This window comes from Leptinotarsa decemlineata, unplaced genomic scaffold (assembly GCF_025532065.1).
Source record: "Leptinotarsa decemlineata unplaced genomic scaffold, Ldec_3_MD MMD2_tig00001719_RagTag_RagTag, whole genome shotgun sequence".
NCBI classification, from domain to species: Eukaryota; Metazoa; Arthropoda; class Insecta; order Coleoptera; family Chrysomelidae; genus Leptinotarsa; species Leptinotarsa decemlineata.
In genome coordinates, this window is record NW_027412569.1 from 8201365 (window position 1) to 8265675 (window position 64311).

Sequence of the window (64311 nt, forward strand, 5' to 3'; positions counted from 1 at the left end):
GACCCGTCGAAAACGACCTTTGTCGACTTCATCGAATCCCGAATGCTGACGGATTTATTGATTACAATGACACCTATTTTGATTGAACTGAATACGTATTCAACGAGATATTATAGTTCAAAGTAGGCTCAAAGCTACTGAAACAACCTGATACATATTTCGAATTTCCTCAGGAACTAATGGTAAATAACACATCCAATAAATCAACTATAATTTAAACTCTGGGGTATCGCAAGGATCATTTTTGATCCTCATACTGTTCACCCTACATTTTCCCAATCTCCATAGGAGTCTTCATCAATATGGAACTCATATATACAATGTAGATGCTACTCAGTCTATTTCTTTTTGTCTGCACACTAGAGCATACTAGATAGAGAAGATGACAACATTTGCTAGACACAAGTGATAGAAATCACTGATAGATTTTGAATCATACAAAATCATTGTTGATGAATATGATGGAGAAAACCGTAAACCATAATGTCCTTGAATATTTGAAAGGCTTCAACATCTTGAGCGAGCATGAATATGGCTTTCGGACACAAAGATCAACAGGCGACCTTCTATCGTATAATAATAATAATAATGCCTTGATAGGATACGAATGCTAGTGGCTGCTAAGAAATCACTAGTGAGGCGTGCGACAAGTATCGCGAAAAATCTTAGGTTCCGCGAGAAACCTTCTCGCTTATTCCAAGAGCCTCCACGTGTTGTGGATAATCCGCCGACTGCTGATCAGGTGGAATCCTTCTGGAAGGATATCTATGAACACCCGCAGCCACTCAACTTAGACACTCCAGCCCTAGCGCAGTTCGAAGCTTTCAACAGAGAGCTTCGACAGCCTGAACTCAATGAACTGCGCAACCTGATAACCCCGGATGATGTTCGAAGAGCCCTCGTGGGTTCCAAGAACTTTACTGCTCCAGGCCCAGATGGGCTGAACACTTATTGGTGGAAAAAACTACCAAGCACCCACCGCCATCTGGCCAGAGTCTTCAACTCATGGCTGGATGGAGAGCAGCCGATTCCGGATTGGTTTGTCGAGGGGCGGACCGTTCTTATCCTTGAGGGTGGTGGAAGAGTATACGCATGCTATTGGTATGAAATTCGGGATAGACAAATGTGCAATGGTTCATCTCGAAAGAAGACGATGCGGGGACTACGGAGAGGATGTGCAGCTCGTAGATAGAAGCATCCTACATCATCTGGATGCCGGAGAGACGTATACTTACCTCGGGGTGGAACAACGCCACTAACAAGAGGTAACTGCAGTGAAAAACTCTCTCCGCGGCAAGTGTCAGTACAAACTTCGACAGATCTGGTCATCGGAACTGTCGAGGAAGAACAAAGTAGCTGCAACAAATATGCTTGCCGTTCCAATCTTACTTTTTGAGTTTGGAGTGTCTACATGACAGAATGGTACTGGATACAGCCTGTAAAGTCGTAAGGAGTTCGGATCCCCTTCTCTGCATGGTCCGTGACCATGAGAGAGCAGGAATTGGAGCATTTCTTCTTAGGGCAGCTGCTCGAGCAGCTGATGAACTCGGTATAGTATTCGACTCTGAACGAGGTGACTACAACTCTGTCACTGAGTTGGAACCCGTTCAGCAAAAAGCTCAGATAAAAGCCGCAGAGATCACCTTACTTCTGCGGAGACACAGGGATAAGCCGATGCATGGGGTCTTCTTCAATAACATTGAAGACCTTGGCTTATCAAAGCGCCTGACGTTGGCTTTTCTCAGGTCGAGTGGGCTGAAGTCGGAAACTGAGGGGTTCATCATGGCTTGCCAGGATGGTGTCTTCAACACTTAGTCTACCGCAGTCGCGTGATGGGTATAGAGATTCCTGACACAAGGTGTAGGGCCTCCCGCGAGGCGCCCGAGACCCTAATGCACTTGTTATCAGCATGTCCAGCATATGCGGTCTCGGCCTATATACATCGACATAACGCGGCCCTAAGAGTGCTATATTACCATCTACGGCACTCTTACGGTATTGACGTGACACCAGTGTTGCCCTACGCTCCGGGGGATATTGAATCCGTTGTAGGGAACGAGAAGTGCCGAATTTATAGGAACTATTCGTTCCTTACCCTCAGGCTCATACAAGCTAATAACCTGATGTAGTCCTTCTCGACCACCAGACCAAAACGATATTTGTCGTGGAGTTTTCAGCTCCTGGCGAGACGAATATCGTCAAAAAAGAGGAGGAAAAACGGATAAAATATCGAGATTTTCTCTTCGAACTCCGCAGACTCTATCCAGATCACTCTGTCAAGATGGTTGTTCTGATTATTGGAGTCCTTGGTGGAATGATGTCTTCTCTACTCTCGAATCTCAAAATTATGCCGGCTTGCAGCACTAAGGCAGAAATCTTTGCCGCACAGATGCAGAAGGCTGTCATTCTTGGCTCACTGCGTTTGCTCAGGGCACATGATTCTCGGACCCAATGATCACTTACCCCACGGTGTGGGGAATGGTCATTGGTTGATTATGCTGGCGCGCCCTCCCGAATGTATCGGGCTTCGGGGGATAGGGCCTGACCAGCGCACACTACGGTGAAAAAAAAAAGAAAATAATAATAATAATAATGTTTTATTAATTTCAAATGATCATTTAACAATGATATATCAAAAGTCAAGTAACAAAAAACATGTAGATGTGTAACATAGAGATTTCAGTACATTGATTACAATTATTTGAGAGTATACTGAAAATACTCATTTATAGAATAAAAACACCCCTTTAAAAGGTATTCTTCAACTTTGCGTTTGAAAGTAGACATTAATGGGATACTCTTTATATTTGAAAGTAGACAATTGAATAGCTTGGAGCCTGCTAGAGAGGGTGATTTTTGAAACAATCTAGTACAATGTTGCTGCGGTTTAATTAGATTTCCATTTCTTGTTGGGTAACTGTGACACTTTGAATCATTTTCAAACTCAGACTCCTTTTTTACAAAAAGTAGACAATTATAAATGTATATAGATGGTAGCGTTACATTTTTTTTCCATAAAAATGGGTCTACAGGAATCTGTGTGTCGAAGACCATACAACATACGTATTATCCTTTTTTGAGAGATGAATGCTCGACTAATGGTAATTTCTTCTCCCTACGAAAGCACATTGTAAGATAGTGAATGTTCAAGAAAATGTTCAACAAAATATCTTCATTCATAATCTTTTTAAGTTGTACCAATGCGTAAAAACTGATGTTGATTCTCTTGCAAACATAATTTATGTGAATTTCCCAACTCAACCCAGAATCTATATGAAGTCCTAAAAATTTTGTGGTTTCCTACGGATAGATAGTGACATTATTTATATCAACCTGTGTCTTCGGTTGAAAAATTGAACTAACACCGTTTTGTCGGCATTGACTATAAGTTCATTTGTGTGAAACCATTTCGTAAATTCAAGACTTATTGTGTTCAGTTTCGACTGTGGTTCCGCAGGACTATCAGCTCCTTCTGAGACTGCAGTATTATCGGCCAAAAGTGATACTGATTTTGTACCTAAATGTTGGGGTAAATCATTGATATGAATCAGAAAAATTAGTGGTCCCAAAACTGAGCCCTGTGGATCTCCAATGTCTACGTTGAATGTAACAGAGTTCGTATCGTCCCATGTCACATATAATTTCCTGAACTTCATATATGATATTACCCATGCAAGAAATGTCCCTCTAATACCTGTTGCATATAATTTGTTTGTAAGAATATCAAAATCTATGTAGTCGAAGGCCTTGGATAAGTCAAAGAAAAGCACAGCTTCAAATTTACCTTTGTCAATACCGTTGTAAACCTCCTTTTAGTTTACTGTTTGTGAACTAAAAGGAGATACTGGCTCCAAGGAATTGACAAAGACTTCAATTTCAAAGCGACGTTGCTAGAGTCTAGGGATATACTTGAACTTCCACCCCACCCATATTGTAAATCATCATTTGAGTGATGAATTAAAGACAAAACCGCCCTGTTGTTTATGTGTTTTCGAATCGAATGAATAGATTGGTGGAGAGATATTTACTAACGATGTGAAGAGAGATTTGATGTTGATGTGCTCGGTGGTTTTTTTACGAAAAAAAAAATACATCCCTTAAAGCTAGTGAATATGGCAGGAGAATGGTTTCTTCGTATGAGAAGAATCCCTTGAACCGAAAAAAACTTATATTTCTTCTTTTTTTTAACTAAATGATTGATATCATGCATCAAATGCATTTAATGAACATTAGAACGAAGTAGGTTACAAATGCGGAAGATGTTTTAAACATTATAAATACTTTAAAAACAAATAAAAGTCCAGGGAATGATGGCATAAATACATAATTGTTGAAAAATACTTCAGAGCTAATTGAAGACCCTCTCACTCACAATTTTTCCTGATATTTTAAAAATTGGTGTCGTCAAACCACTATACAAAAGTGGAGATAGACTCGAAATTGCTAATTACAGACCAATATCATTAATTTCTAATATAGCGAAAACTTTAGAAGAAATTATTAAAATAAGATTAACTGGATTCCTTGAAACATTCAAGCTGCTGTCATAACAGCAGTACGGATTCAAGAAGGGGAGGTGCTCGCAAAGGACTACATCAGGCTTTTTAGCTTGTATGAGCCTGAGGGTGGGAAACGAATAATTCCAGTAAATTCGGCACTTCTCGTTATTATTATTATCATTATCAATATTCTTATACACTCCTGGAATATTTCGTTTTTCTTGAAAGACACAAAACTCCAAAATAACAAACCGCCTCACGAAAAATGTTTGTATTTGGATAACCGAGCAGCAAAAGTGCTTTTCCAAATCCAACGATACCTCGTAAAGTTGGAGAATCAACCTGCGTTTAACTGCACCACTAAAAACGAATGCTGGAAAGCAGATGTTCCGCTGCATTTTGCATTTTACAAGGTCACTCTGCCAGATTTAGAAATGACTTGAATTTTTTTGGCAGCGGTTCCAAGGATTTGTGTGAACACCCAAGAACGGATTTAGATGAACTCGATAGAAATATTTCTATAAAATTGAGCGGTTCCATTCATGTGATGTATACGGTGTTTGCCGGAAATTTGGCAAGTCCCAGGCAAAACAAGTTTTTTTTTGGTATTGTGATTCGTTTCTGGCTGGTCTCTCTGTCAGTGTACATATTGAAGAAATTCATAATAAACAACAAACCGTATGTTTCTACTCAGCTTGTATCGTCTCTGCTTCTCTAATTCTTTCATTTACTAATGTTGATGGAGACATACAGTGTGTCTCACTTGGGAAACACCCCCGTATCTTCCGTAATATTCGAGGTAAAACGATGAAACTCCCAGGACTGATGGAAATGCTCAAAATGCACCTACCACCTGAATATGGTTGGCCAAAGTTATATACACTGTCCGCCACTCGCGATGGAACACGCCATTTTTACGGCGCTAAGAGTGCTTTATTACCATCTACGGCACTCTTACGGAATTGACGAGACCCGTTGTTGCCCTACACTCCGAGGGATATTGAATCCGTTGTGGGGACCGAGAAGTGCCGAATTTATTGGAACTATTTGTTCCCCACCCTCAGGCTCATACAAGCTGATAAGCCTGATATAGTCCTTCTCGACCACCAGAGCAAAACGATATTTGTCGTGGAGTTTTCAGCTCCTGGCGATACAAATATCGTCAAAGAAGAGGAGGAAAAACGAATAAAATATCGAGATTTTTCTCTTCGAACTCTGCAGACCCTATCCAGATCACTTTGTCAAGATGGTTGTTCTGATTATTGGAGTCCTTGGTGGAATGATGTCCTCTCTAATCTTGAACCTCGAAATCATACCGGCTTGCCGCACTAAGGCAGAAATCTTAGCCGAGACGAATGTACCAACATAAAAAAATCTTTAATCAAATGTAAGTAGCCCATGGAATTTAAATATTCTCCTTACTTTGCGAACATACCCCGTACAGTCTACTTTCAAAACCTCTCCAAGATTATCAGAATCGGAAGCATAAACTTTCGATTTTATGTATCCTTACAAAAATAAATCCAATGGTGTGAGATCAGGTGATCTAGCTGGCCTCTTCAATAGATCCTTTCTGCCAATTCAACATACTGGAGAACGGTCGCCCAACTATTGTTTCACGTGAACATCTGAAAGGCGGGCTACAACAGCTCATTCGCTTTCATTCTAGCCCAACTGAATCACTATTCTTTTTCACGACGTTTCGAGTAATTTTTCATCTTTTCCAGCCCTGTAGATCAAGTATTATATTGTTGTTCCATATCGACAATTATAGTCATTATAACTTTCAGTAAATTGAGTTCACCTATTTCCAATACAGTTTTCCATATTTTCCAGTGTTGAGTTAGTGCTGTTCCTTGTTTGACATTACGTATACATGGCGAGTGTTTGCTTATACACGCATACGTTACTCACGCAGTGTGCCACAGTCTAATTATCTTAAAATAATACAAATAATCAGGGAAAATGGTCAAAGAATGGGTAATTTTCCCTATGAAATTTTTCATATATGAATGATTCATTTATTATTTCAGATAATATGAGGTAATATGAGTACGCGGAATGGGTACATTCATTTAGCGAATTTTCAGTTTTTCAATGTCTGTTAACAGTTTCAGCTCTTTAGCATGTGTAGTTCGTTGGAGTGTTTTACGTGTTTGGCAATTTTTGCTATCGATAAAAAAGGATGAAAGAAGTTGCATCAAATTTTGTGTGAAAAATAGAATCAAGTACACAAAAATACTTGAAATTTTGACAGTGGCATATGGTGATTGTACTCTGATTCAACAAAATGTTTACAAGTGGTACCAGCTAGTCACAGAAGGCCAAGAAAATATGAATGACGACGCTTACCTCTGGACCCTTTAACAACCAGAGAACCAACGGAAAAGTGAAGCTCGTTACAACATAGCTTAATTTCAACCAATGATTGGTGAATGACGTCAACAGCGATACAGATTTGCTTGAAAGGGTCATAACTGGTGAAGAATCAAGAGTATATGATTATGACGTCGAAATCAAAGTCCAACCATCCCAGGAGCGCCAAGACCAAAAAAAGCACGACAAGTTCATTAAATGTCAAGGATTTGTTCACTGATTTCTTTGATTACCGAGGCGTAATGCATCAGGAATTCTTGTCACATTATCTTCTTCAGGCGTGCCTTTACTAACTATATTCTACATATTCAATGCTTTTTATATCTAATTCCACGATTTGAAGTATCTACATTTCAAGTACCTGGGTTTTAGTTGGTCATTTAGTGTTTCATGTGTACCTGTGTTTGTAATGAATTATATAACAGGGGCTTATATACCAGTTCACACATTTGAAAACATATTTAGTAACGGGAAGTCATTCAATTCTAATTGATCATTCAAAAAATCATCCAAATTCTTGAATCTATTGATTTTTAAACATTTTAGAAGATTGAGTTTCTAATTTTCCTCTTCTAAATGTAACACGTCCTATCCATGATTGAACTTCTGTCTTTCTGCTGAAAGGTGGTTTGCAAATGTGGATTTGGTCTTCCTATTCATGTAATTACTTCTATCCTCCCTAATTCTTTGGGAAAATATTCTTCCTGTTTGGCCAATATATAGTTCTGTGCTAGTCAGGGTAGGGATACGTAACATATGGAAACCTCTAATCAAATGAAAAACGACCAACTCCCGCCAAACGGTAATTTCCCGGGATTGGTGAAAGCACTCGAATGGTCTATAAATAGATAGATCTCGAAGGAATGAGTCAAGTTATCACCCGAAGACGATTGTGGATACTAACAATCGAAACGTCGTGACATAACTTGGTTTGAAATCTTTTAATTTTATTTTTATTTTTTATTATTTCAGTTTTTTTTTCAAATAAAATTGTTATTTTCGGTTAATCTTTTTAATATATTTTTTGAATATTTCCTCAGGAATTTCAAATCAATTTATATTATGTTAGACAATGGAAGTCTGAACTGATTGAATGTGAGCCCATCTCCATTGCTGACCAGTAGACTGTTTCGAACTGATAGTTCAGATATTGAGGATGAGCTATTGTTTTGATGAGTGGCGATGAGCGCAATTAATTTTACTACACCAAAAGACTTGACAGTAACAACCGGTCTTGTGCTGAGCTTGACACTGACCTGTTATATAGAGTTAGAGTTAGAGTGGGATAGAGTTATTTTCTTGCCTGTTGTCTTCAGCGTGCTGAGCTGACGTGCTGTTTTCTCATCAAATGATATATGTCTTGAGCTTGTCGCTCACTTGTTCGGCACAGTACAGCACGGCCCGTCCCATCAAAATACGGAAAGGATTGAAACCGTGCCGCCCACTAGCCCGGCACGGCTCGGCCAAGAGCGTCCGTCGCCGAAAAAGATTCCAGCTCTCCGATCCTGTCCGGCAAATAATGGTACGTGTTGTGACGGACTGGCCAAGTGAGCGCTTCGCCGGTCAGCGTTTGCCAGCATCTACGTATCCAAACGTGACTGGCAAGTTTCTGTCTCTCTGTTTTGCTATTTCATCAGTTGACAGCACAGTGACATACGGTACCTATGAGAATGGACGGGAAAAAATTCAGTTGTTTGTTAAGTCAGGCTCTAAAATATCCAGAAGTTCTGAAAATTCGACTGGAGTCAATTGGAAATAATGGAAAAATTTCTCCTCGTCTTCTTTCAGGTCATTGAAATAATGATGAAGCTCTCCCAGATTCACCCTCTTTTAATTAATGGGATGGACCACTATAATGACGACTTCTTCGTCAGAAGCTTCCCTTCAAATCAAACAAATAGCACCTTCAGTAAATATGGTTGTAGCTGGACAAGTGGGCGATGCTACTGCCCGTTGCTATCAGGCGACGGACAGCCCCGTGCTGTGCTGTGCCGGACAAGTGGGCGACAAACTTTAGCCAGCGCCCCTCTAGGTTGGCGGTAGCTGTCATTTGCAAGCACCTTTGAAGCATGGTGAGCTCAAGACCACGTGAAGGAGAAACAAAACCTTTCGTTTGTTGTTGGTGCGACCGTTCCGGTTCGTTACTCGGTCTAAGTTCTCCAAACTCACGTCAAGTCAACTCAAAGAGAAACCACAAAATTATTCCTAGAATATACGAGAGTCAAAGCTGCAATAGATTACGAAAGATCTGGTTAAATATCCTGTTTATATAAATTTCGAATAAGCCCAAGATAAAACTTTGCAACACACGAAATAAGCCCAGAAGCACTTCACCCCGAGTGACAAGCCAGGTGACACAAATACAAACCGCCCACCTCAGGGGGGGGGAGCTCCGACCCCAACTCCGGAGTTCAATTAATGGGAGGCCTACACGGGAGTTCGTTGCTTCATTAAAACAGAAGTTGGAATTGCATTATAGAGAGCAACCCAGACATAAACAACTTATATCTCTCTGCGTTGTATTTGCGGTCGCGATACACACAGATACAGCCGGATAAGCAAACTTTCCTACGATTATGAACAATTCTGACAATTCCGCCATTTCTGTGTCAAATTTAATTTCCTCTGGCGGCGCTCCGGCCCAAATTAAAATCGGTCCCTCGAAACGCAGAAATAATAACCCTGCTCCACGTACATTATAAAGTGTAATCTTAATGGGACCTTATATCTTAGTGCTACTTGTTTTAAGGCCAATAAAACGAAACCCGGAGGCAGTGCCGTGCATCAGGATGAATGGCCTGTCAGTTGATGAAGGGATTCAGAAAAGAAATTCAGTCCATTAACTTCATGGCCCTGTACCAGGCAGTACATATTCGATTTATCAAATAATATCATATCGGCTGGTACAGTTTAAAATCTCCTTTCCTTCCATCTAACCACCTAATGTGGTCTATTTCTTCCAAGTCTTCAGGAGACTCAGCACCTCATAGGCTTATTGCGTTGTTCTAAAATATTTTCATTACATGTATTCCGACAATCGTGTTTTCTTCACTAGTTTGTGGAAGCCAACAAAATGTGGATTATCTATAAATTGCCTCAAATTCGAATTACTACATCACTTACATCTTGGATATCCATTAAAACGGTCAATTTGAGTAGCCCTGTAATTTCTCCGAGCTGATTTATGCTTTGTTCTTCAGATTTCTTAATGGAGTCTTTTCCGTGTGTATGTCATTTTCTGATCCAGGCACCAAATATGTTGGTGCCTAGAGTCTAATTCTCAGTCCATATATAGAGTTATAGATTCACATCTTGCACATGGATCAGCTTTTTCGTTTCCTGTGGCTCCTGAGTTTCTTCGCGAACAGTTTTTACTGTTCTTCATGACAAATCCCAGACCAGTCTCGATGTACCTTCTGGACAATGCGGTCTGGCTGTTTGTAAAATTATTGATCTGCTCATTTTGCAGAGACCTACATTAATATTCAGCGCATTACAAGAGAACACTGCCACCTGGAAGATTGCTGGTATTGACGAAGCAGCTGTCCACACAGTATGTGATGGTATACATCCCATGATTTATGCTAAGGAAACGGTACTTAACAGAAACAATCACTAATGAAAGGTGATAATGAACACTTCTCCCATTGAAAGTCATTTATATGATCGACAAAGAAGTTTAATCGCTTATATATAAAAGATAACAGTAACCTTGTTCAATACCAACCGAAAAATAGGGAAATTGCTCTCTTTCCAGTTTTAGCTGAAAAACTAATGGGGCTGATTTTACCAAAACCAAGAGATTCATATTCTAGCGCTGTTTCGATCCAGTAAAGATCTCTTAGATGCAACGTTTGAACTCTTCAATAAGAATTATCCTGCATTAGGGGAAATAAACAGGGAGTAGGTCACAAATGAAACCATTGCCATTTTCTTCGACAACCAGGCGCCAATTAAGGCGCTCAGCTCATCTCAAGTTTCTCAGGACTGGTGGGAAGCTGTCAGAGCGCACTTAAGAAGCTGAGTACCCAAAATAGGGTCACTCTAGCGTGGGTACCCCGACATGAGGTTTACAAGGGTAATGAGGAGGCCAATGTTCTAGCCCGTGAACTTGCATCCAAAGCTATGATCGGCCCAGAACCCGTCTGCGGAGTAGCGAAAGCATGTATCCATGTATCCAAGCATGTATCCATTGTATCCATAAACTCATGGATGCAAGTCGAATCGATAGATTGGTGGAATAAGCTCCCAGGAATGAGGCAGGCGAAAGAGTTCATAAAGAAACCGTCTCCTAGATTCACGGAAGACCTGCTAAACCACAACCGTAAGGTTGTTAGGGTAGTGGTGGGTCTGCTAACGGGGCATAGCCGACTCAGAAAACATATGAGCAACATGGGTCTGACAGAAGAAACCGCACTGCATGTGCCCTGTGAATGCAAAGCGATAGCAAGGCTGAGACAAGCAAGATGCTGGGAAGGGAAACCATAGGCTGCTAGCTATATGAAGGGGTCGGTGTCAAGGCTATGGAGTCTCATCAAAGAGATCAAGCTAGACAGTGAGCTCTAACAACCAAGGAGCATCACAAAAGATCTGAGAAGGTCACAGAGAATCAGGCTCCCCGATAATCTAATCTAATTAGGTGAGACACAAAACTCGTCTACCTGGCAAACAAGGTACAGTTCCAATAATGGTTTAAAATTTTGAAATATTTTTCACCAGCAGAAAAATTCCCGACATGTTATATATGCTGGTACGCGTAAAAAAATCTGCTATATAAATCGAACGTTATAAACTTTCATTTGAAGAATTTATTTTCATAGACAATTGTTTTACAGAAATGCTTGGGTCAATTTACTGAAGATTGTCTTCATTTGGAAAAAACCTTCTCAAGAAGTCGTTTTCTAGGTGCAAAAGTTTTTAAAACAAATAGTTCGTGTATTAAGTTGAACCAAGAAAAGATGGGGCAGTATTTTGCCACGAAGTTGTAACATATATACATCTGAGTGGAAATAGTTGGACTAAGTGTTATGTGAGAGTATAGTTGAAAAATAATTTACCTTCTTTCTTCCTTCGATGTTCCAGGTTATGAAGGTTGCTAGTGATGTTTGGATTTTCATTCTGCTGTACAGAATCTAGCAGATCATTAGCAGAGCAATATTCCAGGGGAGGTATGATATTTATGTAAGCTTTATGAACCATCAAGCCTGCTATCTTGAAACGGATATAGACCAAACAACAAGCAGTGCGCCCAATTCTGCGCATGTGAGCTCTGATTTGCTGTTTCCAGTGTATTTATTTGTGATGCGCGAAGCGGCTATAATGTATACTTTCATTGTATGAAATGTCAGTGATATTTTGTCGTCAGTATGAACATTCCTCTCCTAATTTCTATTCTTTGTTAGTGCTTATAGCAGAGTTAATCGGAATCTCCAAATCAACCAGCAAACTATTCGGCAAAAAATTGTAGTACATGTTTTATCTATAGGTGAGTGATTCAGTAACCTGGAGGGACTATAGCAAGAGCTACTTTTATGGTCATGACACTTTTTTTACATTGTTTTAATGTATGTATGTAGAAAACTAGCGTGCCTAGGAAAACATCGATGAAAACAGATTGACAAATAATGTTGCAGCCCTGTTACGTTATTGGAACTGAGAAGATTGCTTGGTTGAAAACGCGACTGTTTTTATGTTTGACTGGTAGGAAACTATATGTATCTTCAAATAGCGGCAAATCGGAAACACGTGAAATTTCATATGATGTCCCACAGGGGTCTGTCTTGGGACCACTACAATTTATCATATATATTTATGACCTGCGGATGATGCTACCTATTTCTCATCACAAATCACTATCACACCAAAATCAACCAAATTGAAGAATTGAAGCTGAAGTACTGTAAAATAAAAATAATTTTCTCTATTCAAACCAGAGTTTTGGAAGGTTATTCCTACTTCTAAACTTCAATCACGCTGTTTTCTACTCAGATGAGAATTTTTTTGCAAAAATGTTGCTTCGTAACTAATTACTAGCTACGAAAGAGGCTCATCATTTACAGAGTGTTTTCTTGTTACCCTCCTCGAAACCGTTCCCCAAGATAACCCTTCAACCACACCGCTGTCTCGAGGCAAGCAAAGCCAGGCCAACTTTGACGACAACTTCACCTCACAGGCGGTTTCCCTACTTTATGAGCCGTCCTTTACGACTTTCTGTGAAAATTGAAATATTTAATGAGATCTCCTCATGTAGGATGGGTACTTAATAAATAAATACCTGCTATAGATGGAATATCGTAGTACGGCTCTTTAGGAGTAATTACCAGAAAGCAAATATGAGGCCGGTTTATGCCGCGTATCGGAGTTGCCAGCCGCTGACTCCAGAGGGTTATGGGGTTGTAATGTGGAAGTGTTCAAATATCTTCGTGGATATAAGGAAGGAGTAATGTGAGATATGAAACTTCGCGGGACGATTAATTCAGTATGCCTACAGAGTGTCCCTCTTTTCATGTGTATACAGTAGTTATTCGAGAGACAGGTTGAACAATAAAAAACTTTAGCTATAACTTTACCAAATGGCGCAGTTAAAGACGAGACGACATGAATGAATTCAAAGAACTTTAGTCAAACATACGAGGCCTTCTGAAAATATAAGATAAATGTTCAAATTTGCATCAACTTTCGTGTGAGAATGAAATTGAGTGCTCAGAAAATGTTTGAAATATTGACAGTAGCATACGATGATTGTATTCTGACTAACTCTGAGTAAGAAAAGTGGGTAAATTTTTGTTTTGACGGCACCCGGCGATTTTGAAAAAAAATTTGAGTGTACTTACGTATTTTGATACGTAGATTACGAATTCGAAAGAAAAAAGCGGTGCTCTCCTTTATTCACAAAGTTACGGCCCTTCAAAGTTCAGAAAAAGGTAACTTTTCAGCCTTCTTTTTCACAGAATAAACTATTAAAAACACAAGCATTTATTCACACCTTATTCCTCCTCCTTTGACACTTTTCACTTCAATAATCAACATTTTTTCCAATGAAGATGTTAAAAAATGTACGGAGCTACTTTTTGGTTACATATCTTTGTATTTTATGTTTTTAAGGTGGTTTTTGGTGGTGTTTTACGAATTTGAAATAGTAGGCGGCGGCAAATACCAACCGCTTTTTTCTAAAATGTCACTAGTAACTAACCTAAAAATAGAAGAATGTCAGCAAGAGAAGCATTCGTTTTTAAATTAAGTTTTTTGAAGGAAAAATGTTCATTTTCGAAGTGAAAACTTTTCTGAACTTTGAAGGGCCGTAAATTTGTAAATGAGGGAGAGCGCTGCTTTTTTCTTTCGGATTCGTAATCTACGCATCAAAATACGTAAGAACACTCAAACATTTTTTCAAAATCGCCGGATGCCCTCTAAACGAAAATTTACCGAAAACTGTTTACAAGTGAATGACGACGCTCGCCTTGTACCAACTAGCACGTCAATAACCGATGAAAATGTGGACGAATGAAAAAAATTGTTATGGAAGATTGTCACTATTAGAGAAGTAACTGAGGATTTTGGCATATAGGTTCGTTCGAAAACTGTTGAATTTTCACCAGAAAATCCGTTGCATGTGCATTACTCAGGAATTTGGGAACATTAAAGGTCTTTACACCATGGGACACTTCATGACACCAAATGAAAATACTATCAGTGATCTCACATTATGAAAAAACCATATGATATTCACATACCATATAACTTATTTCAATCACTTTTGTTTTCAAAGTTCAAGACTCATTTATTAATTTTCAACAAGGATTCTTTGAAGAGCAACCTTAATATTTGATGTCATAGATCTCTGTATCTGTAGGGCGGGTGACTATAGGCCCACAGCACGTAGGCCACATGTGACCTATTGTACATCCTCCCGAGGAGTTGTCCTCCTAGGTCATCGTCCATCCTGTCCTTTCCAGGAAGATGGACACTTCACTGGGATACATATTCTATAAATCGGCAGGGCTAGACCAAGACTCGCCGAACACACACTCTCTTATTGACGATAACACCGGACACTCGCATAGGACATGCCTGACAGTTTCATCTTCCTGTTCACACATCCCGCATAGAGGTGTGTCCACTAGTCCCATATTATGGAGGTGTTTCCTTGGTTGACAGTGGCCACTCAAAGATCCTACTGTTCAGCTTAGGTTTTTCCTGGTCATCGCCAGATATTTCTTCGACGCCAGCTTCCCATGGTCGCCCAGGGTGAGTCTGGCAAGAATGCATCCTTTGATTCAATCCTATCTCTTTAGGGATTGAGCATGGGTCTGAAGTTTGGCTAGTTCCGCAATTGCCGTAGTCATCAGGACGTAGGTGTCACTGGGTCCTAAAATTCTTAGTCCAGCCGCTTCCTTGGCTAAAGAGTCGGCAATGCCGTGCCCTTCAATCCATCTCAGGATAATGGTATTATCTATCCAGGCTTTGGCTAAATCTGTTCAAGGCTAATAGGGCTTGTCTACTATCAGTGCAGATTGATTTATGTTTTTGCCAGAAATTCCCTTCTTGGATATTTCTTTTGTGGCGATTGAGATACCAGCCAGTTCTGTTTGAACCACGCTATTATTTTTTCCCATTCCACACTCAATCCTTAGGCTTAGTGATCTAGAGTGAACGTCACATCCTGACCCTTCACCATGTAGATCTATAGGAATAAGGTATTTTTGGGATCCCCTCTGTAGCATAATAATATCACACTTACAATTAAAACGTCATCATAAAATCTAAATGCTTGTGAAACAATACAATATTGTGAATTTTTTTAATAACGTCTACATAGAAATGGAATTAAATCATCGACTAACTAACATTTTCACCATATAATTTGACCTTGTGGCAAACCAGAGAGGACTTTAAAACTCCTCTGTATAGTTCAATGAGTGGGCCAATATCCACAATCATATAATCTCGAAATACTTAATTTTTTCCCCGATTTCCAACTATTGAAACGTGTGAAGTACAGAATAAGATAAAAAATTTCGTTTCTCTTTCAGATTAGATTGAAAACAATTCTATCGATTCACTCGATGAACTTTTGCTATGAAATATTACTGATCTATCACGTTTCTTAAAAAATTTCAACTTTGAGCTGCTCACTCTATTGATCAAGTGTTGATCAACCTTGACATTTCAAGAATTGATGCAATAATCATTATTAAGTTTTAATTATATTCGGAATGAGTTACACTCGTTCCAATGTAAATCATATTTCATAATTTCCACTCCGTCAAGAAAAAAAAAACAAATGATAGCTTTATCTATTCCTATTGAAGTGACATTTGCATGTCGAGAATCAGTCCCGCTAAAGTGTGAAGGGATAAAACAGTTGACTGGATTTTTCAATACCTCATGAGTTAAAAATAATCATACATTCTCCACCGGGGAATTCACTGGATTTTTTTTCTCGGAACAGCCAGGTGTAGTGATTGGATTTATGGTTAACCAATACAAGTTAATACGTTTCTTGCAAATTTCTTATTTTCTTCATATAAACTGATGCAAATAATTAATTAAATAGGTAAACTGTTTATTTATTTCAAATGCAACTTTAATTTTGTGCCAGTTTTACAAGACTTGTTGAATGACAATAGACTCTCTTCGGTACTTCATATAATAATAATAATAATGATAATAATAATAATAATACTGCTGGCGCGCCCTCCCGAATGTATCGGGGCTTCGAGGAATAGGGCCTGACCAGCGCACACAACGGTGAAAAAAAATTATAATAATAATAAGGCGTGCTGCTGACCACCAAACAGCACTGCCTTCTCGCTTATTCCAAGAGCCTCCACGTGTTGTGGATAATCCGCCGACCGCTGATCAGGTGGAATCCTTCTGAAAGGATATCTATGAACACCCGCAGCCACTTAACTTAGACACTCCAGCTCTAGCTCAGTTCGAAGCTTTCAACAGAGAGCTTCGACAGCCTGAGCTCAATGAACTGCGCAACCCGATTACCCCGGATGATGTTCGAAGAGCCCTCGTGGGTTCCAAGAACTTTGCTGCTCCAGGCCCAGATGGACTGAACACTTATTGGTGGAAAAAACTACCAAGCACCCACCGCCATCTGGCCAGAGTTTTCAACTCATTATATTGTTGTTTACAAGCATCTTATACACACGAATACTCACCGCAGTTGACCGAGTGTTCGAACGGATATATGGGCAGAGAGGGTCGAAGAGAGGAGTCGCTGGATGTAAAGAGAACCTGCTCATCGATAGATGTGTAACGCAGGACTAGAAACAATATAAGCGTAACCTCTCTATGGCCTGGATCAATTACCGTAAGGCATTTGATACAATTTCGCATGAGCTCATCTGGCATTTGCTCAGATGCCTTGTGGTACCCGACAACATAGTGAGATGCATTGAACAACTGATACCACTATAGCGAACTCGCTTCACCATAACATCTAGTCAAGCAAGAGTCCAAACAGGGTGGGTCACTTTCAGAAAAGGTGTATTTCGGGGTGATTCCCTCAGTCCCCTTTTATTCTGCATCCCACTATTGCCATTATCCGTTGTGCTCAGAAATACTCGAGGGTATAACTGTGGCATCCCCGGAAACCGGAGGCACAAGGTCACCCATCTGTTTTATATGGATGATCTTAAACTTTATGCCTCTGGAGATAGGGATCTCCATCAGTCCTTGAGGGTGGTGGAAGAATACACGCATGCTATCGGTATGAAATTCGGGATAGACAAATGTGCATCGGTTCATCTCAAAAGAGGACGATGCGGGGACTACGGAGAGGATGTGCAGCTCGTAGATGGAAGCATCCTACACCATTTTGATGACGGAGAGACGTATACTTTCATCGAGGTGGAACAACGCCACTCACAAGAGGTAACAGCAGTGAAAAACTCTCGACAGATCTGATCATCGGAACTGTTGCTGCAACAAATATGCTTGCCGTTCCAATCTTTCTCTACTCGTTTGGAGTAGTGAAGTGGACTCGGGAGGAGCTGTATCAACTCGACGTAAAGACCCGAAAAATGATGCATCTCTGTAAGAGTTTGCATCCCAAATGGTCCGTTCCACGGTTGTACTTCTCTCGATAACAGGGAGGCCGTGGACTTTTGAGTTTGGAGTGTCTACATGACAGAATGGTACTGGATACAGCCTGTGAAGTCGTCAGGAGATTGGATCCCCTTCTATGCATGGTCCGTGACCATGAGAGAGCAGGAATTGGAGTATTTCTCCTTAGGGCAGCTGCCCGAGCAGCTGATGAACTCGGTATAGTTTTCAACTCTGAACGAGGTGACTACAATTCTGTCACCGAGTTGGAACCCGTTCAGCAAAAAGCTAAGATTAAAGCCGCAGAGAGACACAAGGATAAGCCAATGCATGGGGTCTTCTTCAATAAAATTAGAGACCTTGGCTTATCCAAGCGCCTGACGTTCGCTTTTCTCAGGTCGAGAGGGCTGAAGTCGGAAACTGAGGGGTTCATCATGACTTGCCAGGATGGTGTCTTCAACACATTAGTCTACCGCAGTCACGTGATGGGTGTAGAGGTTCCTGACACAAGGTGCAGGGCCTGCAGAGAGGCGCCCTAGACCCTAATGCACTTGCTATCAGCATGTCCAGCATATGCGGTCTCGACCTGTATCCACCGACATAACGCGGCCCTAAGAGTGCTATATTACCATCTACGGTACTTTTACGGTATTGACAAGACACCGGTGTTGCCCTACGCTCCGGGGGATATTGAATCCATTGTGGGGAACGAGAAGTGCCAAATTCATTGGAACTATTCGTTCCCCACCCTCAGGCTCATACAAGCTAATAAGCCTGATGTAGTCCTTCTCGAGCACCAGACCAAAACGATATTTGTCGTGGAGTTTTCAGCTCCTGGCGAGACGAATATCGTCAGAAAAGAGGAGGAGAAACGAATAAAATATCGAGATTTTCTCTTTGAACTCCTCTGCCAATCCTCTTCCTCTTCTGCCATTCCAGCGACCAGGAAAATGAACATCCAAAAATTGTCGCACTGGAGTTGCGTAATGAGGAGGTGCACCATGCTGCTGAAAAACTATTTCGTTTAAGAATAAATTCATATCCACCTCAATTGCCCTATTAATGCACGGTATTATTCGATTCTCCAACATATCCAAATATTTATCACTAGTCAAATTATCATCGATAAAAGAAGGTCCTATAATGTAGTCACCTAAAATTCTTGCTTGAAAATTTATTTTTTGAGGTCGTTGGGTATGAACTTGACGGTATAAATGAGGATTCGTATCACCCCAATATCGACAATTTTGCCGATTCACGTCTCCATTCAAAATGAACGTACATTCATCCGAAAAACAAATTTCATTCAGAAAATTCTGATGCAAGTTGATCAGTTCAATGAGACTGTCACAAAACTCGATATGTCTATCGAAATCATCTTAGTTCAATTCATGAACTAGTCTAATCTTATATGGAGGAAATTTGTACTTATGAAGGATCGTGAAAACATTTTTAAGACTGATTCCTGATTCACAAGATAACTTAGTAAGATATTGCGAATTTTCCATTAGTCTAACGTGTACTAACACTGCAGTACAAATAGCTTCATCTTCGACAACTCCTGAACGGTTATGCTTTTCATTGTTAACAGATCCAGTTTCCATAAATTTATTTAATAATTCTGAAACGTATGTGTGTCGAACATTTCTTCCTGGATGATTATCACTAAACATACAGGCGGCAGCTCTAGCACTATTTCCATTCTGGTAGTACAAACGCACTATTTCAATCCGTTCGCGAAGCATATAAACCATTGCTTCTCAAGAATTCACAAAAACATGAAACATCAATTGTAATTTCACCTGGTAGGCAATCGTTATTGTAGAACGAGACAAATACAAAATAAAGAAAATGTCGAATTCAAACTTAACTAGGCAAAATGAGACTTTTTTGAAGTATACTTCACAAAAACACCTATGAAACCAAGGTAACAGATTGTACAGAAGTTCATTCAGGGTGGCTCATTTTCAACTCAAATAATTTTTATCTTCCAAACTATGAGCTTCAGACCACAATGTATCCTACTTTGTTGAGATCTGTTCATCATGGAACATCTGATAATGCAAACAATTGATCCATATCGGACCTGAGACCAATCAGCATTTTACCCGTTGTCTCAAAATTATTAGAAAGAAGTATAAAAGATCAACTTGTGAAATTCTTGAAAACATATAATATTTTGCCGGATACTCAATCTGGATTCAGAAAAGGAAATAGATGCGCGACAGCCCTTCTGAATGTGACAGATCGTATCTTCCAGGCAACTGACTCGGGAATGATTACTGTTCTAGTTCTCTTAGACTATTCGAAAGCTTTCGATACCCTAAATCATTCTGCGCTGAAACATATTCTAAGATATATTAGAGTATCAGAAAAATCTGTTTTGTTTTTTGATAGCTATCTAAGTGGTCGAAAGCAACGAGTTGTACTCAATACTAGGGTTTCTCAAACAAGAGAACTGACATGTGGGGTTCCACAGAGATCCATTTTGGGACCAATTCTCTATGTAATTTTCACAGCATTTTTCAAAAATGTTGTCTCGCATTGTTATCTACAAATGTATGCGGATGATACTCAGGTGATGTATTCCTTCCACCCATCAGACATAATGAATGGTTGTCAGAAAATCAACGAAGACCTTGATAGAATTTTCAAAATATCCAAAGATCATTCTCTCTCATTGAATCCAAACAAATCTAAGGCAACGCTGCTCGGGAGGCGAAATGACAGACTTCTTCACCAAAAAAATGTGTGTGTTACTATCAATAACATTCCTGTACAGTTTTGTGATGTGGTGAAGAATCTTGGGCTCTGGATAGATTACTCTTTACGATTCGAAAAGCATATATCGGAATGCGTTCGTAAAAGTATCTGGAAACTGAAAATTTTGTTTGGATCTCGAGCCACTTTGTATTTGAAAATCCAAAACTATTGTCTCCGTTTCATCTACGGTATCCGTAGGCGTCAACCCTTCAGTCATAAGCTACGAGAAGCCGGGTGGCTAAATATGAAATCTCGCCGAAAACTTCACTGCTCCACCCTATATCACAAAATAATCATTACCCAAACTCCCTCCTACCTTTATAGAAAAATTGTGTTCCGCACTGACGTTCACAATCTTAATATAAGATCGAAAGGTACTATCACACCACCAATCCATAAATCATCATTGTTTGAGAGAAGTTTTTCCTATAATGTATCGACCACTTACAACTCTATTCCAAATGATTTTAAGAATATGAAACTCTCCTCCTTTCGAAAAAATTTGAAATCCTCTAATATCTAGAAAGCGGTTATTTGAATCAGCACATATATCTATAGTTTCACTCAATTTTCATTAGTTATCTACGATCTTTTGTTCTTTTCTTCTGTTTGTCCATAGGTTGAGTGGAAGACCATCTTTGTGCACTCCAGGTGCTCAAGATGAACTCCGCCTTTTCAGTTTGCATAGGAAATGTAGCGTATTTGATAGTTTTCATTTTATTTTGTAATGCTGTGTTCTACTGAATAAAGAATATTATTATAATTATTATTATTATTATATAAAAAATGGTGACATGCTCTAGGTGTGCGATAAGTAAAGTTAGATCAAATGTGAATATGTCAAAATATTTCGCCCTCTATACTATTGTTGAAATGGGTTTTTTTTATCTTTTCTGAAAATCGTTGTTACAAAAGTGGCTAGTTTTCAACTCAAATAAATTGTAGCTCCCGAACCATAAGCTTCAGACCATATTTTTATACTTTGTTGAAATCTGCTCATCATGGAGCATCTGATAATGCTACAAAATATAGGGTGATCCAAGTTAATGGCTATTTTAAGGAGCAAGACATTTCTTATTACAAAAACGGTATCGAACTCATTGAACGTAGTTGGGAAGAATGTATAGAGCTGCAAGGAGATTATGTTGAAAAATTAATACTTTTTACCAAAAAAATTGTGTTTTCTTTCTTGTGCCGTGTACTTCTGGTATCACCACGTACAAAAAAATCTGCTCTATTAAGTCGTACAGCCACTCTGCAATATTCGAAATATCATTTCAATCATAGTTTGTGGTCACTCTTGGCCACCTTCCAACTGTTCAACTTCAAATATAGTCCTGTTGATTTTTGTCACGTTTCTTCAAGCTTCAAGGATAATTAAAATTCAAATCAATTTGATTTATATTCATACTCAACAGATATAACAACATCATGAAGTGTATGATAAATGTTGGTGAAACATTATCCATTTCATTCCAGTAATAAAATATCTTTATTTAATATTCATCTATATTTTGTTTGATCGTTCTTGGGGTTGATGACGTGAGCAGGATAGAGAAATATATATTTACAACTACTTTTGAGGGCTATAAAACAAAACGCAAATAATCCAATCCTCAATTACATTACAAAAGCCCTGCCGTTCTGTCCCTAAGTTATCATAAATAGGTATATATTGTGTTCCGAAGCAGCCCTATAATAATATTTAAAGTGCGTGAATAGGTAGAAAGTTGGGATTTTGTTTTATGATCCTTTTGATTTCAAGCGGTACGTTTATGAAATGAAAATTTCCCTTTACAGATGCTCACGCAGGTGTTATATGAATAGTTTTGAATTTTAAAAAAATGTTCTCCTGACATTTACGAGGGTGCTCTGAAAAGTTTCCGAACTCAACGTGAGTGTTGGTATGAAAATGGACACAATCGAGTATCGAGCTGTCATTAAACATTTCTTTTTGAAAGGCAATACTTCTTCCCTAATCAAAGATGAGATGGATTCTGTATATGGGGACTCTGCACCATCATATACCACAGTGAAATTTTGGGTAGATGAATTTTGACGTGGCAGTAAGAGCTTAGGAGACTATGAACTTTCGGGACGTCCAATAAATGCAAACTACCGACGAAAACATCGCCAAAGTTCACCAAATGGTACTGGACGACCGCCGAATTGAAGTGATAGAGATAGCAGAGGTTTTGAACATGTCCAAAGAACGTGTTTTTCACAAAGTAAATTAACATTTAGACATGAGAAAGCTGTCCACGAGTTGGGTGCCGCGTTTGCTCACGTTAGACAAAAAATGAACATCTAAATGAGAATAACTAGTTAAGTAATCCAATAATTTTTCTGAAAAAAGGTTGGATGGGTAACAGGCTCCATTTTCTCTTAAAAAAAACAATTGTTTTTTTTCCGACGATTCGAATTCAATCAAATCTTCTTCAGGGCTTTCTAACAATTAATTTTCATACATACCTTCTACAAAACGTATACATTATTATCGTTTCAATTTCACAAGAAATAATGGGTTCTTAATTACATTACTTACCGAAAAGTAGTTTTTTCGTGTTGATGAAATTACTATTCTAAAAACCATCACACATATTAGATACATATTAAAAAAAAAATAAAAGACATTGAAAACAACTAAAATTTCCGAGACAATACCAACATAAAATGACATGAAACAAACGAATGACTTTATCCCCAATTCTGATAAGCTGGTGTCTGTTTTTTAATCAATGGCAGAGAGAAAAAGAATTGAAAAAGGGTAAATTATTCCGGTATTTTACTTATCAAATTGAAATATGCAGTACTAAGGCCATCGACATCTCTTCTAGTGTTTACACTATCGCATTTGAGGATGTGTATCATTTCGCTCAAAAGTCTTTTCGATAAACGTGGTTGAACATCTGGAATAGTTGGTTGATCAAAATAAAAAATGTGTTCATATTATTTTGCATGTTCAATGAAAGCTGTGGTGTTTTTTCTATTCAGTTTCTTAGAGTCTCTCATGTGTTCTGAAACTCGTGTTTTAAGAAACCGTCCGGTTTGACCAACATATCATTTGTGACAGCTTCCACAGTTCAATTTGTACACTATATTGGATTGTATTTCTTGTGGTGTTTTTGTTTTTTATTTCGAGAATAAATGCTTTCCAACTGTATTTTCATTTGAAAAGGCCACTTTAATTTGTTCGGTACTGAGTAGATTTTCAAATTTATCAGATATATTTTCTACAAATGGAATTCTGTGATATTTGGGTTTCACCCCTGTATTTTGGGAGGAGAAATTTATTTCTTCAATTATTTTTCTAATAAGGTCTGTAGGAAAATTATTTGTTACTAAGTAATTCTCAATTGATTGGAGATTTTTGTTATGGAATTCAGAATTGGATATCGCAATTGCTCTTGACTTCAAATTCCTTATAATGTTGATTTTACTCTGAAAATTTTGTTTCGAAAAATAATTTAAGTTTACCTTTAAAATTCGGTTTACATCTTTGATTAGTTTGGAATCTAAAAATGCTACCAAATTGTGTTCTTCCATTTCTAGATTGAATTTTAATTTTGGATGAAAACTGTGGAAAGTGTCCAATATTTCAGTTAGTTTTTTTTTGGAATGGAAGTAACAATATCTTTTGAAAAAAGGCAATGAAAATGACAACTTTTTTATGCATATGTTTTGTAGTTCTGCCATGACCAAGTCTGTACAAATGGGTATCATACAATTACCCATTCCCAACCCAAAAATGTGTTCGTAAAAAGATCCATTGTAACAAAAATATTTGGAATCTATACAGAATTCGAAAACTTCCATGAAAAGATATAGCAGGGGAGCCCACGATGCAAAATGCGGATTTACTCGAGCGTCATTGGGACATATTAGGTTGCAAAGCTTAGATGATAACAAGAAAAAAATGTTATATAATATATACCTTTTCATCGGTGGGGGAAGCGGCTATAGATTTTTATATATGTAAAAAAATACTGTTGCATGGACATACTCGAGCGCGTCAGATATTGATAGCATCAATGTCCTACGTATTTTTAATAATGTTGGTATGTTATTCTGATCGTTTGCATGATGTGGGTGGTTGTACGTAAGGGTTAGAAGTGAAAAGAAAAAAATTAATCGAGCGCGTCAGATTTTTCAAGGGGGTTTTGAGTGCGACAAAAAAAAGCTCTCATTCAATAATCTGACGATTTCGATCTGACGCAAACTCGCGGCCATTATTATAATGTGCAAAAAAACTCGCCATTTTGAAATACTCTGGCGCGTCAGATTAAGATATATATGGTTCATCTTTCTGTTTTAGACGTGCTGTCTCATAATCTGACGATTATCTAGAGGGATTCGCTTAATCTGACAATTTTATTTTTTCAATTCATTGAACTCAATTAATTGAAAAGCTCAGGAAATAGAATGCAAATAAATAAGTGTAAGTTTTTTAAGAAGAATAATCGTATTTATAAAAAAATAATTTTTAAAAAATGCTTAAAAAATTATAATCAATTGATGAAGAAAAGAGAAATGAAACTTTCTATGTTTTATACCACTTTTATTTGCAACTAATGTTACTGCAGTTTCGTCCTATAAGGAAATTTTCAAACTTATACAATATATAAGGACATTTTCAAACTTATACAATATATAAGTTTGAAAATGTCCTTAAAGGACGAAACTGCAGTAAGTTTAGTTACAAATAAAAGTGGTGAAAAAAAGAAAGTTTAATTTCTCTTTTCTTCATTATGATTTCCTACCACGTAGTAACGGCTACATCCATCAATTAATTGATCACGAACGAGTTTCTGTGATCAGCTGTGATGGCGGCATGGCAACAGAAATCTGAGTGGGGACGTAATGAGAGAGTAATAGATAGAGAAAAAGTGAATGGAGAATAGAGGAATAGAAACTCGGGAAATATAGGTATCACACACCTGCACGCATTAAACTTTATCGACGAAATTTGTTATTTCGGCTTGCGGAAATCGTTAGATTTCGAGCTACGCTCGAGAATGTCGGAATGACGTTATTTTTTACAACTTTGCTGCCCTCCCCTATCGTTACGTTACTCTCAAATTGTCAGATTACTGGAATATACCCTTTTTAGCAGGTAATTAACTCACCCTACCTTAATCTGACGCACTCGAGAATTTCTGATGATCTATATTTTTTTACTAATCTGATCCTTTATCCCTCACAGGCGGCATTATATATGGGGCTCATATTTGGTGGAGGTACTTAATCCCGAAATCTCCGCTTGGGCTCCCCTATTAATATATGGGTAAAGTGGTGAAGTTTGAAATGACTTCCCATTTTATTCTAATTATACTGATCAATAGGTCTACAGGAATGTAATTAAAAAGAGATACCACGTCAAGAGAAATTAAAATATAATTCTCAGGTATAATTTTATTTCTGATATTTCTTTTCAAATTTTCAAAAGATCATGTACACAGTTTATGGTTGTTTCAATAGGTACGATAAAGTTATAATTTTATTACAAAGTCATTTTATTGATTCATAATGTATAATAAATAGATTCACTTACCTTCAGTATCTTTTACTCTGAATGGGTGGGTATTTATGGAGTAGCATGGTTCGTGTTTCATTGTAAATCAACTTTAGAGATGATTTTAGATTCCCAATATGAACTATTTTGCAAGGTTTTCTCAACTGAGAGAATTTAACTGACATCTGCCTGAATCTGAAGATTGGATTGAATCGAAAATGAATCACTCCAAAATAAATTTCAGCATTTTGCGAAACATTTTTCATTGATCATTTAACTCTTATATCATTTTCAAATACGATATTAGAGCGAAGGAAGCTAGTTAATTAAGGAAACACTGTCATATGCCATATAATAATATATTCAACAGCAAGTACAATACAAAATTTACACACTATATAATAACTTCAATATAGTAATATGAATATAATACATGAGGGATTCAAAAATGCGGGGAAATATGATACACCAAGGTAGTAAATATGCAAAAATATTGCTAACTTTAATCTCTTAATTCGTCCGCCAGAATAAAAAAGACAACAATGCGACAAATCAACATTTTTTTTACAATCGTCAGCTTGACTATCACCAGAGGCGTAATCCTCGAGAAAAATTCTTGGGTACGCCAATGGCCGTGAATCACTTGGTCTTGAATCGAAGCATTCCACGAAAATGTCCAGTCGAATTCAAGAACCAAAAATCTTTCAGAGATCTAAACATATTTATTGCAAATGATTGCATAATATGCGAGAGCGGTGAAAAATCTCCAGAAAATGACTAGATCGAGGGCAAGAAAAAAGTCAACTGGTCTGAGGATCAGTTGACAGTAAATTCGACAAGGTTGGACTCCGCCGAAAAGTCATTTTCTGCGACTTTCCAAAGCCATCGCGATAAACAGTACTTTCAATAAAAACAATTTTTACATGAGCAATTTTTACAGATTATGTACAGATGCGAGATCAGTTGAAAGGTCCTAGTTTTCAAAACGACGTCAAAACCAAAGATCGATCGCGAAAAAAAGAGACAGTAAGCACAGTACTCTAGAAAAACCTACATCTAAATCAGTCAACAGTACGTCTTGAAAGAGACTACAACCGTCCCGCATATAAACAATCATTGGGTACAAAAATACACCGAAATAAGCTGATCAGCACCAGAAATGTGCCGGTTCATATGGGGGCATTTGTCATTCTGACCAGCTTACTAACTCTACTTTTATTCATACTTTACAGGCAGGCCTCTTAAAATTTCAAAATTTCAAAACTCTTATATATAATATACGGACAGTCCCATCTAATAGTAATAGTTATTCTAGTACACTGAAAGCACGAGAAGGACCACTGTATCGCCCTCCAATATCATAATTTTCATTACAAGAATATCGATGTTGCTCGCTACTCTAGAATATTGAACTTTTTTAGAACTGTTTACACTATTGTTTGTGCGTTGACTCGACAACAAAGGAGCTGAACCGAAGAATGAGAAGCGTTCTGAAAACTATGAAAAACCCTCGGCATGAAGCCCAAATATTTACCAAAATTTCAGATCAACTGGTACAAATAATTGGAAAATATTTGGAATTCACGTTGCGTAGGACTGTACAGTTTTAGGTCAGGACATGAGTTTGGGAGTGGTGAAGACTGTAGCTACACAAAGCTACAGAAAGTCTAGTCCATATCGTTTACAGTTTGCCTGTGAAAAGTCGTCGTTCTGCAAAAAGCGCGTGTATGAACCCAGATGACAGCTGCACAAACAATCCTAGCCTACTACTTATCAAACCGACTTGTATCGACTCTAAATCGATTCGCGTCGATTTATATCTACTACCACCCACAGTGCTTTGACTTTCGAATTTAAGTACAATTCTGGACAGACAAATATATGATTGAAATACGGAGGAGCTAATGTGTTGAAACTGTAAAGTTGGTTAATTCTGATTGGCTCAGGCTGTAGGAAACTGCGTGAACTTCTCCTCCTAGTTCCAGGTGAAACAATTTTCCAAAATTTACACAGGCGAATAATAATAATCAGTTGAATGCACCAACACATCACATACAGCGTACAGTAATCGCCAAGATGAAGAGGTCCAGTTACTGGCCCCCTTTATTTTGACGGAATAGAACGATAACACTGATAATGAAAAAGCAGCGGCAGAACCATAAAAGACTACACGGACTTTTGACAACTAAAATATTGGTCATCAAACAGATGAATCACAGCCTGTTTTTGTGTTCTGTTGCCATGTTATGAGGTCAACAGTATTCAAAATGTAGAAAACTAATCCCGGCATGCCGGTGACAAAAGTACTGAGCTAGGCACTATTAAAGTCCAATCAATTCGGAACACGCCAAAAAGTGGCTAAACAGAGCACCTACTTGCAGATCTTGGTTGGTTATTGGACCCATTAGTGTCAGCAAAGTTCAAACAATATTTCTTACTCGTATATGAATATATGGGTATTTTAGGTATACTTTGTACATAGCGCTTATTGCTGTTGTGGTTACAATAACTACGTGGGTATGGGAACGCACTACTGCCTTTCGGCTTGGCAAACGAGCCTTCGTCCTTCTTTATCATTACGGCCCAACTGGATCAGCGAGTAGGCACCCTACTTAGACCTATTCCAAAAGATTATCCGCTGCCTAACACCTAATCTAAAATGACTGCTCGTTTAAAAACTGGTAGATTCCGGTAATACGTCGTACAACGATAAATACGAAATAATAAACGCAAAATGAGATCATAATCGGGGTTAAGAATATTTATAACAATATAAAAACTGTCGATGTAGCCATCATCATAAACTGAGGCTGTAACGTACCCCAAGATTCAACAATGATTGTGCCTCCATTCAGAGAAATCTCAAAGAACAGTCTTAGCGTCTCTTTCAAGGTATCATAAAGTCACCGTTTTGCATGTCGTCCCAGGGACTGTCTATATTTGAGAACATAGGGATGTCACGAGGACAGGCAAAGTCCAGATGCGAGCCGGAACTGTTGGAGGCGGTTTCGAAGCTGAAGTCATCCAGATCGATGCCGTCCAAGTGCAGCAGGTCGTCGATCCTGTCCAGGTCCTCGATGGTGGTAGGGAGTTGCGTATGCGAGAGCCTGTCCTCTGGCTCGTCCTTCACTATAGACCCGCTGAAGTTGTTAACCCAGTCATCGTAGATGGTCGCGCTTTCTGGTGAGTCTGGAGTCTCGCAGGACGGGCTCGATGGGACTTTGGCGAAAAAGCTCACCTGGGGCAGTTGCGTGGGCATACTCTGCCTCAGCATGTCCTGGCTTTCCACAACTCCCGACATACCCCTCTGTTCTATGTTATTCGTGCTCGTCAGCCTGAACTTCAACTTCGAGGCGACCGTCTCTGGCACAGAACTCCTCCTGGCGAATATCTTTTCTTTCACCGTGGCATTGTTATTCGTGTCATTCTTTTGCAATTTGAGCGTCTTCTTTGCCTTCTTATTGGGGCTTGTCTTGGGGGAAGGTTTGGTGCTCTTCTTTCTAGGGCGGTATTTGTAGTCTGGGTACTCTTTCTGATGCAACTGTCGGAGCCTTTCTGCCTCCTCGATGAAGGGTTGGCGTTGCTCATCGTTCAGTAATTTCCATCGCTTGCCTAGTTTTTTCGAAATCTCCGCATTGTGCATATCTGGCGAGACTTCGCAGATTTTTCTGCGCTCGATCTGGGACCAAACCATGAAGGCGTTCATGGGTCTCTTAATGTGGTTGGGGTTGTTCTTTTTCGTCTGTAACAAGAAGAAAATACGGTTAATCACCAAATCGAATGGCAAGTTATGATAGTTCATTTGGCTAGAGTTTTCACGTGGGCAAAATAATGAAATGCGTTCTAGATTCGGAATACTACTACCACTATCAATAGAATCAGTTACGTTTCCCAAATATACTGCTTTAAAATTCATGAATAAAAGTACAAGTGAAACAAACTCTACATACAATCCAACGTATTTCCTAACACATCAATTAACAGAGTCAAGGTCGACATAATAAAAACTAATTAAACTCTTAATGAGCCATTGAGACTTCTACGTGTGTAATCTTCACTTTCGATTTCGATTTAATGACTAGTGTCTTCCACGCAACCGCTTCGTTTGGAGGTTTCCGTAATTGTAACTCACGATAATTCATGATTTTTTTCATAATTTTCGCTAACTGAACCACTGATGCATGCCCAATCGGCACAATTATCAAAGTCGGCCAAGGCGGCGGGTTAGGAAACGCTGCCTTAAGTCGAGCAGAGTTTTGTAATTCGGAAAAGAACGGATCGTTTGTTTCTTGCCACTCGTGAGAGATCAGATGAAATTAATATGGTTGAGTTATGAGTAACTCTTTATGGTAGTTTTATAATACCTTTCTATACAGTATCAACAAAGTGTTGCAATGAATGAATGAATGAATGAATTTGGAAACCTAAAAGGAGACGTTTTGAGACCATCATTGCCTCGCTCCAAAACAAAAAAAAATATGACCTCACGATGAAGCTACATCTGTCAAATTAGTTGTCATTTAACCAGTCTGTTTTGGCCAAATCTCCAACACGTGCAAATAATAAAATTGTTTTATCAAAAAGTCGCCATAATCGTCCTACCAAGAGCTTAGTAATCAAAAACTTGAAGTATTGAAGATGTTTATCATACCCTGCGGAACCTGATCATATTTCACATCATTATAGATTGTGTCTCAGCTCTGGTTTAACCACTAACAACTCTAATTAATATATGCCTGAAAACATCAACTGTACCATCAATATGGAAAATGTCGAAAGTCTGCCCAATTTTTAAAAAAGGAGATGAAAGTGAGATGAAAAATTACAGACCAATTTCATATGCAACTTTTGCAAAGTATTTAAGATGCTTCTTGAAAAGACAATCTATTGTCATGTCAGCAACATTATTAGCCCCAAATCAACACAGTTTCATGAAAGGACATTCAACCACCAATCTTGTAACAATCACTCAATGTGTTGCAGAGGTGAATTGATGTAATACAGGATTCAGATCTGCTGAGATGTAATAAGATCGAAGACCTAGGGGTAATATTCGACCATAAATTAACATTTGGTAGACATATTTCACAAAAAGTTTCAGAAACTCTAAGACCTTATGGTTTCATTGCTAGAAATTGCATAAATGCAATATGCAAATATGCAAATATTGTCTGGAGTCCGTTCTATGAGATTCATAACATAGCCATTGAAGAAGTTCAAAGAAAGTTCTGTAAATTTTTAATTTTCAGAATAGAGGATTCTTACCCTGAGAGAGATATATGAACGTTTGGAACTTTTTAGTTTAGAGCATCTCACAAAATATGCGTCGCTCATATTTTTATTCAAATTAGAGAGAGTTGACTCAGTCCATTTTTAGACCTCTCAGAGCAAGAACTAACATTATCCTCAATTCTCCAATATATGTTATATGTATGAATTTCAATAGTATTTGTTCCCGTTGTGATATATTCTCTACTAACCTTCACAACATCATTAGATTTGTAAATCTAATGCAAAGAAGGTAATTAGAATTGGTTTTTCATTTTGTTCATTTTATTTTTTGTTGTTTATGGTTAAGTATTGTGAATATAATTTTATATTGTCCTGTAAATGGGTAACTGTTGGACAATAAAGCTATTATTATTATTATTTCAGTAACTAGTGAATCAGTAATAGTTTTACTAACTTTAGCTGCAATTTTGCTGCCTCTTGTACTGCTGGTATATAAATTTTCGAAGCATGAATTGTTAGTACCAATTTTTGGACCACATTTCTGAAAATTATACATTTCATGAATTCATCGACTTATTTAGATCTAATCTGAAGATAATGTTACTTTGACATTTGGTTTATTGTTTCTTTCAAATACAAAAAATTCATCAAGCTAAATTCTAAATTACAGTGAAACTATTATTCACGTTTCAATCAATACTAATGGTTTTCCGTTTATAATATAGGAATAGCTACAGCAATCAAGACATTATATATTCGTCTGATATGAATAACTGATTAGTGAAACATATTATGTTCTGTATCTTATAAGTACTCGTTTAAAGTGAGTCGTAGTCGTAATGACCCACATGCTGAACTAATTTTATCTTTGGTGTACAACTTTTTTCTGGTATCTACATCAAAATTTCAAACCTGAGAGCGAAATGAAGATATTTTGTGTACATAACAAGAGAAAATTCGTCAAAAAATGCCAATTTGGTGCAAAGTTAACCCCAGTTCCATTGAACTGTCACCTCAACTTTTACTACCAGCATATTAAGTATCCATCTGGCTGGACTTGTGCACTGAAGATAAAAAAATTCCAAGGCAGTTCTGTTGACAAATATGAGAATATTATAATTGCAGCTGAAATATCATTGATTCAAAATTATTAACCACTCTGTATGAATCACGATAACTCTAAACGCTACAATGGAAACGTATCCAATACCTGATTGAACTTCTCACGTCAATTACCGACAAAAGCCATCAAAACCCGACACAATAGACTTCCACTAGATCGTTCGAATCGAACCGTCGTACCGTGTTAAAAACAATCGACGATATTCCAATCACGCGTGGCGCCTACGCCACTGCCGAGACGATTGGCATTTGTCTCACGCACGTTTCGATGAGTTTGCATGTTTTTCGTTCTTCTCTCTGAATTCTCAATTTTGATTTTCGCCGTGGTTCGTGCTAGACACGGCTATTGCATACCTAATCAATTTGTAGAGTGACTTTTTCGGCGTTCCGGGAAAACAAGATGATTAGATTTCGGGGAGGAGGTGGAAATGGCAAGAGAACCGATGTACTCAAAAAATCCGATTTCAGCGCAAACCGAAAAGATTTGTATGTGAGGCGTGCTCTTTGAATCGAGTGTGTCTTGCTAGGTAAGTTTGACCAACATATGTTCATTTTCAATCTGCATGAACAAATGACACATCATTAGAACACAATTTGTTCTAATGACGTGTGTTTTGACAACGACAATGTTTTGGATGGATTATTATTTGAAAAAACTATTTTTTTACTCGTTTTTACAGAAGCTTCCCACTTTTCATAAAATAATGGGAAAGATTTGCAAAAAAAACACGAAACAATTACTGAATGAAGTGTGTATATATGGTTACTACTGACAAACGAACAGATCATTTTTCAAATAAATTCGAAATTTATAAATTGTCAATGCTCCCAAGCTGAAACTTTAGATACCTTAGCCCATAATCTCTTCAATTATTGAGTACATTATCGAAGGATAAGTTAAGAGAGCTGCATTTTCTCTTCACAGAAATCCCATTCTTGACGAAAGGACAATTTATACTGAGTACCTGATGTACCTGATTATTTCCAAGAAGACGGGATAATCTTTTTCGAACATTGTGAATTCTTCATGCACATTACACAGCCAAACAAAATATAGTTTCTTCGAAAAATATGCATTTGAAACATTCTCTGTCGAATGCTGGCAGATCCTAATGGCCACTATATTGTCAGATTAGCCATATTTGAATTCATCGGACGGTTTCTAACATCTTTTGAAAAGAAATTTAAAATTACCCTAACATTATTGCAAGTGAAATTTTCGAAAACATGAAGGATTTCTTTTTGGTTACTTCAACAGCTGGGCTAGCAAAAACCCATTGATGAAAATAATAAATGAAACATTGATGATGGAGCATAAGAGGCTAAAAATTATAGTACCTGTGCTATAATTATCCTGAATATGTTTTTTTTTTATTTTGGTAGCTTGAATACAGGCTAACAAAACAAACGACAACTCTGTTAAATGAAAAGTAAAAGTAAGAAAAGTGAAAAATTGGCCTTAAAATCATTTTTTGATTCTAAAGTGGTTCTTTTAGCCAAAATACGAAAATATGAAACATGCGGGACAAATTTAAGGGGCTACTACTTGAACTATTCTAAGGATATTTTGTCCTTTGATGATTTTTGATAGACTTGATAGGTTCAGTGTAGGTCCGATATTGGAAAGATATGGCCGACTGTGGCACAGTGAACGAGAATGGGTAATTTTTCTCGAGTTAAGTTCCGTTTTGTTTTCAATACCTTGCAAAGTAACGCCAGAAAAAATAACAAACGAAATTGGTGAACTGCGGTTCTTTTCAAACATTCAATATTTCAAAATATCATTCTGATGAGCTCTAAAACGGAAACAGTTTTATCTTAAACAAACAGTATAATCAACATAACTAATGTGATCTTTGCATTTATCAAAATACACCACTATTCAAAAGGGTACATAAAAGATTAGAAAGCTTTTCTATCTCTCATTAATAATAAACGTTTTGATTCTTGCCATGCTGCAATTTTACATAAAAGCGAACGAAAACCACCTTCAAACAAATCACAATTTGCCTGTTGAAACTAAAAGACGAAGTTCAATTGTTATAGTCATGGAAACTTCATTAAATCTGGCAACATCGCAGTAGTGACTTCAATGCAAAAATATCACCATTCGTTTTTTCACAGTGAGGAAAAATATGATTATTATCTGATCATCAGCAGATCATTTCTGGCAACACCGCGTTCCAGAACAATCGATATACAATTCCAGTATTGAGATTAGAGTTAGCGGTGGACGGTTGAGCGAGTAATAACGCCCTCTGGCGGACTCTAGTAACGCGTAATTGCAGTATTAATTACAGTAAGGACTGGACTAACGGCCATCCTGTAATCCAAATTATCCGGACGGAATGAAGTGTTATCTGGCCTGGTGCAGGCGGTCGCAAACGGAGGATATTCATAGTTTTGCAGGGGTGAAGGTATACCGGGTGTTCGTGGTTACTAGGCAGAATTGGAAAGATTATTCTGGGAAGGTCTTAGCTTTTGGACAGTTGCAGAAAAAGCTTTTCCATTAAGTTTCAGAGACGAACGAACGAACGAACTAATCCTACTCGTAAACAAAATTACCTTTTTCCACGGTTAATATACAGGGAAGGCTGAAGGAGAAAAGGAGAAAATATTCAAAAATATTTCACTTCCCCTTGTTGACCCAACCCTTATATCTCGAAATAGCACCAGAGGTCACGCAATATTTTGTTTGAAGGTCATTGATTTTTTTTCAACGTTTTCTTCTTTTGAAAATTCAATGCAGTAGAATAAAAACGTAACAAAAAATCTACCTTCATCAATGTGAAGCTACCTACCATGATTCTTGTCAAGAATACCTTTTTTTTTGTTCAAAAGTCAATGCTTCGAATTTGATGCTTGTAGTGAAAAAATGAAAGCCGTTCTTGCGATTTTTTATTGAAAGTAGAAGTGATGAATACTGAACTTCAATGATATCATCAAAATCAAAGTTTAATCCATTTTGAGTATTAAATTAATTTGTCCATTACGATTTAAGCCCAATATTTCAGTTTATATGAGAACGGTAGGTGTGCTAATATTACAGCAAAGTTGTTTGATATCCGAAATCTCTCATGACCAAATTTAGGAAGACAAGATCAGTATCGTCAATGACTGAATTCTAAAATCCCATAAAACTCACCTTTTTAACAAAATGTATACGGATATCTTCGATAAACGCTCAAGATTCAACAAGAAGGGTTATTCTAAATTTTTCTAGCATATATTCCCCTTTGAAGTTCAAAAGTCTATACTAGGTTTTTAGAAGTACATTGAAAAATATTTCATTACTTTTTGAGTAAAATAGATCACACTTTCAATCAAGAACGACTATTATAACTGAAATCGTTTATATCTTCAAAAAAAGTGCATTTTTGTCTAACAAGAAATATCAAAATATGCGTTTATGAAAAAAATATAATTTAACTGCGTATATTCCTACCTCTTACATTTCTTTATAAACAAATACATTAATTAAACAAATAATCTTCGTGCACGAATTAACAATTAAGTAGTAAATTTCACAATGATCAAAAAGATCATAGATTTTCAATGTGAACAAAGCATGAGAGGTCGATAAGTGCAAGAACACCTGTTTCAGCATTGGTAAGAATTACTTATGAAATACGACCATTTAGAATAGTTATTAATATATGAGAAGGGTTAGTAATGTGAATCGATAATTGAAATTCAGTAAAAAAATAGTTCAAAGTACAGGATATTTAGAATAAATATAATCGGTAAAGGTTAGTGATATGAATTAATATGGGTCAATCATTAATTTGTTATAATTATTTGTATAAGCATAACATTCTACGATAAAGCAATGATTGAATCACATTCTTAAGCCAATTCCTTTTACTAAAGCTACAAAGATTTTCTCCAGAGAATGGGAAGGACAATAAGAACGACCGTTTTGTTTCTGCACTAGCCATAACTTTAAAACTTGTAAAAAGATACTTTAATTTCGCTTTTATCGCCTTCCTATAAAACGTCAACAGAATGGCCCTTTTTTCAATAAAACCTTCCTCGGCAATGCCAACAGAGACAAATAAACTCGGCTTTTATACAACATTATGCTGTTTTGAAACAATATTTTGATAACCTACTTAGGTGGCTTTATTAGAGAAGTAAACGTAAAACCCGACAGGGGAGTACTTCCCGACATACTTTAAGGACCTAAGGAAATTTTCGCTCGTTTTATTGATGCTGCTCGTAAAGAATAATAAAGCAGGTGCTCCGACAATCGTACACAATTTGAGATGATTTTTACAATGTTTCGAAGTACCTTTACCAGATGATGTCAATGGGAAATTACACGTTTGTATTTCTGCGTATAAAAATATAATATTGTTTCATTGATGAGAGAAGTGATACTTTTTCTGCTATCACTCATTTAATATACTAAACTATATCCATCAAACAAACAAAGCGACCAAAAAACAATGATAAATGCGTGATCGAAGGATGATCACCACGCACATTTGCATCTATTGGGTATAATAAATAAGCCTTACGCTAGCCAATCAGATTTAACTGCAATCGGCTGGCAGAATTCATTGTTGAAAAATCGGAGTGGTCAGTTACGTTTTAACCCATGAGGTGTGTACATATATATGTCAAATATTGATAAGGCAGAAGAAACTGTTAATTTGCTCCATCTAAAAAAAATTCTATATCCAGCTGCATATTATTGAAAAAATTAAATGAAATTTCGGCCATTCCTTAGTAAGACATTTTGTAGCAGCAATCCGTTGCTTAGTTGGACGGAGTATAACTATTACAAATGAGAAATGAAAATGAATAGGTTTCTATATTTTATTCACGAATAAATCGTTCCTTCTGGTAAATCTAAATCATGTATTGAAACAGTTGATATATTCATTGTATGGAAACATCAAAAGTTACAAACATGTTGGTTGAAGTGTTCTCTATAGTATGTCAAAAAGTACATTGAAAAAATCATTCCATTTTCATTGTCATTTTTTGGACTTTTATGGAATATATAAGTAAAAAAGGCGATTTTCAGTGAAATGATTATAAGGAATTGAAAATACCCTTTACTCAAAGATATTCAGCTGAAAAATGTTATTATTTCAGTTGAAGATGTAGCCTGGAAATATTTTGTATTAAATAAACTCTTTCGATGACATAAATCTCACCATTACTTTCAACTACGCTAATTTCGATAAGTTATACGTTTACTAGACACGCTGTATATTGACAGTTCCACAGCTTACTGCAACTTTTATTTGAGACATTTTCCTCTATTCAAATACCAACTATCCCTATGGCTACACTCTGTACACTCAATAAATAAATTTATTATTTATATTCAGTAATCTGTGAAAACACAATTTCATTTTGATACAAATGAAACATTTGTCAATCGACCAATTTTCATAAATCAATGGTGTACCGCAATTAAGTTTTTTTAAGTACATCTACTACAGAGAATGGTATACCTCCTTTGAAATTATTCAATGTTATACCGGATATAGTCTAAATAAATTATTTTGGGTTTTGCCCAGCCTGTGGAATTTTACTCTGTATATCAGTCTTGTCATCGTTAAATTTAAAAGCAAAGCAGTATTGCCCATTCGAAAATCACCAATTCAGCCGAATCAACACGTGTCAAAATTTGTGAAGTTGCCAAAAATCTTCTGGTTCATTAGCCAGGTGTAAATTTAGATAAACCTAAAAACTGAGTAAGTTCAGGCCAGAATTCTTTCGCAAATTCATTTATTGAAGGAATTTACAGAACTTCTATCACACTCATAAAATTACAAATAGTCCTTATCGGATTAGAACAGATGATTAGTATACCCCAGTGATGAAAGTAGCATTTGGCGGATTTCAAATGAATCATTTCTGAAAGGAAAATTTCTTAAAACCACCTTTAAAACCATAATAAAATTGTTTTGAATGCTATGTAGAAAGAAATGTGTTATTTGGAGTTCTAAGTTTATCTTGAAATATAGTTTCACGATTTTTATACACGTCGTAACTTTAAAACGCAAGATTTGATTCGCGAAATTGAAAATACATTTACATATTCATAATCAAGCTCAATTATAAAGTTATTTGGTTGGTTGCTATAAATGTCATCTATCTCCGACTCGACCTATATTTTATTCCGCTAATTTGATGAGAAAGTGGATAATAGAAAAACGCGCGTCGAAAGCCAAGAGTACTGTTCTGGAGTGGACAACGTGTTTTCACGTGATTATTGATTATTAGTCTACACGTGTAGTACATTTCTCAATGTATTATCATAGTTTTCGCAGTTATAACTTTCATTGACAAACTTTTGATGCACTTGTTAGCAGTTAGGGAGGTATGCAAGCCCAAGCGAAAGTTAATCTTCAAATCAAGCTGAACTGCGGAATTTCTCACGAGCCGAGCCGAATTTATACGAGCCTGAGCCGAATTTATCCGAGCCTGAGCCGAATTACACGAGCCTGAGCCGAATTTATACGAGCCTGAGCCGAATTTATACGAATTTGAAACGGCTTTCAAGCCGTTTCAATCTTTTCTGAACCATGAGAGGGTCCTGATCCATTTCCACCCCTCAGAGATGAATTTATAAAAAACCCAGGTATAGGTGTCCTCAACTATCTCATCAAATCCCGACATTACATAAGGATAACGAAAGTTGTAAAGTGAGTGTCCATCTTTTGGAGAAAAATATAATATACAGATAGTATCTAAAACATAATTTATTCGTGGGAATATTACCAGTTTTGTCATTTCTTCTTCTCTCTTTTTATAGTCTTTGCTTCCCTTTGGCGCAGTAGACCAAGTTTTGCCTATGAATATTACTGTTTAATCCCAACACCAAACCGTTATTTTTAACACCTTAACACGTGTTTCAATTACCAAGTGATCATCTTCAAGAGAAAGAGTCCATTTACTAGAAACAACGAAACAGAAATCAATTTTTTTTCATAATATTAGTTTATAGTTATTACTGATATCAATCCACTGCGTATCCAATATCGCGTTTACAAGAAGCATCTAACATTTGTACGGTGCCGTTATCAAAACTACGCATAAAACAGCAGGAAACGATAGCGTGTATCTTCTGTCGAAGGTCGCTCGTGTTGATAAACCTTGCATTTTATTCGTATTTTTCTGCTGTATAACCTTATACGTGACCTTAAGACGAGTTTTCCGTGATAAGATGTTCAGCTGTAATCAGGGAGGAGTCGTTATAGTTTCGGGAGTCAATGACTGAATACTCCGCTGCGTTGGATAGACCGGGGACAAATCAAGTAAACGTCCTGGCCACTCCCGTCTCATCCAAGTAGTTGTGTATCCTGAAACGTATAACATGTCAGACATTACCCACTTACTTGGCACCAAAGCGCTCTCCCGCAGTCATCGGCTCTTCTTCTACCGATTGGATACCATAAAACGGGAACTAAACATGCCTCACACAAGTTCCAAGTTATAACTTGCACAAAACAAACAGAAACGATTCTACTTCACCGCTTTAATATCCTTTTCGTGAAAGTTTTCCGCGCTGGCGAAGTTTCAACGTGTCATGAGATATTCATCAAACATTTAGAAATTTAAATTGCTGGGTTTATTTTCTAAACGGCTTGCTTGGAGGAAATTGAGAAAATGATGAAGTTGATTGGAACGGGGTGGGTTTCGATAAAGGGAGTTTTTATACTCCGTCTGCTGCTTCTGACGATCATTGATTTCTGTGTGAGAGATTTCAGAAAAGTTAGGATGTTGCTGGAATCTGATTGTTTAGAAGTTAATCATTTGTCGATATAATTATTTATATTGACAGTTACAGTATAAAGTTGATCACACATAATTCTGATGTTAATAAAAGCATCAAGAATACAGGAGTGTATTTAATGTTTGTGTAGTGCTTGGCTTTTTATTTTCCTAAACTTACGTTACAAATATGTTGTGCAAGAAATTACTGAATTTGCTCAAGAATATAACTGCAATTGAAAAAAAATCAGTGAAAAAACTTGTGAAATGATTTTTTAATTGAGAACAATATGTCTTTGGAATTATCTGTTCTTGAATATCTTGAAGAAATCCCTTCTAGAAGTAAAATTGTGGTGAAGTCTTACAGAGTTTTCCAAGTGTGTCAATTCAACTTGTTTTCTCGAGTAAAGTATGCATCTCTGATCCAAACATGTAGCCTAATTTAGATTTACATCTAACATTGTGCAAGCAAAAGAAAACTGATACCGAATATAATTGAGTTTGAATCAGTCAGGCTACCTCTAACCAAAACACAAGTTGAATCTAGAAAGTTTCAGACCAAGTAAAATTCAAGTTTTCTGAAACAATTCAATGATAGAAATAAAAGTTGTTTCAACTGCATATCTTAGCATAAGTTCTACAAGCAACTACTATCTGGGTTTCAGCTTCTTCCTCTTTCTGGCCTCCGTCAGTGCTACCCGCACCTTTTATTTTAACCTCCGTGAATCTTAGTTCATTCTTGAACAATGTAAGATACAGTATCCCTTCAAAATATTCAGCTATTCCCCAATAGATGAATATCTTCGCCTGTAGCATCAAAGTTCTTGGTCCCATATCTAAGACCACTTGCCCTGAACCAAGATGACTGCCATCTTAATGGTCTATAAGACGTAGTAGCACGTCCAGTACAAAATTCAATAGCAGGGAGGATAACGCCCCTCCCCAGAGAACAACCCTTCGCAACCTGGGCCACAACTGTTTCTCCCATAATAGTAGTATATACTGATCTTTTCATATAGAAACCCTCGCTCAGATTCACAGGAGATCTGCTAAACTACAACCGTAAGGATGTAAGGGTAGAGGAGGAAAAAACCGCACTGCATGTGTTCTGTGAATGCGAAGCAATAGCAAGGCTGAGACATGCAAAATGCGGGAAAGAGAAACTAGAAGCTAGCAGCTATATGAAGGGGTCAGTGTCAAGGCTATGGAGTCTCATCAAAGGTATCAAGCTAGACAATGAGCTATAACAACAAAGGAGCATCACAGTGGATTTGAAAAGGTCGCAGTGAATCAGACCATGGGCTAGCTCCTTGACAATATAATCCAATATACTTATCTTCCTCTAGGCAACTAGTTTGAACGCCTGCAGCTTCCCTCTGGTCATCGGTGCCTGGACGATCAATTACGAAGAGGTATTATTGAATTTACCCTTTATATACAAAAAAAAACAGATGAAGAAAGTGCCTCCTTGAAGTGAATGACTTAGACATATAGGGCTCAGTCGTCATCATCATCTGTCATCTTCTCCGTGATTCTCAGAACCAAACTTGCCCTGAGAATTGAAAAAAAAGTTTCTGAATTATCTCTAAATGAATTCCATATAGTTCCATGATTAACTTGGTTGAAGTGAATTTGCGTTTCTATCAACTTCTTTGCCGCTTTGCCAATCGGTCCTAGATGACCTTCAGTTCCGAACTTTTCCAGAAGCCCATTGTTAGATGTTTACGTCGGTTTGCATCAGTGGAGTAACTCCCACAAAAATAATGAAGAGATTAGAATTGATCATATTTCAAGTAGAACGAAGTAGTAGGAGCCTATCCTAGGTCGGGAGGAAGAAATAGTTATTCGATCATAACGTGCAGAACCTCACAAAAAAAACTGGCTACATTTCAAAATATTACGTTCACTTACTCCCGGTGATAATTCAATCTGCATTTTGAAGCTGATCGTTTTGCATATCTTCACTCTGTATGATTATTCTAATCAAATAAATGCAGCACAGTCGTTCCAGCTATCAATCAGCATACAAATAAGGCGAAACCGATGCATAATCAGTAAAATCACTTACGCACGTGTTTTAAACTTTTATCTATCGATATGGATTCAAAGATCGTCACGTACTTTGGTCCTTGGTTGAAAGAGAACGTGAGGACAAAGTTTTGCAAGATTTCCGGGCTTGCGCGATTCTTATTCCTAGTCGTGAAAGGCCAGCCAGCCATATTTAGGAAGTATTGTTCTGTATGGCCTCGCTCTGTACCTATTTGCACATTTACGCGGTTCTGGGATCGTTAGCGAGCACTGGTGTGAATTTTAATGAAGCCTAACGTTTGAGGGATGACCTAAAGTTATCCACTCTGCTTGTACCACAACGTTATATGTAATAAATTAGAAAAGACTTGTTGAAGATAAACACTGCAAGCACTGCCTTGAAGCGAGTGCTAATAAAGAAGAAATAAAGCGTTGTGAGAATCAATAAATTAGAATATACACTGGAAAAATGATATACAAAAGTTAATGAAAAGGATAATACAACTGTTTGTTTGAAGGTGGTTGACAATAATGAAATAACACAACTGATACGAGGGTTGTCTTTTATGTTTTGAGATTTGGCAACCCTAGTGTTGCAATCTGGCAACTGACAGCTCTATCATATAGTTGGACATTTTTGAGCTTATACGTACTCAAAACGTATTGACATACGCGCGCTACTTGTGTTGTTTACACTAACTTAAAAGATTCATCTCGGCCCAAAACAACTTTCGACGTGGCTTAACTCAGCAACAGTGCATGGATGAATTCAATTCCATTTTTGGCGATGAAGCTCCATCAAGGACCAGTGTTTATCGATGGTATGATGAATTCAATCGTGGTCGTAGTTTGAGACAACCTTAGGCATTAGTGGGACCAGCATACTTACATTCAATATTGCATAAACATTTGACTGTAAAAAAAAATTTGTTCGCGTTGGATCCCACACAATTTGTCAATCTCTCAAAAAAGGCTCGTGTCGATTGGTCGAAAGAAATACTCAAAAAATACGATTGCGGTGCTTCAAAACAGTAGAACAACGCAGAACAGTCAATTCTGAGTGGTACACAACCATTTGTTTGTCACTTGTCTCCCAAGAAATCAGGAAAACCAATCGCCAAAGATGGATCACTCTTCACCACGATACTGCGAGCTCTCACACATCGGCCCAAACAACTGCATTTTTGAGCACCCAAAACATCGATATGATGAGTCATCCGCCGTATAGTCCTGACTTGGCACCGAATGACTTCATGGGAAATATTTTGAAAAATAATAGTCATTTTCGATGATTAATATTTGTTTTTGTTCTCTAATCCCGAAATATAAAAGGCAACCAGGGTGGAGCCAGAAGTGCCCGGCCTCACCCAGAGATGGCGGTAGTTGTTTGAAAGATATCACGGTATTAAAAATCACACAATCGTGTTATTTGTACTAATCTGTTATATATTCAAATTATCATCGGTTATGAAGGATTTAAAAATCATTATACGTACTAGATTCTTCCTCAATTTTTGGGATGGTACAAATATTTTGATTAAATTGAGAAAATTTTCGCGAAAGTTTCACTGTCTTAGTGTGATTAGTCAATAAGTATTTTGTTCAGCAATTTTCAGAGCTGAAACTTGACCGCTTCAAACTTATGATAATTGGAAACCATTCTTTCAAAGATTCCACGGCATCGATCGAAGGAATGAGGCACTGCAGTTGTGGCTACATTCTTTCGACTTACACCTCTTCCAATGGAATTAATCAGCAAAACCATTTTCAGATATCACTAGGCCATCACACGGCTAATGTCCAGCAATTTTCAGAGCTGAAACTTGACCGCTTCAAACTTATGATAATTGGAAAACATTCTTTTCAAAGATTCCACGGCATCGATTGAAGGAATGAGGCACTGCAGTTGTGGCTACATTCTTTCGACTTACACCTCTTCCAATGGAATTAATCAGCAAAACCTTTTTCAGATATCACTAGGCCATCACACGGCTAATGTCTTCTCAAACTGGACGGTTTTTATTGTCAAAATTCTCTCAAGAGATGTGTACTGATTGGTGATGATTGGGTGTCTAAAACGAAAGATAAACAATCATAATATCGCCAACCAGGCGAGGTTTTTGGACTTTTAACAAGGTTTTATATATAAATTGTTGAGAAACTAGTTGACGTGAATAAGGCATAGAGCCATTAACGTCAAAATCCAAGGAGGGTTCCATGAAGGAGACCTGGAAATCCATTAACAATCCACTACCACAGATATTCAGAAGATAAATTTCTCTTCTCGAAATGGATCGTGATTTTCAAGCAATTTTCCAACATTTGCATACATTCCTGTGCGAACACCCCAACCCTGTTTCTTCAATTATCCACGATACGAACTCGTTGGTATTATCGAGTTTTGGCTGTCGCACTCTCCAGTTCTGCATTCGCATTTAGCCTTCGTAAAAAGTCCCCCAAAAAGTATGCACATTCGATCGTCAAGGGCAGAGCTAATGGAGAATTACAAACCAGTAGAGCGCATATTCCGCTAACGAACAACGTCGGTTAATAAAAAGAGTCGGAGGATAGTAGAAACTACGTTCGTATGGAAAACAACGTTGTTGCCAGCTGATCAATCCCGAATGACTGAAATTCTCTCTTCAACCTTAACCTTGACAACTAACGCAGTAGTGTTTTTCAAGGACAAAACACAAGCACTACAGGAAAATTATTGTGCCAAAGTGCCAAAGTGCCAAAGTAGCGATTTATATTGGTTTTGAATCGCTGGAATTTAAATCCATTTGGAAAAACGTTCTCTGAAAGTTTATTACACATAAACGCAGCTCTCCAGATGAAAGAGTTCTTAAACAGTGAAGTTCGAGGTGTACTGAGCTGAACCTCAAAACGAAGGGCAGCCACAGTCTGTCGCTTATTTTGGATATGTACCGCTCTTGGGGGAGTCAAATGTGACAAGTCACTTGAACACTTCTCGTGAAGGTATCTATAGAAGAGAGACAAATCTCTACTTCGATGTTCCAGGCTATCAAGGTTGTACGCGATGTTCGCGTCTCCAATCAGGCGGATGGCTCTTTTCTGGATGGAATCCAGCAATTTCAGGGTATGTTTGGGGGCGGAGCTTCATACATGAGAACAATACTCCAAAGAAGGTCGGATCTGAGCTTTATAAAGCAACAAAAGTAGGTGAGGTCTGTATAGTTTTCTGGTTCGAAATAGTGTTCAAGACTTTTGAGAAGCAGCCTTTGCAATTCCAGCAACATGATTGTTCCAAGACATATTGATGTCCATTTTAACCCCCAACAAACTTATCGAAGCAGAAAGCAGAATTGTCTTAGATGACATTATTATATCCGTTTAGGAGACATTTATCTTCTTGGAGAAAACCACTGCAGTCGGTGGTGTGAATTAAAATTGAAAATTTAGTTGACTTATAGCTCTTCTTCATAGTCAACGAATAATCTTGATAGTTGTACTTGAAATGAGTGAAGTTTTCCTTTTTCTGAAAATTCATCAACGTTCACAACAAGGATTTTGATAACATTTTTATTCTTCCTCTTCCATACTACCACAAATTTCCTCATTGTAAGTTCATGATAACTATAGAACATAATCAACGAAATGACTGATCAGTAATCAACTGTCGCAGGTGGTTCACCTCATCCAAAATTCTGGAGTTCACTCTGGAGTCTGGACGATATTACTCGATGAATTATCCTCCAGGTGTCCTATTTTTCCAGTCATAATAAAATAAATTCAAATATAGCTCAAGAAGTATGTCTTCTGATGGAGTAGTAGAAAGCCAAAAATTAGTCACTCCTAAAAATTAGCCCTTTCAGTTTAAATAATACAGTCTATAAAACCGATGCTGACACTATCGAAGGTGTTGACTTTCCCGGATTGGGTAGATGAGGTATGTTTTATAGATAGATATAAAGAAAGCCTTCTTACCGCGAATTTTTTTTAAACTACTGTCAGTTTGTGAGTTATATCTCCTCGATAGGCGACAATTAGTTGAAATTCAAGGGTATACTTTTTTCATTATAACATCAACGTCAAGGGTGCCACAAGGTTCCAATCTTGGGCCTTTTATTCCTCCTGTTTATCAACGACCTCACCTTGGATTTACAACGTTCCACATACATAATGTGGAACGTTTCTCATAATTATATTTCATCAAGCATTCCATCTAAACAGTACATACATGTTGTACTATCGGTACACTACTATCGGTGTACTATCGGAATGTCGGTGAATACTCTTTCTTCTCAAATGAAGAAAATATATTGATCTTTCCATACAGCATCAAATCCTAACCAAGTCCTACAATTATATAATAACAGAATATATGTCTTGCAATTTCGAAACAACAAGTTGATGTCATCTATATTGATGTGAAAAAAGCCTTTCATCAGATTGACCACTTTATACTTTTAAAAAACTTCAAAGAATCGGATTCTGTCAGATCGCATTCAGTTTGTCGAATAGGGCGGGTCAATCGAACCATTACATTTCTACTTCAGGGGTGCCCCAGGGGTCTAACCTGGGACCACTGTTATTCTCAATTTTCATAAATGGCATTTCGGTAAGGATCACATGCACTCGTTTACTTTTCGCATATGACTTCAAGATTTATTGAGGAGTTAAGTCCATGGAAGACTGCTATCATTTACAGAAGTAAATGCAAAGTACTGTCTTTCTGGAGAATTTATTTTTGTAACCCGAATATTTCTTTTCAAAGAGTGGCAAAATACAGAAAGACAAATGCTGTCCAACTTCGAAAATAGGCACAAAAGATCACTGAAACTTCAAAAGTTTGTGCGTGATTAAGATAGTAATATGGTATAGAATGAGACAGAAATACATTATAATCAACTTTCACATTAGGACAATGATTACATATCGATTACATATTACATAGGTAGCATTAAACTAATTTCATAACTTTTTTGTCCGCCGTTTTTTTTTGTCGTTTTGGAGTCTTATTTTGAATTGAATATTTTTGGTACGAGAAGCATTGACCGGCTGTTTTTTCGTAGATCGGAACTTGTTATTTCTTATTGGAGTTTCATAACAGCGATCGATAATAATAATAAATGTTAGCGGTACCATATCATAATGAAAAATATCGGTTCTGAATGAGACGAAATCTTCCTTTGATTCATAAAATATAGTGATTTTCGCCATCAGGTCATAAAGGCGAGTATATTCCGGCTACAACCCAAAACGAGGACCTCAATATTTATCAGGCGTACATCCACACTATCCCACGCATCGAAACGAGCCCAAAACCCGAGAGAAAAGTGCACGCAACCTCATAAAAATCTCCTCCCGTTTATCATCTCCATCTCACACTGAACGTGCAACAAAAGCAGAATATAAAATATCTAATAACTACACCAGTAATATATCCTCTCTCGCTGCAAAAACTGGTTTCAAGAATAAATCAAGAGTGCCCCGAGCCCTCGAGAAACAACCGAACGACTAACAGAGAGATCGCAGCAGGTCACGCAGTTCATGGACTACTAGATCGTGGTAAAAATTATACTTTTATTCTTGTTCGAGTACGGATAACCTTCACTCCGCTATATACTGCCGTGCTCTGTTGTATATGAGTTCCTGAACTCTAAATTATAACTCTGCATCTGGCCGGAATACAGAGTGTTCAAGATCCACAACAATCATCAATCATCAACAATCATCAGTTGTGATGACCTTTATTGAAGTTATTATTTTTCGCTAGATCTAGATATATTCTATAGTGTCTTCCAAGAGGGACTTTCGAACTTTGAAAATTGATAACGGCCATATTGTTGTAGATACATCTGTCTAATTTTCATGAAAAAATCATCTTCAGCGATGAAGCCCTTTTCTGGATGTGCGTGTACGTGAACAAACAAAATTGTCGAATTTGGGACTCATAATTCTAATCACTGGATTCCTTATGGAAGCAAATACAGTTAAAAAATTGAATTCTGCTCACCCAGCTCTTGATGGTTTTGTAAAACAACTATTCCATGACATGGAAAATATGAAAATGTTTGGTTTCTGAAACTAGTCATAATCATGTCGATCGATATTTTCAAATGTATTTAAATATATTATGTGTTTTTTATTTTTCGTGTTACACCCTCCAACAAAATATGTATCTACGCCCTTGTACATCTCACTTGCCAAATGATTCAGAACATATTTCCATCATGAACGCTTTTCAAGATTCGATATTGATAAATTCCCTAAAACGTCTGTTGATTCCCAATTTCGAGTTCCCGTCCATTTGGCTCACTCAAAGTTTCTGACAGCTGCATCGTCGAGTACAAATCGCGGTTGCCAAGAAAACAATTGAAGAGCGATAGAGCCATTTATAACCATCTCAGAGCCAGATATGACTCCAAAGTTGATTAACTGCTGAATATCTCACGGTTCGACTTTTTTTCGTAGTAGACTAGATGGAAGATGCTTTTATAAGCAGATAATTGATGATTTATATCCGTTCCGTGAAAAAATAACGTTACATCATTAGGTTGTTCTATATTAGGTAGATTAAAACCCATTAAAGGAGAAGACTATGTGAATAAATTGTGTTCCAAATACATTATCAGAATACCGACTGCTGGAGTGGCCAGTGGCGTGCTGGTAGAGAATCTAGTTGGTAAGAAAAATATTCAGTTTTACGTTTTTGAAAGGTGAACTGTTGATTGTGATTTTTGTCGAACACAATTACTTTTTCAAAGAAGAAAATTAATAACATTATGACAATTTTTAGGAAGGGAGGAAAGTTTTGAGGTTAAAACGAGCAAAAATTGAAGTCAGCCCACGCTAGGATGAATGAATACAAGTGTGGAACCACCCCTAAAAGTTAAGTATTTCATTCCTCATAAGTCGGATTCACTTCTCGTTAGTAGCAAAATGTTATCCATTACAGAACGGGCTTCAGTCTATGACGTCTATAAACTGATATCGTAAAATGCTTTGCCTTCTTTAAGGTTCTGAACGGGACAAATTTTAAGGACAGTACCTCAATGCAAAAGAATGTATCATTCTGAGTGTCCAAAAGCTCTTTCAGTTAATTATTCACCATAGATTTTAAACTTATCGAGAATCGAAAGAGTCAATTCAAAATCAGCACAATTTATTCCATCAATAATAGTTTCTTACTCAAACTTTCTTCCGATAATGATTTAAATTAAGTCTATGTGCAATTTTTACTACTACCACTGCTAATTAAAAGTAAATAATTCTAAAATAATGTGAGAAAAGAGATTTCTCCACACCCCCACAACGAATGTCATCATACTAATATTTTTCATGCGACAATTACTAAAGTGATACCTCCTAATGTAAACTTGAATCCAAAAGTTACGGATGCCTTTTTCCAACCCCATTGTATAATTCAATTGTGCTTACAGATTATGTTAAAGGGTGGAAATCCGAGAAATTACCCTGATGGAAATAATCCCAGATAATGACAGTCTTTAGATTATCAGGTAAGTATCATAAAGTATTATATCAACAATTGAATAGAACTGGCCGATACTTGATGAAAATCCATATTCAAAAAACTAATAAATAGAGTTTATTCTATGATTTTCACTATAAGTGTTTTACAAAAACCGCGACACGTGTTTCGCTATACAATAGCTTCTTCAAGCATAACCATAGAGTTATGCTTCTTCAAGCATAACCATAGTGAAATAGTGAAAATCATAGAATAAACTCTATTTATTAGTTTTTTATTATATCAACACCTCAAGATATTTCAATTCATTAAATTTGAAGCATGAAAATCATTTCATAACTTGGAATGTCTGACTTAAATTTTTTTCAACATCATGTTATCTGAAGGTCTTTCACATGTGGTGTTATGAAGGAAATAATTTTCCTGAACAAAAAATTTCACTCAACATTTCCTTCCTAAGGCAACTAAGTGGCCACCTAGCCCACCAGACTTGACACCCAGAGGCCAGAAATTATAAATAGCACAACCGGCATAGATTACTCAAGTAGTGTACAAACATTTTATAGCAATCACGTCCTATCACGAAAAAACTGCATTTCAAATCAAATCAATTCTAATTCCGACCACAGAGCAATAAAAAGAGTTGTAGTATCCTCGAAGCGCAATCTTGTGAATTGGACGGTTCGACTTTCACCGATACTACAGTTAGCTTATCCCTAGCATCTATTACCAATGGAGTTATCAATAAAACAGCCAAATGAACTGTAATTGAAACATCTGTTCACTATCTCTACAATTTTAGATAATTTTATTACCGCGAATTAAGTTAATAAAATGGTTGCGATGGCCAGTGATGCAAATGCGAATAATGAACTCAGTGGCGGAACAGTTAAAGCAACAGGCTAAGTTTCAGTGACTCGGTTTTTGTTCCGTTAAAAACGAGGGGTTTTCGGTATTTATTTCAAATGAATACGAGATTTCCCGCTGTTGCAGAATTAGAATTAACACAACTTACACAAAACTTCTTTTAAATGTATGACTATTAGATAGCCACGATGGAAGGTCATTATTAGAAAGTACACAACCTATGAAGCATGTTTCAAGTTTTAAGACGCTCCATTGTTTAGCATTTGTTTTGCAGCAATCAATAGGAGATCATAATGAAAAATTAATACATTTTTTCCAGAAATTTTGTGTTTTCTTGTTGGACAAGACCTTATCATGCATCGAATAAAAAGTAACATCTAGCGATAGATTTCCGTTAATGATACGCTGACAGTTGGTAATGCAATCTGAACGATATCTGTCCCTGAAAATTTCCAACCAAAAACAAGGACTAAATGCTACACTTATCTTGTTTCCATTAATATCAGGTTTTTTTCACGGTGTTGAACGCAAGACGTCAAATCCAATTTGGTCGAGATCGCTTTCGAAAACTACCTGTCTACCATACCTACCTGTTTTGACGGAAAACCTTCGATTTAAAATAAGAAAACCGCCGATTTCGAAGACCGTAACTGAGAAACTTGTCCAACCCATATCAAATGGCTGCCTACCTGTTCGTGAGAACAGTAGTAATTTTAATTTTTTATCGTCTTTCTATACCCAAGACTGCATAATTTTGGTAAGAATTCAGACATGATAGTCATTAGGAATTTGGACGTGTATCAAAATGCATGGCAAAGTTTAGATTCAATAAAGTAGGTATTCACAAATACCTATCAAACTGCAAATTGAAATTTCTACAAAAATGTATCTGAAAGACATAATAACGTGATTTTTTATGAGGACAGAAAATTAAATTAGATAAACATCATGACAGTGCCTGGAATCTCAAGGAAAATATACGAATAAACCTTCCAAAGGTTCCAAATTATAATTATCCCGAAACAAAAAAAAACACTATTGTTTCTGATTTTTTTTTAAATCCTTTGGTCCATCCATCGCATCCTCTGATGCGAGAGAACAGGAAAACATTGAAACGAATCTGTTGGCGAACAAATCGCCCATTTTCAAAATGTAACGAACTACCGAAATAGAAATGACAAACACCTATTTTAATCTAATCTCGGCATTCATCTCTGAATGTACTAGACACTGTGTCGCTACTGATTATTTGGTATAGATATACATGTTGGAGGTACTAAAAATTCATACGGCCGCTGATAACTCAGTTGAGATGGTTTTTCAATAGGGCTGAAATCCTGAGGAATGACTGGTAAAAAAAACAGACTATATTCATTTTTTAAGGTAAAAAGAAACAAAACAATTGTGAAGCTGGTTCAAAAACTGTTTTATGCCGAAGCAATATTCTGGGTGTAGAATAATTTGAATTTCAGAACCGCACGAGCACGATATGATACCTTATTTTTGTCCAGAGCTTCTAACAATATTCAAGATGCAAAGACTGAAGACAAGACAATCAAATATTATTGCATTAAAATAAAAAAATTGTTGTCAAGGTTGTGATTCTATATGTTTTATCATAATTTTGCCTCCGTACACCATTGTAATTATAGTTAAGACCTTTGATTACGTAAATCACAGAATTCTGTTATATAAACTTAGATATTACAGTTCTAGGGAAAACACTATGTGGTACTTTAGCTCGTACCTGGAAAATCATAGCATTCGACCAATAGTCACGATTTGAAGCTGCTACATGCGGTGTGCCCCAGGGTTCAGTATTAGACCCTATTTCATTACATTGGATTGAATACCGATTTGAATATATATCAGAATTTCAAGTTAATTCTAGATGATACTACTATAAATAAATTTTTACAAAACAAATGAGTTCTTTGCACAATGATATTCAACGAGATCTTAAAACACTAAGAAGCTAGTTTGATATTAATCTACTTTTATGGCAGTACTTTAAAATTCAACAAACATATCAAGAAACTAATCATATTCTGGATTCATAAGTAAAATACAATTGCTTCTTGTAGAGCATCCAACAAAGTTCAATGAAAATGATTCTGATTTTTCAAGAAGAACCGTTAGAGTTATAGGCAAAATTGAAACCAAAAATTCGTGAAAGGAATATTTCAAACAACATCAATTTCTTACATATTATTTCAATGATATTGATAGATTCAAGAGTAATAATGATGTACGACCATCCCTTCTGTAGCAAAGATGAATCTTTTGTACCCAATTTGAATATTGTTCACATCTGTCAATTATGTCATTGATTCATGTGTGAAGAAATTTACTTTGCAAAAAAGACTCCTCCTCCCCAATTAGAAAACCCGAACATTTTGTTTTTTCTGGATTTTATGGATAAGTTCAAAGGTAGATTTCAGTCATATATATATAATATATATATATATATATATATATATATATATATATATATATATATATATATATATATATATATACATTCGTCTGTACGTCAGTAACTGTTATTTTCGACAATAAAGTAAATTCTGACCACAACCAGCCCTTTTTTCTTTCTACCTGTTCACTACCCCCTACATATAATCCCACGCAGCCAATCGAAACGTGCCGTAATGAAATCTTTCGCAATATATAATCTCGTTTCATGACATCAAAGAAGATTTATTAAAAAATCCATTTGATGAAACCTAAATTCACTCCCCTTCTCATATACCTTCATATATAGAGAGAACGATATTAAACGTTCTACTTCGCTTTCTTATATAACGCCAATTTTTCGCTCGTATGCCTTTTTGAGTGAGGAACGCAGTTATACCCTTTTTGATGTGAAATTTTCCGAGCGCAGTAAATATATGAAACGGGTGGATAGGGAGAGATCGATCAGAATGTGTTGTAACTGTAAATAACGGTGGAAAATGGATTGCAGCCTCTTGAAAGTCTCAAAAGGCCGCTGTTTTCGCCAGACTTGACGCCTATTAATTTTTTTTTTAATTCAGTAATGATTTTATGCGCGAGAATTTCAACTCGTCTGTCTCTTTTTCGCAAATCACGAAACGAATGACAGATGTCGGTAGCTCCCCTCTACTTTCCGCTTTCGACAAACATCTCCGTATAAACCGCAGCTGGCCGTGGTTTCCACTCTCGCTCGTTTGTTCCACACATGTCACCAGGCAACGTAAGTGACGATAATCAGCTGTTTCGAGGTGCATGTCTTTTCCAAGGCCAACTGAGTCACAGCGACTGCTCGGTACGCAGAAATAACGTGGATAATGTCAAAAGCTGGATAGGCAACTTCTCTGGTTTTCTACCCAGGAAATAATTATTCTAACCTTGACTAGTAATCCGTTTAGATTTTTTTTTTCAGTTGATATTTATGAGTAATGCGCTGGTCGAACAGCTGATGTGAATGATAAGTGAGTTCGTTATGGTTTCAATGCATTTTTCCAGGTTAATCTTATCGCGAGTATCGTTAAATTTATTTATGATCTCATGCAAGACCAGTATTATCTTATTGGAAAACAAGCAGTATTTACTTGAATTCGAAACTCCGATGAGGAAAAAATACACGGCCAACATTATAATGATGAAAATGTATAGTTTTTCACTTTGTTCTACATTTATAGAAAAGCAACAATAGTCTATTTTATCGGAATGTAATAGTTTAAAACATGTCACATAAAAAGAATATGAGCACGAGTTTCAACTGAACTCTTTAAACTCTTTGTTATACAAAATATACAGGGTGGGCCATCGAAAACTTGACATGGAGGTTTTGGATACTAATCTTTCAAAAAAAGGCTCGGACAGGTCGATTTCTATTGGGAGGGGGGGCAGTTTTTTCCCCATTTACAGCGTCGTCACTTCAACCCCGGAGCAGAGGGGTGAACAACCCTTGGAATTTTAATAAGGAATAGGGGTCAAGTCGCACATCGTTTAAAAGATCTTGGAATTTTCTAAACAACGGTGTACATTTTTTTTTAATTTGGACGAACCATATTAAATTTAGAGTTAAAGTTACTCACTTTATTCTCATGTTATCATATGCTCAAAATAGGCACCTTAATAATTGTCTTCAAATAACAATGTTAATATATCTTTTGCTAGTACAATGAATGCAGTTGTTGCTAACTTTTGATAGAAAAGTATAGAAGGAAGTAGAGAAGTACGACAAAGTTGACCATTAAGTGTATTACTGACATTTTTTCCCAACACCAAACCGTATTTTAACTATTCCGCAAAAAACTGGAATTTCCCACGGTTCGGTTCCCTCAAAAACAAACCCATCCGACATAAAAATAACCCGATAACTCACAACTCCCAACTTCGTGTATTTTCCCTTTCGGATTTTTCATTCCACAGTAGACATTAAGAACTTCAGCATAATGACTCTTGTTTAACTTTGGCCCGAATGTGTTTTTTCGCTGGCAGGGAGTTTATTTATCAGCGTGGCTTATCTCAAAGAAGGAAGTTGCACCGGAGTTCTTAAATATTCCACGTGCAATTCCCTCTTGTACACTTCCGGGGAGATTGTCTTGTTTTTATGTGCGTGCATAATACCCGGGTGATGGGCGAGAGAACCACGGGAAAATTAATATCGCCTACTTCACCGTAAAATTCAAAATTATACAATGTCAAGACGAAACTTGAATTTTTTGTGGCACATTAAATTCAGAGTTACATAAAGACTGACAAACTTTCTTTCAAGAATATAATACTCCGAACCAAAATCTACAAAGAATTATCCATATCACAAAATCTAGAAACTAAAACAGGAATATTACTGGACATGTTATTTCGTTTACCTCATTTTATACTTCAGGCACAAACAAATAGTAGAAAAAATCCTCTCGAAACTTTCATATAAACATTGAAAAATTACCACATGTTTTGGATCGAGATGGAGAAGAAGAAAACCAAAACCTTTCGTTTCCATCCCATTCAATTTTGAGAACGTGACTTCTCAAACATTATTTACTTGTATTTGAGAACATTTTTGAATATTTTGGGCTACTTCAATTACGCAGTTATACAAATTATTACAGGCATCATTTGCATTGTCAAATATGTTTTTTCTGTTAAGAGATAAATAGTTTGTTTAAATCTTGTAACTTTTTCAAAAGGAAGAGCTGTTTTTTATAGTAGTTTGAAAATTGAAAAACGAAAATTAAATGATATAACCACAAAGTTCATTCTTTGGATATTTCACTGATTTAATCGAATGGAAATAGAATAGAAAGCTGTTTCTCATAGCTGAAGGTTTGTGTCAAAGATGACAAACGTTTTGAAAGTTATATACACATACAGTGTGTTTGAAATTGTTCTCCACTGGCTTCTAACATCAATCATAGTTCGATAAGAAATATTTTACATTTCCATTTTTTTTATCAACTTAAAATACATGCAACGTCTAATTGTTTAATTTCAAACGGATAACCGAGTTATACAGCTAGATCTACAGTTTAAAAACTTTATAAATCACCTTTATATATTGCAATGCAAATTAATGATCTTCAACGACTGTTCATACTTTTTGGACTATAATATGAAGTGGAAAATCATTTCTTTTACGATGAGTAATCTACACGTCTGACGAAAAAAGTCTTTAATTTCAACTGATTGATCGATGTTAGAAAAAAGTTGTTCAAACACCTCTAACTGGTGTTTCAGGAAGTACCAAATTTGTTTATCAAATTGAATTCAGAATCAAAACATGCTCTATTACATTTTGTCAACTGTAGGTACTCAAGAATCAAAATTGTGGGTCCATTTTCATAGAAAACCTGTTTGCCATGGTTACTGAGAAATATTGAGCATTCCAAGTAGGTAATTAAATTTCATATCTAGGTGTCACAGGAAGTAAACAAAGAATAGTCACACGTACAAGACGAGATAAGTTACCAGGGCACTCATTATTTTCCTTATAGCACTTGAGGATCATATCAAAACCCTGTATCTTGCTCAATTACTGCGATAAAAGCTAGACGCATGATACTGTTAGTCAAATTTGAATAAACTGAGACTTCATGACATGAATAAAAGTCGTAAACATTAGTTTTTTCATCTACCTATTTTTTTTATCAATATCCTACCGAAAAAATATTTGCCTATTTTGCCATTACAACTCGAAATATCAACTACCTTATAAGTATTCCAAAAACGAGGCAAGGACATCCTAGCTCGTCAAATAATAACACTGTGTGACATTGACAAACTACTGAGTAGTAGGTTATAAAATAAATCTTGTCCTTGACTTTTGATGTTTATATTTCCGGATTCAATTCGATCGCTAATTTTAGATTGTGAAATGACGTAGACTGTTAATGAAGCCGACGTGAAAATGATTTGGAAATCAGGAAATTCGCGCACGGGTACCGAGCATGAAGGTGATTTAACGAAATTGCGTCAACAGGTGTAGAAACCTCCAAAAATATTTCTAGGCGTAGCAGTCTATTACATAGTTGATTCTTACTTGAAGAAGCAGGAGATTTGATTTCAATTTTGTAGACAGAAAACACTGAATGTTTACCATGTGTATTTCCGTCTTTACATAAGAGACCAAGATTTACTTTTTGGACATCTAAAGTACTTTAAAAAAAAGTTGTATGCAAAAAAATCTGCGAGTAAAAGTTGAAATCATCATTTTCCCAGCATTTGCACGAAGTATTTCTTTTTTTCAAAATATGTAATTTTTCAAACATTTTCTACTGCTTCAGAGCACTTTTAGGATCAAAAACTTCTTTATAAAATTAAAATCTTCAAATAAAATTTAGGATTTTCATCTCTTTTCATTCATCCAATAATGATTTTAATTGTGCCATAAGTAGGTACATGTTGTGAAATTTTTTCTAAAAAAATAGTAAGTGAGTAATGAATTGAATTCTGAGGTATGTAAATGAGTTCTGAGATCGAAAACGTTGTCAGTTTCAATTTTTAATAGCTAGAAATCGTACTCGTTGATTGCCTGTCCGAATTATTTTCTGACGGATGTAGCCGAATAAACGAAAAAACAGATTCTAACACCAGATCAATCTTTCATCGACTTGTCATTTTCATAGCAAGATTAATGAACTAAATTGGCAAAATGCCTGTAGTGGAATATTTTAAAATAAATAAATCATATAATCAGATAGAAGTACTTCTTTTCAGTTAATTAATTAGTTTGTTCTCATTTTTTAATTGTCCATTAATTTGTTTGTAGGTACTTCAGCAAGTTCATTGAAAACTTTGTCATGCAAATACTGATTTTTGATTCAGAAATAGGTGAGAATTATAATGTGTGTATTAATATAACCGAGATGAATGTTAATTTACTCACTTTCAAAACTTTTTAATTTCCATTTTAAGTAGGTAGCTGTTTTTTGTTAAATAAGTCCGGAATTCAATCGAAAAGAAGTTGAAACGGATGAAAAAAGTCAAATTTGATCCATTGATGGTCAGTCATAACTACTGATATTTTATTTTCAAATAACCGAACAGAATTTTTCATGAGGATTTTCATTAAAATATTACGTATTTGTATCAAAAAATCATTTGAAACTGTTTAGGTTTTGAAAATTATTCTCCGAATTTGAGTATGGATTTGAGTATGTATATTCTGTGATTGCATATATATTTTGTGATTCAATCTAATTTGGACGTATTCGGGAAAAGGTACACTGAGGCAGAGAGATAGTAGTTTCCTTCGGTTTTTTTCATATTAATTTTTCTCACAAATCCAAAAAAAATATGTATTTTAGTGTCTTCATTATAAAGTACAAAATTCCTGTGTGATCAGTATTAATTTCGAAGAAAATCACTCCAGTCATTATAACTTTATCAGCAGAAAATTCTGAGTAAAGAAAGCTGATAAATCGAAATCAGTAGGAATTTGATATGTCGATAAACGCCCTGAACTTGTTCTGATAACTTTCGCTAAATTTCACTGAACATTTTATCATCTTCAGTATGTGGAAGTAAAAATGATTACAAAAAATTTCAATCTATTTCACCAAAAAATGTGACTGTCTATTTGTCATCAAAAATAATAAATGAAGGCAACTTTGCTTTAATTTTTCTGCTGATTTTGGGGTGTATTGAATGGTATTGGGTATATCGATAACGAAACTGAAGTATCCTCTCCACTACTTACTAAAATATCAAAATTGAATGTAACAATTCAGTTTTCCTATCAAATGAATGCAATTATTACCCTATCAATATCATTACCACATGTACTCTTGTTGAGTACTTCACAAACGTCATAAAACATTTCTGACGGTGTTTTCCAAATTTTTCCATTTTTTTTTTCGTCCTAAGTACATTTATGCTGTTTTATTCTTGATTTCATATTTTTTTTTAACAATTCCAGATGTTTCAAAAACTTATAAAGCTATTTGATATCATAAAGTTCAAACTGAATGGATGAAGATTGAAGGTAGTGTGTGATAAGAATATTCAGGTACTAACATAATTTTTTTATCCAACAAAGATGATTTTTTCTTAATGATAATTATCTAAAATGCACTTGCATTAATTCTCTAATATTAATAATTTAAGCTACCTACTAGCAACTTTTTGAAAACTATTCAAACTTGTTGATCAACTTATATGCTAAAATATTTTTTCATTTCTCCCATATTTCAGACAGTTACGTCATTTTTCTCTATTTCGATTAATATTACCAAATTATGTACCTATCAAAAAACATGAAGGTAGGTATGTAGAAATGAAATCAAATATTCAGTTAATATTTTCTGTTTCAAGTCAAAATGTTACCTGTCAAAAATCCCCAAAAAATAATTTTCACTCTAAGGAGTTTTTTCATTTCTGTTTTTATTGTTTTTGTCACAACAAGGATTGCACATTCAGTGATCAGATAGTTTTGCTTCAATTCAGCAAAAACAAAAATAATCTCCAGATTTCTTCTAAGAATATTCCTAAGCAGAAAAACCTTTCCAAAAAAATTGAAATCTCCCACCTTTAATCCGGCAACTGCCCCGCAAGGAAAACTTCATCCAAATTATCACTCACACTACACAGGAAAATACTGAAGAAAAACAAACACCTACCTGAGTAGCGTCAGAGTAGGGGGTCGATGAATTTTTGTCGACAAGCTGCGACCCGAAAAGCAGGCCATCGGATCTGGATGCATCCATATTCTGAGGCACCATATCCAAATTATCGGAAAAGCTCACAACACCGCACTTCAGTCACTCTGTCCTGTTCCAAAATCTGACTAAGTTCTCAAGTGCTGTGGCACTCGACTAGTCTTAGCATATTTGACATTAACTCTACAACAGCAGTGAAGAAACTGACAAGTCCAAGTTGGTGTTTTGGATTTGTATCACCTCTCAGCTGTTATCCCCTCTACGCGGTCAGAGTGGGGTTACGGCTGCGCGGAGGAACAGCGGATTCCGTACAGCTGATGTGTATTTCCAACTGACACTTGTATGCAACGATTTTGTTTACGGGATTTTCCACTGCAACTTAGACAGAGCGTTCAACAACGAAACCAGTACAATTTTTTCAAGTTTTCAGCCAGTAAACTAGCCCTTATTTCCACCGTTCTTTTCAGGTAAAAAAGTTAAACAAACCGTCTCAAACTCCCCAAACAGTTCTCCGGTTTCAAAACAATCAAAAGTTTCCTTTCTGACAATTGGAACAATTGACAACTACGTAAATTCACAGCACTATCAGTTGCTCCTACAACACTCAACCTATCTCTGTCGTTGCGCTGCAAACACTGAATGATTTCGTGGAAGCAGAGACCTCAAACTGAAAGCGAATCATTGCTCCCACTATCGGCTGTCTGTTTGGGGTTTCTGTCGACAGGGGGCAGCAGCGCACGGTGATGTTTCTGTTCATTATTTTCGATAGGTAAGTGATGGCTAATGGGTAATTGAACAGCTCTATATGCGTGTATGGAATGGTCAGGATAATGTTTCCTTAAAACCATATACAAAGCAATCTGAAGTGTATATTTTTATTCATTGATTGCACGACTAGGGATACAGACAGGATAAATACAAAAAATATTCTCATTTTACATATTATGATATACAGGGTCACTTGAATGAAATGAATAAAAACACTTTTGTCTAAGTACCACTGGAAAATTAAATTTATACGACAAGTATAAAAATTGATAAAGGGATCAAACCCGAAACCGGTCGTATAAATAAAATTTTCCAGTGGTATACAGCGTGACTGACGATCGATGGTAGGTTAGACGTTTCTGGAAAACGCGAAGCATGCTTTTTCTGAAAATTTCACCTCTCACCTCTCTATCAAAAAGTCCTAACAATTATATATTTTTTAAATGGAACACCCCGTATAATAATACATTTTTGAAATCGCCATAGTATTTTAATACTCATTTTTTGATGCTTATCTCTATCTGTTTTCGAGATAAAAAATAAATTGTGTTTAAATATGGTCCAAAACATAGCCTTAATTGAAATTAGGTACATCAGTACTCTCAATTGATGATAGTTTGGACAAACTTGAATTATTCAAATAACACCAAAAAATTGACTCCATATCATACAGGGCGTGCTGAAATTACAATTATTTTCATTGTGCATAAAAGTAGTCGAAAGTTCATTTTTTCAAATGGAACCCCCTGTATATTACTCGATAAATTGAGAGATGGTGAAAAATGCTTCAAGATGATATACATGCCCTTATACCTAAATCGTCAAGTTTTCCTAATAAAGCCGTTTTTGTGGAAAAATAGTTATTCACGTTTTACCTACAAGTGTTGAAAGTGGCATTTTATTTTGTGAGTGGGGATTATTGCAAAACGAGCGTCAGCAAGTGGACCAAACTCACAAGCAAAATAAAATCACTTTTAACAAATGTATCATACAAATTTTTTGTATAACGTTACTGCTGATAATAAAAAAATTATAGGGTCCATGGGATTTGAACACACGATCTTTGGAGTACAAGGCATATGTTACAACTACATACGCCAACTCACGTTATTTTAAGGAGGATTATTGGTTAGTCATGAAGGACTTTCTACAGTTGGACTGAATACTACTTCGTCATCGTCAGTAACTTCACAGGGATTTAATATTACCAATAGCACGAACTGCATGTGTGATTTTTTCTAAATGATTTTTTGGTAGGTGTTCTGATTGAAGTGTTTCTATCAAAGATATTTTCAATAACAGTTGTACAAAAAATAATTTTTAAAGAATTTGATTTCTAGGTAGCCGTGGAAATATCAAGCTTATGACAGACTGGTGACTTTTATAAGTAATTGATGAATGGTTATTGACGGTGTTTCAAAAAATCGCCAAAAATGAATGCAAATATTGATTATTCAAACGAAGTTTTTATGAAATTATTTATTATACATGTACAGTGTGATCAAGTCATTGCCAGAACTTGTAGAAAATTCAACCAAATATATCCTGAATTAACACCAATGAACGAGAGGAAGTTTGTAAGATTACAAAATAATTTCCTCAACTATGGTTCCATAATAAAAGCGCCTTCAACATTACCAAAATATGTTACTTCAAATGAGGACAATACTGTTAACGTTTTGGCATATTTTTATGCATATCCAGAAGCTTCCATTCGCAGTGTAGAAAAAAATTTAGGTGTATCACATGCTTCAGTACAACGAATTTTGAAAAATCACGGAATGCATCCGTATAAATTAACCAAAGTTCAAGCTCTCAAAGCAGAAGACTTCGAACGTAGATAGCATTTTTGTGAATCCCTTTTGATTCATACACAGGAAGATCGGGAATTTTTGTTAAAAATAATTTGGAGTGACGAATCAAAATTTACGAGGGATGGTATTTTCAATAGAAGGAATAAACACTTTTGGGATGTTCATAAACCTCATGTTACAAAAGAAATGGGTTTTCAAAAAAAATTTGACCTGAATGTTTTCTGTATTCTGAAGAACAATAAAATTAGCTTTTTTATTTATGAAGACACACTGAATCAGATAGATATCTCCAAATATTAAGGACGACTGTAACCGATTTTCTTGAAAATTTGCCTTTATAGGAATATAGGAATTCGTGATTTCAACTGGACGGAGCGCCAGCTCATTCCACCCAGGAAGTTTCCAGGAAACTTGACGAACTATTCGACGATCGTTGGTTTAGGCGTTTAGGGCCGTGGGATTGGCCACCGAGATCACCCGATCTCATGCCACTTGACTTTTTTTAATGGGGTGTTTTTAAAAAAAGGGTATACAGTACTCCAGTACCTACCAAAGAAGAATTGCGACGGCGAATAGTGCGGAGTATTGAAGATCTGGATCCCTAGGAAATTGAAAAAGCAACCACAAGTCGCGTACAAAAAAAAACATTTTGAAGTGTTTAGAATGTAACGGACAACATTTTCAGCATTTATTGTGAAAATGTGATATTTTGTTTACAATTTTGTTATTTTGAATCATCCTATTCTGTTATTGTCTGTACTTTCACATGTCATAGCCCACAAAATCTTACTTCTTACCTAGAAATGATTGATTTTTGGTACAGTTGTTCTCTGGAAACTTTGAGTCATAGTTAAGGAAATAATTTTGTAACCTTACAAACTTCCACTCGTTCATTGGTGTTAATTCAGGATACATTTGGTTGAATTTTTTACACGTTCTGACAATGATTTGGTCACTTTGTTCATGTGTATAATAAATAATTTCATAAGAACGTCGTTTGAATAATCGATATTTGCATTCATTTTGGAAGATGATTCGAAACACCGTCGATAACTCTTTGTAAATTACTCATAAAAGTAACCGAACTGCTATAAGCTTGATAATTCCACTGCTACCTAAATACAAATTCTAAAAAAAATAATGTTTCTAGAAGAAGGGACTTCATTGAGAAAACATGACGATTTAGGTAAAGGGACATGATACATCATCTTGGAGCATTTTTCACGATCTTTCAATTTACCGGTAATATACAGGGGGTTTCATTTGGAAAAATGAACTTTTGATTACTTTTATGCACAATGGAAGTAATAGTAATTTTGGCACGCCCTATATGATATGGAGTCGATTTCTTGGTGTTATTTGAATATTTCGAGTTTGTCCAAACTATCATCAAAATATCAACTTTTCATTAATTGAGAGTACTGATGTACTTGATTTCAATTAAGACTATTTTTTGGACCATATTTAGCACAATTTATTTTTTATCCCGAAAACAGATAGATATAGGTATAAGACATTATCTACAAAAAAGTATTGAAATTCCAGAGCGATTCCAAAAATATATTAATATACGGGGTGTTCCATTTAAAAAAATAAAGTTACTAGGACTTTTTTATGGATGTGGCAACGCCGCAATGCTGAAAATATTTCAAATCGATAGAACAGGTAAGCAAATGTGAGAGGTAAAATTTTCAGAAAAATCATGCTTTGCGTTTTCCAGAAACGTCTAACCTAACATCGACCATGAGTCACGCTGTATAGACAAAAGTTTGTTTATTCATTTCATTTGAGTGATCATGAATTACCATAAAATAAACAAGTCATCAATCACACATATGATATACAGGGTGTTTCATCTCAGACGAGCCACCCCTTATATTTCTTATTCCATAGTGAGTGGAAAAATTTCCCGAATCACATCGAATGATTTTGTTTGGAAGACATCTTTTGACGTATA

At 36.4% G+C, this 64311-nt stretch overlaps 1 protein-coding gene across 2 annotated transcripts; it reads right to left on the bottom strand.

The window, feature by feature from the left end:
• Positions 1-26551: 26551 nt before the first annotated feature.
• LOC111503321 (uncharacterized) lies at positions 26552-60423 on the bottom strand. Of its 2 annotated transcripts, none has more exons than XM_023157603.2 (2): positions 59734-60423; positions 26552-29950 (listed from the first exon to the last, which is right to left on the bottom strand). In XM_023157603.2, the coding sequence occupies exons 1-2, from the start codon at positions 59833-59835 to the stop codon at positions 29096-29098; spliced, it is 957 nt and encodes a 318-aa protein (XP_023013371.1). In that variant the 5' UTR covers positions 59836-60423; the 3' UTR covers positions 26552-29095. The 2 variants fall into 2 exon arrangements, with proteins under 2 accessions (XP_023013371.1, XP_074032501.1); XM_074176400.1 differs by having other exon boundaries at positions 59643-59772.
• Between the last annotated feature and the right edge of the window lie 3888 nt (positions 60424-64311).

Coding starts and splice junctions, on each gene's coding strand:
- LOC111503321 (XM_023157603.2), bottom strand. CDS start 59,835: ATGGTGCCTCAGAATATGGATGCATCCAGATCCGATGGCCTGCTTTTC. Junction 29,951..59,733: donor CCTACTCTGACGCTACTCAG/GTAGGTGTTTGT, acceptor TTCTTGTTACAG/ACGAAAAAGAACAACCCCAA.